Source organism: Leuciscus leuciscus (assembly GCF_965113295.1).
Source record: "Leuciscus leuciscus genome assembly, chromosome: 10".
Classification (NCBI taxonomy): Eukaryota; Metazoa; Chordata; class Actinopteri; order Cypriniformes; family Leuciscidae; genus Leuciscus; species Leuciscus leuciscus.
Window position 1 is genome coordinate 21,861,777 of NC_138734.1, and position 72,089 is coordinate 21,933,865.

A 72,089-nucleotide genomic window follows, 5' to 3' on the forward strand; every position below is an offset into this window, starting at 1 on the left:
TGCGTAACGTCAGCAAATAATATTTCAGTTCGGGCTGTGAAGGGGCATGTAATTGGTTGGATCTACTGAACGAATACGCCCATCACTGACCGAGATCTGTTTCAAGTCTGAACGAGAGAGAGAGATCTCGTTCGTGAACAAATTGATCAAACTGGTACATTTCGTTCGTGAATGAGAGTACTGGGTAGATCTCTCATTTATGGAGGTAGATTTGTGTCTTTATTATTCAATCAAAAAAAAGGTTGCTTCAATCAAAAAATATATTTTCAATCAAAAAAAACCGTTTCAATCAAAGAAAAAAAGTGTTTGAATGCAAAAAAATATTTGAGACTCAAAAAAATGCATTTGAACACTATTTTTTTTTGCTTGAAAATGTTTTTTTTGATAGAAGTGAAGGTTTTTTTGTTTGAAGCAACTTTTTTGATTGAAGTATTGTTGTTTTGTGTTTGGGCCATATTATGGGTAGGACATTTGTGTCTTTATAATTCAATCAAAAAAGAAGTTGCTTCAAACAAACAAAACATATTTTCAATAAAAAAATCACTTCAATCAAAAAATAAACCTTTTCAATCATAGAAAAAATGTTTTTGAATGCAAAAAAATATTTGAGATTCAAAAAATTGCACTTGAACACTTTTTTTTTTATTGAAAATGTTTTCTTTGATTGAAGTAATCTTTTTTGTGTTTGGACCATGTTATGGGTAGGACATTTGTGTCTTAATTATTCAATCCCAAAAAAGTTGCTTCAATCAAAAAAAAAAACATTTTCAATCAAAAAAAAAATAATTTCAATCAAAGAAAAAACTGTTTAAATGCAAAAAAAAAAAAAAATCATTTGAAGTGTTTTTTTTTTATTGAACTTTCTTTTTTTTTGAATGAAGTGAAAAAAGTTTTGAAGTCGTTTTTTTTTTAAATCATTTTGACACAAACGTACCGCAGTGGGGGCGGGTGCTTCCCCATTGGTCAGACATGCTTGAGTGACAAGTGTCTACACCAACGACGTCTTTCTGACAAGCAAGTCATGGTCGCCACTCGCCAGCGAGCCAGGAAGCAGTGGTGGAGTTGTTGGTAAGTAGATAAAACCGTATTAAAATGATTGGTGTCACGTTATTAGCCTACTCTGTTTGATATTTCGATTAAACATACAGCTTGCTAACTTAGCTCACGTTGACTAATTTGTGTGATGGTGTTAGAGTTAGGGTTAGGGTAGGTTAGGGTTAGGGTAGGGTTACGCTCTCAAAATAACAGCATCTGCCTCTGTGTCTGCGAGCATTTGACTGTGATGGTGGGGAGACCACTACCCGTGAGCGAGAGAGAGAGCGGGACGGTCAAATAGCTGTAATCCTGTGGGCTGTGTGAGAAGATAGACTCAGGCTCTGCATGACCTGTTGCTGCTAAACAGGCAGCGCTGTGGGCAACAGTTGGCCTGTGGACTGTTGTTTGACCACTAATGACGTTACGTATTATAACACAATATAGCACAAGCACATAGCAAGCCTCTGTAACGTTACTTAAGTGAAATAAACAATTCAATTAGCCGTTAGCGCACCCTGCTAGCCTGCCTGACAATATGAGGCGTCAGATATCTAACACCATCACACAAATTAGTCAACGTGAGCTAAGTTAGCAAGCTGTATGTTTAATCGAAATATCAAACAGAGTAGGCTAATAACGTGACACCAATCATTTTAATACGGTTTTATCTACTTACCAACAACTCCACCACTGCTTCCTGGCTCGCTGGCGAGTGGCGACCATGACTTGCTTGTCAGAAAGACGTCGTTGGTGTAGACACTTGTCACTCAAACATGTCTGACCAATGGGGAAGCACCCGCCCCCACTGCGGTACGTTTGTGTCAAAATGATTTAAAAAAAAAACGACTTCAAAACTTTTTTCACTTCATTCAAAAAAAAAGAAAGTTCAATAAAAAAAAACACTTCAAATGATTTTTTTTTTTTTTGCATTTAAACAGTTTTTTCTTTGATTGAAATTATTTTATTTTTTATTGAAAATGTTTTTTTTTGATTGAAGCAACTTTTTTGGGATTGAATAATTAAGACACAAATGTCCTACCCATAACATGGTCCAAACACAAAAAAGATTACTTCAATCAAAGAAAACATTTTCAATCAAAAAAAAAAGTGTTCAAGTGCAATTTTTTGAGTCTCAAATATTTTTTTGCATTCAAAAACATTTTTTCTATGATTGAAAAGGTTTATTTTTTGATTGAAGTGATTTTTTTATTGAAAATATGTTTTGTTTGTTTGAAGCAACTTCTTTTTTGATTGAATTATAAAGACACAAATGTCCTACCCATAATATGGCCCAAACACAAAACAACAATACTTCAATCAAAAAAGTTGCTTCAAACAAAAAAACCTTCACTTCTATCAAAAAAAACATTTTCAAGCAAAAAAAAATAGTGTTCAAATGCATTTTTTTGAGTCTCAAATATATTTTTGCATTCAAACACTTTTTTTCTTTGATTGAAACGGTTTTTTTTGATTGAAAATATATTTTTTGATTGAAGCAACCTTTTTTTTGATTGAATAATAAAGACACAAATCTACCTCCATAGTCATTTAGCATGTGATTCAATCTCATTCAAAGCGCAGTTATAGGTGTGCATATAATTGTTTATCATATTTAACATACATAACATAACTCAACGTTTAATATAATCCCAGATTTATAAATGTGTATGTCTGACCAAACAATTAAAATGTTAATTATGCAAGAAAACCTTGGTTTGGTCATCTGAACCTCTTATTTAGACTTATTTAATTAATTTAGTAAATAAGGCACAAATTTTAACAAAGCCAAATCAGTTTTTCTGTAACGAGTTGTGAGAAGATACTAAGTGTTAGATCATTGTCATGTGTGTCAGTTCTTAAGGTGACAGCAGCATAATAATCCTGCTGCTGTCCATATCATTAACGTTAATCAAAGAACACAAGACAAAGAGAAAATCACTCTCTGCTCTTGACTGAATAACTTTTGCAACTTTAATAAGGAATAATCTGTATTCAATTTATAATTTATGCAGTGAAGACTGTTTGATTATTCAATTACTTTACCTGTTAGACCTAACTGAAAATCTTAAAAGGTTAGTTCACAAAAAAAAAAATATCAACAAAAGTTGAAAAAAATAATTTTACTGAAAATTAACTTGTGATCCCGACAAGAGAACACTGAAAAAATAACGCATGACCTCATTGACTCCTTTCTATTTTTACTTTATTTAAAAAAAAAAAAGAAAAAAAAATGTATTTACATTTTATGAAAGCTTATGGTATATGGCACAAAAGCCAGTTTCCATTTCTGTAATAATTTATTGGCTGATATTTCATATTAATACATTTTTAGGTTACACGTATAACATCACAAATATTAGAGTATTATAAAGCAATGTTTTATAAAAAAAAAAATTATTTGTATATCTGTATATTGTATAACTCAGAAACATGCTGAATCAAGTACACAAGATTATATATCTGTTCAGACATAAAACTATATCAATGCAAATTTATCTTCAAATTCATTTTGATAAGTTTGCTATTCTAAACTGTTTTTGTAACAATCATACAGTATAGCACAAACATGTGGAACAGTGATGTCAGTTGATGTCAAAGCTTACGCATTAAAATCACAGAATGTATCATATCTTATATTAAACAGTTGGCACGAGAGTTGTGTGTGTCTCAGAGGGCTTTTGATGGTACTTTACCCATTAAATGTTTTTTTGTATTCTGCTCTGGTCTAAAAATTATAATGAAACACTTAGGGGCAAAAATACAGAGAATCAGACCAAAGCTAGAAGCTAAAATTGCAAATATTTCCACAGCTACAGTAAATTTACCTGGAGAGCTGACATAAGCTGGAACAAATGTGATCCAAACAGCACAGAATATTAGCATACTGAATGTGATGAATTTAGCCTCATTAAAGTTATCAGGCAGCTTGCGGGCCAGAAAAGCTAAAATAAAGCAAAGGAAAGCTAGGAGGCCAATATAACCCAGTACAGCCCAGAAACCAATAGCTGATCCTAAACTGCATTCTAAAATGATCTTTTCTTTGTAGTGTTGCATATTGTTGTAAGGAAAAGGTGGAGATATTGTTAACCAAAGCACACATATAAGGATCTGTACAAGAGTGAAACCAAAAACACTGAGTCTCTGTTGTGCAGGCCCAAACCATTTCATGACATTACTTCCTGGAAGTGTAGCCCTGAAGGCCATTAACACCACTATTGTTTTCCCCAGAACACAAGAGATACAGAGGACAAAAATGATCCCGAATGCTGTGTGACGCAACATACAGGACCACTCAGTGGGCCGACCAATGAAAGTAAGTGAACAGAGGAAACACAGAGCCAATGAGAAGAGCAGCAGAAAGCTCAGCTCTGAGTTGTTGGCTTTTACTATTGGAGATGTCCTGTTTTTATAAAACACTAAAGCCATGCTCAAAGCCACTAAAGCCCCGGCCATAGAAAAAACAGTGAGGATGATACCGAGGATCTCATCCCAAGACAAAAACTCCACTGGTTTAGGAAGACACTTGTCATTCTCATTGTTGGGCCAGGACTCCGGAGGGCATGGATAACAATCTACAGAATCTGGAAAATGAATTAATGGTTACATTTACACACAGATGTGTTGGCAATGCGATGGACACACACACAAAAGATGATAGAGAATACCATAATTTACTGTGGGTTAGAATGACCGGCCTTGAACAGAAAAGCAAGATATTTTCTTTTGGGGGCATACAAGATGCAAAGAAAATGGATTCTTTATTTAGCAGAATAAGCCTAAACAAAGTACCTGTCTCATTGCTGATTGCTCCTTCAGCACAGTCAATGCAGTCATAACAGCAGACAGGTCTTCCTTTTTGCACAGCCTTCCTAGTGCCTGGAGGACAGCTCTCACTGCACACAGACACAGGCACCTGCAAGAGACAAGAACACAGCACTCACAGATATTCACAGATATTCACAGTTAACTTGCACATGAACAGAACAAAACAATGCATACCATTTCCCTGCCATCGTTCCAAATGATAGCTGTGCTCAAACTGAATTCTTGTCCTTTAGGCTGCGATGCATCATATTGACCAACTGTAACAAAATCAATTGAACCGTCTCCCTGAAGCTGCCAGTTCACAAGTTCATAAGTGGCCACAGGGTCTCCATTGGTGTCAAATGAAACAGAATAATTATTTTTGGTGAAGTTGACTCGCTTGAGCTGATCAAAAACCTGCAGGGTGGACATTAAAAATTCAGATGTATTTATGACATTGTGTTGATTGAAATATAATTTGTTAAATTATCAATGCAGAAATACTGGGTAAGATTCTGAATATATATATATATATATATATATATATATATATATATATATATATATATATATATATTCAGAATCTTATATATATATATATATATATATATATATATATATATATATATATATATATATATATATATTTGTTGTTGTTTTTTCTTTCTCTCATTTAAAATCAGTTCGATTATTATTATTATTTTATAAATTTTTTTGAAAACGTACCTGCTGGGGCTCAGCTTTTATGTTTTTGTCACAATGCTTTTCCTTACATACAATGCCATGTAGGGCATGAGCTATAGCATATGTGGCTTTGTACACCATGTTAGTGATCCTCAACTGGGATGTGTCTGTGTACGGGTTCTGTAATGCGCGCAGGTCCTCTGTGCCATCACATGCTGGCATACCAGTAGAAGAACCTGTCTGCCGTTTTAGACTACAGCTAAATGAGTTTTCCCAGAATTCTGTCAGCAGGGGAAATTTCAGTGCCTGCTCTGGAGACAGGTCAAGTAAAAAGTTACGAAATCCCGGGATAACTGACCGCGGGATTCCAAAGCCTACAGCACCGATACACAAATTAAACCGCAGCATTTCTGGGTCTGTAACCCACGCCTCGCTGCCAATCCACTGCATCGGAGGAGGAGGCTGCTGACTCAGCTCTTCTAAGAGGATTCTCATGTCACCTGAGGCCAGGAAGGCAACTATTACACGAGCCGTTGATCTGCGAATGACATCAGCGACTCTTTTCAGTTTACTGCGTGGCTGGGTCCTGTAGTAGGCCTCAGAATACTCCACACAGATTCCCTCCTCCTCCGCAGCTTTCAGGAATGATGCCATGCCATTGTTCCCGTAGTCTGAATCACTGCGCACAGCCCCGATCCACGTCCATCCGAAGTGATTGACCATCCGTGCCAGTGCGGCCGCTTGATGGTGATCGCTGGGGATGGTCCTGAAGAAAGTAGGATACTGCCGCTTGTCACTGAGACACGCGCATGTTGCGTAATGACTTACCTAGTTTACCGTTAAGGGAAAGTGAAAAAGTAAGCAACTGAACAAAAAATCAATACATACATTCTATTGGTCGTTCTTTGTATAGATGCGGTAAAAGATCTATATCTAAACTACATTTGCATTTATTTTTAAAATGACATGAAGTAATCATATTGAACCCGCACCTGTGGAATTCCAAATGGACCGAGAAGTCTTGAAATGCTTATAGACGGCGTAGAGCCAGATTCTGCGACTACTGCTGTAACAGCTGCAGATTTTACACAGGAATCAGTGTCGTTAAATATGAGATCTAGTCCGTTGGCAAGCTGAAAGGCTACTTTGATTGCCATTGGCACAGAAGCACAAGAGTCATATATATGATACCCTAAAGTTACGCCTGGCAAGAGATTGGAGCTGTTGTTGATCTCATTGATGGCAAACTCAAAGGCACGAACAAAGCGCATCTCTCTAAAACCCACGCTGTTGAGATAAACACAATAAATAAATAAAAATACAATAGAAAAATATACTTTTACATGAAAACAGTTACACATATGAATTCTCATAACTTTATCACATGATTATAAACATCAGATAATATTTTTATGAATATATGAGCTAATTCATATTTTATTGATATAAAATTATAATTTGAACAATTTCAATATTAACATGTTATATTAAGAGTGATATTCCATACTATATATGCTAACCTCCCACTGCACTCTAGTGGTTGTGGCCATCTAGTATAGAGGTGCTTCTCTGTCCTCAGATAGTCATGAATAGAGAAAACCCCTCCAATAACAAAGTCTCCATCCTTTAAGAGGGCAGGTGGCTGAGGGTCACCTTGCAGGATGCAGATGCCTAAATTAAACCCGAACACAGCAGGACAAAGTCTGCCAATGCAAAGTACTGTAACAATTAATAAAACATTCATTCTCTTGTTAGGACAGTGAGCTCTCCAAATATCAGGTGAGCATTGCACCATGTTTAAGTAGCCAAGATTGTTCTCTGTGGCAATGAATTTGCAAGGGGAAATGTAAGAGGGTGTGGTTAATATATTTGAATGCTGAGTCATACATACTGTCATTATGTGCTGTGGGTGTTCATAAAGTTTCTAAACTTCAAAAACAGGACCTACCTTCTTTAAAGTCTTGACAAAACACATGGTTTCAGAAAGGTCTGAGTCTCAAGGTTCCATATTTTGTGATAGAAGTGATATTTGGACAGAAATGTATTAATTTGTTACAGGAGAAAAGAAAAAGAAAAAAAAAATCTATGAGATGTGGGTGACACCCGGTGGCTATTTTTGGGACAGTGCCTAAACAAAATCTCATTGGAACTTTTTTGTGGAATTTTTGTGATATCAACTTCAAATTTGGAACACAACTTGGATAGACATATGGATTTTATTCCCTTTCAAGGGAACTCGAGCTGCGTCGAGACGCGGTGGGAACGCCCTGCGTGATTGCGTCGTGAAGCACGTGTATAATCAGTCCAATGGAAAGACGAGACGTCATAGGCGGGTGACGTCATCGACCAGGAAGCTATAAAGCACCCCTGAGACAGACCGCGCCAGCTTCTGTGCCTTCAGCAAGCGATCTGTGTATTCTGTCCTTGTCATATTTATTGTTGTCTGTCAAGTTGCAATATATATATATATATATTATGGCAAAAGAGAGCAAGCAAGCGTTGTGTTGTTCCCTCCCCACGTTATATCACGGGTGGGGACACACACTTCAGCTTTGTGTTGCTTGTTTGGGAGTGGAGCATGCCAGTTCTCGAGGGGGCTGACTGTGAGCATTGCGAGAAGCTGTCCGTGAGGACGCTCCGCTCCCGCTGGCCGTTCTTCGAGGAGGACGGTTCGGTGCGCGCGCCCCGAGGCGCGGGTCCCGCTGCTGCCGAGGCACGGCGTCGACGCGCATCTTGGGGATCGCAAATGGTTCTAACAAACACCTGTTCGATCCAGTGCCTTATCTCGGGGAGAAGCACGCTCTGCGGTTTCTCCTCCCCGGGATGAGGCACTCATGCTGCGATTTCCAGTTCCGAGGAATTGGTATCGTTAGTGTTTTTGTTTAAAAAATAAATAAATAAGAGAAAAAATATCAAAATAAGGCAGATGTTTATGAGTTTTCAATAAATAAGTCAGCTCATAACTCTGTTGAATAAAGAGGAGCTTATAAATGGAGGTTTTATATAGTGCTGTTGCTAAGTTAAATATTACTGGCCAGCCGAACATATATGAGAGTGAAAATATAAGGAAAACTCTATATCTCAGCCTCCTCGTCGGGGAGTGCCGTTTTTTCCCTATCTCCACACTGAGGAGAGATCGTGGAATAAACCGGTTTCTGTTTATGTGTTTTATCCCTAAACTTCTACTATAGTAATGTTATGGGTATTAAGTATCATGGTATGACAGTGCCTCGGGTTAAAGAGACGCTTGCGAGCTATCTCTCTCCCGTGTTGGCGTCATCATAACCCCGACGTTACCCACCAGCCACCATAAATAATAGATAAATATTATTAGGCAGCACTGGTAGGTAAAGTATATAAGCATGGATGAATGTGAGAATGTAACAGCACTGACGCTATTCGAAAATTGCGTCGCGCAACAGATAAACTATACCGGGGAGGGACGGTTTCGAGAAATCGTTTCTCCTCGGCGTCCTCTGGGTGGCGACTCTCTGAGGAGGGTCGCAGCGCTGCCAGTTCGGTTGTTTCCTGCTGGTGGCCACGGAGTGATATATTTATATATATATATATATACAGTATATATATATATATATAGTTTTTCTGATGTAAAGAAAAATTAAGATAAAATATGTCTTTTCTTCTGGACGCTCCGCTTTCAAAAAACAAAAAAAACAAAAAACGAAGAAATAAACTCTTCAGCGGCGTTCCAAAGGTTTCTTCCTCACCGATCTAACGTTCCTGAGACTGCTGGGCGGGAGCAGTCTCAGCATACTTAAGCTCCTCGCAGCATAGAGTGCGGCAAAACAAAGATTCACCATTCGGGCTCATTCACAATCGATGGGGACCTGGGTGGCGGTCCCAGTCTAGCCAGTTAGAGATATGCAAGATCTGAGGACTGTTTTATCTCTAAAATAGCTAAAAATGGAAGAAGCCCTGACGCCGAGGCTGCAGGCTTCTGAGGGTGGTCCCCTCCGGGGTAGGGACGGTTTTGAGAAATCGTTTCTCCTCGGCGCCCTCTGGGGTGCGACTCTCTAAGGAGGGTCGCAACGCTGGCTGTTCGGTTTTCCTGCCGGTTCGCCGTTTCAGGACACCGAGGTGTCAGCGTCCCCAAACGATCCTCCGAGGAGGGACGTAGAGCAGTCAGTTCGGTTTCCCTGCCGGTTCGCCGTTTCAGGGCGCTGAGGTGCCTGCTTTTTCCAACGATCCTCCGAGGAGGGTCGTAGGAACAAAGCTAGTTAGAGGTAGGCAAGATCTGAGGACTGTCGTTATCTCTAATAAAACTTAGACAAGAAGTCCTGACGCTGAGGCTATCAGGCTTCTGAAGGTTCCTCCGGGGCAGGGACGGTTTTGAGAAATCGTTTCTGCTCGGCACCCTCTGGGGTGGGACTCTCTGAGGAGGGTCGCAGCGCTGCCAGTTCGGTTGTTCCCTGCCGGTTCTCCGTTCAGGGCACCGAGGTGTCAGCGTCCCCATACGATCCTCCGAGGAGGGGCGAAGAATGGTCAGTTCAGTTGTTCCCTGCCGGTTCGCCGCTTCAGGGCACCAAAGTGACTGTTCAACCAAATCCAGAGGCCAGTCTCGAGAGACTGGTTCCCCTAGTAGAATTTCTGGCAGCGTGGAAACTACTGCCACATATTTCTCAGTGGGTCCTGCACACTATAGAAAAGGGTTTCAGAATTCAGTTCGGTTCTCGTCCGCCCAGATTTCTAGAGGTCCTCCCCACAGTGGTGGACCCCGAGCAGGCTCTGGTTATGGAGCAGGAAGTACTGACACTTCTGCAAAAGGAGCTATAGAAGGGGTTTCTCCTCCCAGCAGACAGTCAGGGTTTTACAGCTGTTACTTCATTGTTCCGAAAGAGGATGAGGGGTTGCGTCCTATTCTAGACCTGCGTCAATTAAACAGCAGGTTTCAGAATCTCAAGTTCAAAGTATGCTTACGCTAAAATGATTGTGTCACAGATTCAGTCCGAGGACTGGTTTGTCACAATAGACTTGAAGGACGCTTACTTATCTATCCATCCTCATCACAGGAGGTTCCTGAGGTTTGCTTTCGGGGGCGAAGCATACCAGTATTGGGTTCTTCCATTCGGCCTTTTTTTATCACCCCGCACCTTTACAATATGCGTGGATGCAGCTCTGGCTCCTCTGAGACTCCAGGGCATTCGCGTATTATACTTTATCGACGATTGGTTGATCCTAGCTCAATCTGAGCAGATGGCAGTTCGGCATCGAGATGTCGTTCTGTCTCATTTAAAGATGTTGGGGTTGCGGCTTCGCCGTAGATGGGGTAAAACTAGGCCAGTCACTCACTGTGGAACAGTTTTAGACTGTTGGGTCTCATGGCAGCTGCGTCCAACGTAATTACTTTTGGCCTTCTGTACGTGAGACCCCTGCAGTGGTGGCTCAGGACAAAGGGGTTTTCTCCGAGGGGAAATCAATTTTCGCATGATCAAGGTCATCAACCTATGTGCCTCGGTCATGTGGAAGAACCTTGGTTCCTCGCCCAGGCCCAGTGTTGGGAGCTTCTTGTCGACGCATAATGCTATCGACGGATACTTCCCTCACAAGTGGGGGGTGATCATGAGTGGTCGCTCGGCGAAGGGTCTTTGGCAGGACCATCTTCCTTTGGCACATAATTGGCTAGAAGTGACAGTGGTATTCCGAGAATCTCAATACTTCCTGTCAGACCCGAGAGGTCACCATGTGCTTGTCCTTCCGGACAACACACTGATGGTTTCGTATATCAGAGCAGATATCCTGTTGAGGCAGGGGCTGAGGCCCGGGGAATGGAGACTTCACCCCGAGGTGGTGGAGCTCCTTTAGGAGAACTTCGGTCAAAACTCAAGTCTACCTTTCGCATCGTTTATACAACGCATTTCCCCATTTGGTTCTCCCTGATGCATCCAGCTCTGCTTGAACTGGATGCAACGTATTAGGTGTGGTTGAGGCTACACCTGTACGCATTTCCCGATATCTTTGCTCCCGGGATTTACTCTCATCTAGAGTTATGGATACTGTGCGCTCGGTCTCTGAGGGGGCCCAGCTCATAGATTCAGGTCTCTCGACTGAGGTCGTGGAGACCATACTCCAGTCTAGAGCTCCCTCCACGAGAAGACTGAATATGCATTGAAATGGAAACTGTTCTCTGCCTGGTGCGGAGAATGCCTTCTGAATCTTGCTATCTGCCCTATGGTAAAGTACTTGATTTCTGCAATGAATGTTTCTTTGCTGGGTTATCTCTGAGGAGAGATCCTTATTTCATCTTCTCCGTGGTACTTGAGGCTGAGGCCTGCACGTACTTGGATTTGCACCTGGTATGGTGATAGTCTTTCCTCACCTCACCTCACGGGTTGTATTCCTACTAAATTTGTGGGTAATTTGTGCTGCAGGCCTTCTGTCCTCCACCTTAATAGCACAGATCAGGAAGAACTTCATCTGTTTTGCCCTGTCCGGGCTTTTGGATGCTTATGTCCACAGAGCTGCCCTGTGGCATATATATAAGAGCAGTTATTTGTCTGCTTCAGGTTACCTAAGATAGGTTGCCCTGCATCTAAACAGATAATGAGCAAGTGAGTAGTTGAGGCTATCTCACTTACTTATGAAGCGGCCGGACAGCCTTCACCTTTGGCTGTCCCGGCCCATTCTACCAGGAGTATGGCTGCCTCTAAGGCTTTATTATCAGGAGTTTCACTCTATGACATCTGTAATGCGGCAGGCTGGTCCTCACCGCTTACATTTGTTAGATTTATGATTTGGACCTAGGCTCCACTCCAGGGCCTAGGGTGCTTGTTCCTAGTGTGCGCATGGTCTTCATACAGAACAGGCATTTGTCATATGGCGTAGTGGGTATAGAGTTCCCACCGCGTCTCGACGCAGCTCGAGTTCCCTTGAAAGGGAACGTCTCAGGTTACGTATGTAACCCTGGTTCCCTGAGAGGGAACGAGACGCTGCGTCGCCTTGCCATACTCCCTGCATGCCTGTGATCGACTTGCTTCGGCTTTCAGAAGCTGGCGCGGTCTGTCTCAGGGGTGCTTTATAGCTTCCTGGTCGATGACGTCACCCGCCTATGACGTCTCGTCTTTCCATTGGACTGATTATACACGTGCTTCACGACGCAATCACGCAGGGCGTTCCCACCGCGTCTCGACGCAGCGTCTCGTTCCCTCTCAGGGAACCAGGGTTACATACGTAACCTGAGACGTTTTGTAGTGATTCTAGAGTAAAATTATTTTGAAAAATATTTATTTATATAAAATACAAATATTTAGTACAGTACATTTGGTTTACAGTATATTTAAACTTACATATTTTTTTTTATACTTTCATTATTTGAAGTGCAATAATCTGCTGAGTCTCTTCTTTAAAACAAGACCAAATTTAGGTCTATATTCTAAAGCATTCTTGAATTACAACCATTCACAAGTGCATTTTCACGACTATTCTCAAAAAGGGGGTGACAGTTAAGGGGTTAACTAATATTTGTCTCACATTCTCAGTCTCTAGCCTGAACTTCTTGTCTTTTAGTTATTATTATTATTTGTAAAGGATATGCATGGCTGTAGTATCCCTGTAGAAGTGTAGGTCTGAGCAGGGGCGATTCTAGGATTTTCATTTTAGGGGGGCTCAGCCCCCAATGAGGGTATGATTAAAAAAAAAAAAAAAGTTAGTGTATGGTCTAATGCTCATTATTAACTAGTTTCATTAATTCATCCAGTAACATGCATATGGCAGGGTTTTAAAATCACTGAGGTCCAGAATGTGAGGTATTTAGGGGGCTTCGGGGGCATGCTCCCCTGAGAAAATTTTGATTTCTCTGATCTATTATGTGCATTTTAAGATGTTTTGAAGGCCAAAAAAATTGGATAACAATAGCTTTAAAACCATGTGCGGGCAGCTGTTTTTTTTCTCACCTCTCATCAGCATCACACTCTTTTTCTCTTTGTTTTTCTCTTGCTCTGTCTTTTCCCCTCCTAAAGCTGAGCTTTGACTGATATAGGTGTGATGAGGTTCAGTTCAGTATGGATAAGGAAGGAAGAAGACAGGGGTCGGCTTGAGCTGGGACTCTCGTTTATTCACGTTTCTTTCGAAATAAACAAAAGGTGCGCACAAAGCGCGTTCACCATGCACAGCAACAACAAACACAATAACTCAGAATTCTCTTGGTTATTCTCTCAGCTCCCAGCAGCACACAACGAGGTCCCAGCTCGTCTCTCTCTCTCTCTCTCTGTCGCGCTCCGGCTTATATCCGGTCTCTCCACGCCAATTACTGAAATCAGACACAGGTGTTCATCATCTGCACTTGATCTACTTACGCTCCGCTCTGCTCCGTCCTTTCTCTCCCGCTACAGACTCCGCAAAACCACGCCCCCTCGCCACATACCCCCACCACCCGACTCAGGCCGGGGAGCCATCCGGTCTGCAGCACCCCCCCCCCCCCCCCTCCTCCTGGAGAGAAAGTCAGCTACAGCCATCTGTACACCCGGCCTGTGGATCACCTGAAATTTAAAAGGTTGTAAAGCTAGATACCAACGGGTGATCCGCGCGTTGGTATCTTTCATGCGGTGGAGCCACTGCAGGGGAGCATGGTCCGAACAGAGGGTGAACTCCCGCCCCAGGAGGTAATAGCGGAGGGTGAGAACAGCCCATCTGATTGCCAGACACTCTTTCTCTATGGTGCTGTACATCGTCTCTCTCTTAGAGAGCTTGCGACTGATGTACAGCACCGGCCGCTCTTCACCCTCCACCTCCTGGGACAGGACAGCGCCCAACCCCCTGTCCGACGCGTCTGTCTGTAGGATAAAGGGGAGAGAAAAGTCGGGAGCATTTAAGAGCGGACCGCCACACAGAGCAGCCTTTATCTGGGTGAAAGCCTGCTGACACTGCTCCGTCCACTGGACCCTATCTGGTGCTTCCTTTTTAGTTAAATCAGTCAGCGGGCTGGCAGTGTCCGAAAAATTAGGTACAAACCTTCTATAATAACCTGCCAGCCCCAGGAACTGTCTAACCTCCTTTTTGGTCTTGGGTCTTGGACAAGTCGCAACTGCTGCCGTCTTGTCAATTTGTGGACGCACCTGTCCATGACCCAAGTGGAAACCCAGATATCTTACTTCCACCCGCCCAATTGCACACTTTTTCGGATTGGCCATGAGCCCAGCTCTTCTCAGCGTCTTCAGGACAGCTCGCAAATGCTGAATATGTCATTGCCAATCACCACTATAGATGATGATATCATCCAGGTATGCAGCGGCATATGCAGCATGCGGCCGGAGAATTCTGTCCATCAGACGCTGAAAGGTGGCCGGAGCCCCGAACAATCCGAACGGAAGAGTAACAAATTGGTGTAATCCGAACGGCGTTGTGAAAGCTGTTTTTTCTTTGGTCATGGGAGACAAGGGGATCTGCCAATAACCCTTAGTTAAGTCCAGTGTCGAATAAAAACTAGCAGTACCTAGTCGATCAAGCAATTCGTCAACCCTAGGCATTGGATATGCGTCGAATTTCGACACAGCATTCACCTTTCTGTAATCCACACAGAACCGTACTGAGCCGTCCGTTTTAGGAACTAAAACTATCGGGCTCGCCCAGTCACTGTTGGATTCTTCTATTACTCCCATTTCTAGCATCGCTTCTAACTTTGAACCACTTTTTTCTTATGTTCTGGTAATCTATACGGCCGGCTGCGAACAACCATGCCCGGCTCAGTCTCAACATGGTGCTGAATGAGATTCGTTCGACCAGGCAGGGGCGAAAACACATCAGCAAAATCTGCTTGTATTGATTTTATATCAGTGAGCTGCGAGGGTGAGAGGTGGTCTCCTCCAGGGGCCTGAGCGAGAGATTGGGACTTTGAACTCACTTCTGGACCGAGATCCTCCTCCCCACTCACTACCGTTGCCAGCATCACTGATTCTGCCTCAGACCATTTTTTTTTGCAGGTTGAGGTGATATATTTGATGTGCTCTGCCCCTATCCGTTCGAGCTACCTCATAGTTGAGATCACCAACTCGCCGTGTGACCTCAAAGGGTCCTTGCCACTTCGCGAGTAATTTTGAAGTAGAAGTAGGGAGTAATACAAGCACTTTATCTCCCGGTGCAAATTGACGTAGTCTAGACCCCCTGTTGTACAACCGACTCTGTTTGTCCTGTGCCTGTAACAAATTCTCCATTGATAGCCGCCCCAAAGTGTGGAGTTTTGTTCTCAGGTCCATGACATATTGAATTTCATTTTTGCTATTAGAAGGTCCGTCCTCCCAAGTCTCTCTAAGGACATCTAACACCCCACGGGGCTGACGTCCATAGAGAAGCTCGAAGGGGGAAAACCCCGTGGAGGCTTGCGGGACCTCCCGTACAGCGAACAAGAGGGGTTCTAACCACTTATCCCAATTTTTGCCGTCTTCATGTACGAACTTACGAATCATGGATTTTAACGTGCGGTTAAACCGTTCGACCAGCCCGTCTGTCTGTGGATGATAGACACTGGTTCGAATCGATTTAATGCCCAACAACTCGTAAAGCTCGCGAATAGTACGTGACATAAACGCCGTGCCCTGATCGGTGAGGATTTCTTTCGGAATCCCCACCCGGGAGATTAATTGAAACAGTGCGCTCGCCACACTTTTAGCAGAAATAGTGCGGAGCGGCACTGCTTCAGGATATCGCGTTGCATAGTCCACCAGAACTAATGCAAAGCGGTGTCCTCGCGCTGACCGTTCTAATGGCCCGATGAGGTCCATACCAATTCGTTCGAAGGGGACCTGCATTAATGGTAGGGGGCACAATGGTGCTTTTGGGGTGGCCGGTGGATTCACCAACTGACATTCACGACAAGACACGCACCACCTGCGCACATTCTCGTGAATGCCCGGCCAAAAGAACCGGGCCATGAGACGGTTTAGTGTAGCCGTTTGTCCTAAATGCCCGGCCATTGGATTACAATGAGCCACCTGGAAAAGCATTTCCCGACGGCTTCTAGGTATCAGTAACTAGGTTGTATCTTGCTTTGTCTGGGCGTCTTGGGTCACCCGATACAACTTATCTTTTAAAATTGAAAAATAAGGATAGGAGAGCGGTTGATCAGGATGAAGAAGCTGACCGTCGATAGAACGAACCTGATCAAAGGCATTTTTCAGCGTTTCATCCCGGGACTGTTCCAGGGGAAAATCATCATGCTCAGGGAGGATGATTCGCTCCAGAGCACTCTGTTCCCCCGAAACAGGCTCCAGAGGTTCCGGCTCAGCTTCTCCCAACTGTGCAACCGCTATTCTACTCTTCTCTCTTTTCTCCCAAGAGGCATCCGAACATAAATATCCCAATAATTTATTGAATGAGGGCCAATTAGTACCCAAAATTATCGGATGCCGGAGGTGCGGATTAACTGCCACCTCTATTCTATGCTTTTCTCCCCTGAATTGAATATCCACAGGCAAAATAGGATAATTCACCACTTCCCCGTGCACACACCGAACCTTAACCATGCGGCTATTATCCAATGCCCTAGGTTGAATCAGGCTTTGATGGATGGAGGATTGGTTACATCCTGAATCCACCAGAGTCTGATATGTACCCCCCTTGATACTCACTGGTATTTGGTATAGGCCAGCTTGATCGAGGGCAGCCTGTGGCGCATCGGGGACCCGGATCAATGTCCCCACCTCCATCACCGGACATCGGTCAATAAAATGTCCTGGGTCCCCACAGCGCCAACAGGCCGGTCCAGACTTTACCGCCGCCCTGGCGGCAGGAAGCAGGTCAAGCGATTGGCGTGGAGAGAGCGGTGATGGAGTTGGCGGTGTGAAGAATCCCATGGTCGAACTCCCTCCCCTGGGAGGAGCCCTGGGTGCAGCTGTTGGCTCCACCGAATAACCCGTTCTCCACCTGGGCGCTGGCTTCGGCGGGAGCCCTCCACGGGACCTAGGAAGGGGAACAGGTTTGGAGAGAGAGAGGGGAGGGGGAGAGAGAGAGAGAGAGAGAGATGCAGATGGTAAGGGGTCGCCGACCCCTGGGCACGCCACCATCTGGTCCTCCGCCAGCTGGATGGCCTGGTTCAGCGACGTCGGGCGGTGGCACTGGACCCACTGCGCAGTCTTCCTCGGCAGCCTGGCCACGAACTGCTCCAGTACCACATGGTCGTTCACATCCTCGACGTCGCTACTGTCGGCCATCAACCATTTGCGGCAGGAGTCCCGGAGCTGCTGTGCCATCACGAAGGGTCGGCCGGACTCTTCCAGGGTCAGGGTCCTGAACCGCTGGCGATGTTGTTCCGGTGTCCGACCGACCCGCTGGAGGATGGCACGCTTGAGGTCCCGGTAGACCAGGAGGTTTTGGACTGGCAGTTGGTGGGCGGCTACCTGCGCTTCTGTTGACAGCAGAGGGATAAGCCGCATTGGCCAGTCCTCGGTGGGCCATCCCTGATCCTCTGCCGATTTCTCGAATAAATCCAAGAATGCCTCCGGATCATCCTGAGGACCCATCTTGTTGAGCGGCAGAGGAGATGTACTGTCCTTAGATGAGGGGATGGCCCGAACCTCCCGGTCTACCCAGCTCCGGAACAGCTCGCGGTCTTCATGCTGGGATCGGAGGAGCACATCGAAGCGTTTATCTTGCTCCTCCTTGATCGCCAGCAGATGTTGGTGTTGCTCTTGGTGAAGACCGGCGAGTGACTGGATGATGTCCGCAAATGGTGTACCTGGCGGGGACTGCATGGCGGCGGCGATCTTCTTCCTTCCCGGGTTTCGGCACCAGTGTGATGAGGTTCAGTTCAATATGGATAAGGAAAGGAAGAAGACAGGGGTCGGCTTGAGCTGGGACTCTCGTTTATTCACGTTTCTTTCGAAATAAACAAAAGGTGCGCACAAAGCGCGTTCACCGTGCACATGCACAGCAACAACAAACACAATAACTCAGAATTCTCTTGGTGATTCTCTCAGCTCCCAGCAGCACACAACGAGGTCCCAGCTCGTCTCTCTCTCTCTCTCTCTGTCGCGCTCCGGCTTATATCCGGTCTCTCCACGCCAATTACTGAAATCAGACACAGGTGTTCATCATCTGCACTTGACCTACTTACGCTCCGCTCTGCTCCGTCCTCTCTCTCCCGCTACAGACTCCGCAAAACCACGCCCCCCTCGCCACAATAGGCTTTTCATTTTTGTCTGTCAGTGAAGAAAGTAAACATAGGGTCAACTGATAGGTTGATTCATGAATCATTTTCTCAGACAAAGCTACCAGGAAAGCTAGGTAACTAAGTTTATTAAATTCATTCACAATATGTACACATTCATTATTGATCTAGGCCTAATATATGGCCGTAGACAGGGCTTTATAATCAAAGAGGTCATACATTTGAAGTTGTTATGGGGTTAAACATTTTTATTTCTCTGATATGTGCATTTCAAGACGTTGAAGGCCAAAAAAGGATAAGAAATAGATTTAAAACCTGCTCTCTCCTCATCTCCATTACTGTCTTTTTCTCTCAGTCTCCTGATCTTGCCCTGTCTCTTCCCCTCCTAAAGCTGAACTTTTTTAATTTACTGAAGGCTACAAATTGTATATTAATTCTCAACATGTACACATGCATTATTAATCTTGTGCCTATGAAAACGGCTTTGTTAATGTTTCTTGTCCCCTCACAATGACATAATTACACGTTATATAGGCCTATTTTCAGCTCAAAATGGCGAAATTAGACAAAAGTTTATTAGTTTTCTAATTATTTTTGTCATTCGTTTAACATGTATGACCTAAAAAACTGTCAAATATAAAATGTTTAGTTTAGCTACTTATTCTTAACTCGTACTTGACCGTAAACTGAAGCGTCAGTCGTGCTGCTAAAATTCGCGCTCGGATGAGAAACCGAACCGTCCTGTGTTGCTCCCAATGCTCTAGTAACATTACATTATGTAAACTGCAATGCATTTATGACAAAGAACTGCACCGATGCAGATGTAATATCATAGCAATCTATCAATAAATGCACACACGACACACCTTGTACTCTCTGATGTTCGCTCTGCTCGGCGGAGTCGGCGCCCCTGCAGATTGAAAAATGCGCTAAATCCAAGCAGACTCAGACAAGGGGAGGAGCCAAAACTTGACGCAGCTTGCCGCCGTTTCAAATGAGTTTTTTAAAAGGGGACTGAAGCCCCCCTAAAAAGGGCCTAGTGACGCCCCTGGGTCTGAGTTTGATTGTTCCATAATAGTCCTTTATAGTTTGTTGTTTGTAGTGTCCAGTAAATTGATATACTCTTACAAATACCCATTGTTGAAGCATTGTGTTATTACTGTATGGTTGATTTACATGCCTCAATGTGTACACTTGTTAACAATAAGACATCAAGTACCACTCATAATACAATCTAAAAAAATGTGCAGTAATATGTATTCAGATTAATAAAGTAAGCAAAAATTATATATATAAAAAAAGTGTTTATTCAATTACTGTTAATTTGCTATTTTTGGTTATTTATTTCATATTATTTATATTTATTTCACTTTGTACTGGACTCAAAACATGATCAGTTGTATTATTTGTCTTTTCCCATTAGATGTTGCTTGGTGTTTTTCTCAGGCTTTAGTAAAATAATATAAACCTTGGGGGTGAATAAGCAGAGGAGCAGGCCAAAACTAGATGCTAAAATGGCAAAAATTTCCACAGCAGTTGTAAATTTACCAGGTGAACTGACATATGCAGGTACAAATGCCAGCCACACTGCACAAAATATAAGCATGCTGAAGGTTATGTATTTGGCCTCATTAAAATTGCCTGGCAACTTTCGCGCTAAAAATGCCAGAAAAAAGCAGACACAAGCCAAAAGGCCTATGTATCCCAACACACACCAGAATGCCAGATCAGAGCCCACACTGCAATCCAAGATGATCTTGGACTGTTGATATTTAGTGTTTCTATAGGGGAAAGGTGGGGACGCTACAAGCCAGACGGTACATATGACCACTTGAACTAGAGTGCAGCAGAAGATGATGATTCTCTGCTGTATTGGGCCCAACCATTTCATTATATTGTTTCCTGGTCGGGTAGCTGTAAAAGCTGCCAGCACCACTAAAGTCTTGCCCAGGATGCAGGATATGCAGAGGGAGAAGGTGATGCTGAAGGCAGTGTGTCGTAGCATGCAGGACCAGGATGTGGGTTCCCCAATAAACACCAAAGCGCATAGAAAACATAGAGTCAGTGATAACAAGATGAAGAAACTGAGCTCTGAGTTATTTATGCGTACAACAGGAGTGTTTCTGTAGTAGAGAAATACAGCAAACACAGCTGAAGTGAGGCAGGCCCCCACTACAGCTATTACTGTTAGGGTCATTCCCATTGCATCATGGGATAGGAATTCAACCACTTTTGGAATACACACTGTTCCATCAGCATTTGACCAGTAATCTTCAGAACAGGCCATACATTCTAATGAATCTAAAGAGAGGGAAAGACTATAAAAATGAAGATAAAGCTCACAGTTTTTTTTTGTTCTTTTTTTTATTTATTTTTTTATTATTGAAGTTGTTCTCCAACCTGTCTTATTACTGATTTTGCCACTGTCACAAGGTACACAATCAAAGCAGCACAGAGGCTGGCCACGACGGACAGCCTGCCTGAATCCCGGAGTGCAGCTGTTGCTGCACACAGACACCAGCACCTGCTTAACAACACAGCCACACATATATTAGTAATGTATACAAGTGTATATTAATAATGTTCCTATAGGTCAATAGCATTATTAATTATTTGACAAGAAACTAATTTGCTACTAACTAACCTGGATATATAATGATAATAGGACATACTGATTAACAACGATTAATTTTGCCTTTTGCATTTCCTTCCCACAGACAGATCTTCCATCTTCAGAATAACAATTATTTCATGTTTCAAATTGATACTTACCTCCATTTGACCCTACAGAACTTCAGAACATGGAATCTCATGTACTGAAATACACTGTGAGAACAGCTTGCCTCAGTCTGATGTCCGGGCCACATGATAGCCTTCTCTTGGATAACCAGTTCTTGGCCAGATTCTTGTGCACCATCGAACATCCCCACATTAACAAATTCAATATTTCCTGCTGAGCCCTGCTGCCAGTTTATGAGGTCATAAGATGGGATAGAATCGCCTTTCATGTCAAAGTTCACTGTCTCTCCTGAAATAGTGAATGACACTTCTTGGAGATACTGCTGTAACTGCGTTTAGGAGATAAAAGACTGTTTGCATTAGTTCAAGTCATAACTTTGTACAGAGTTAATTAAGCATTAAGCATTTAAGCACTCATTATTTTGAGTACCTGCCATGGGTAGACATTATGTTCACTTGCACATGTGGAGTTTTTGAACGGCCCTTTCCCAGGTGTACAGTGAAGAAGGTTGTGCAGGGAATGAGCAATGGCATACACTCCTTTATAAACATTATAGGAAATGCGGGGGCTAGAAGTATTAAAATAGGCAGAGTGCTGCACCCTAACAGTCTCCTGCCCTGTACAGGAGGGCAGATGATTATTTAAGATGGAACTGTTGGGCGAACAGTCATATAAAGCCCCCCACAGCTCGTGAACCAGAGGATTTGAGGGGTACGTTTGTGGGTTCACTGTTGTGAGATACTCACTTAACCCAGGAATTTGGCCCTGTCGTATGCCAAATCCAATGGTCCCTCCAAGGAAAGGGTAATATTCACTTCCTGTGAACACAGAAGCTGTAACCCATGCCTCACTAGCAATCCACTGTATCCCAGTGACATTCTGTTCCATGTAGTCTCTTAAGAATGGTGTGAGCTCCCCTTCAGCTGAGAATACCACTACAACCCGAGCAGTGGAGTGGCTCATGACTCGAATGATTTCCAGCGCCCTCTGACGCTCGTATAACAGAGGAATCATCTCCTGATAAGCAACACATATGCCTGTATCCTCTAACTCCGTCAGTAAGCCCTGAAGGGCAAAGCGACCATACTCGTGATCTCCTCGTACCACTCCCACCCAGGTCCAGTTAAAATGCAGCAGGAGTTTTGCAATGGCCTTTACTTGATAGGCATCACTAGGGATTACTCTGAAAAATGTAGGGAATTCTCTCCTATCACTAAGACATGCACATGATGAAAAATAACTGATCTGTCAAGAGAGAAAAAAAAAAAAGAAGAAGAAAATTCTGTAACAAGAATATTATTAGATCTTAGGTTGCACTGCATGGTTTTAATTTACACAGCTAAGACTGTGTACATGGTTAACTCTCCATTACTGAACATTTATTTTTCGCAATTTATTCTCTATTTAATTATTTTCTCAAAAAAAAAAAAAAAAAAAAGCATACACAAACCACAACACACTTTAAATTAACACAAACATAATTGAAAATGTTTATTTTTAGACTCACCATTGGTATCCCGAAAGGCTGCAAAAGTCTTGAAACTACAATAGACTGAGCTGACCCGGATTCTCCTATGATAGCAAGCAGTGGACCAGGACCTGCACACATGGGGCTTAATTGCTCATTTGGCCCATTTAGAACAGCTACTGCTGATCTTTGCCCAGTCAGAGGGTATGCACAAGAGTCAAAGATTTTGTAACCCAGAGTGTATTCAGGTAGAAGATCGGCTCGCTTGTTTATTTCCTCTACAGCAAGTTTCATTGTAAGGGCCCAGCGGAAAGCTCTCGGATCAAATCTGCAGATGAAGTAAACAGAAAGAATGAAATAAAAGGCATCCAAACTTAAGTTGTACACGTTTAAATAGTTCTATCAAAACACCCATTTAAGATATTTATACCCTACAAATATTATATTCTCTAGGCAGTTTTTAAAAAATACATTTTTGTTACTCACCCATTACATTTGACTGGCCCCGGTTTGTAAGTACAGTTGAGATCTGGCATTTCCTGATTGTAGTGCAAAGGAAAAATGCCACCTATTTGAAAATCTCCATTAGCCATGAGGCCTGGCTCAAAATCACTTTGCAGGACACATTTAGAAGCATCTCCAGGAGTGAGTGCACTGAGATGGTAAACCAGAAGCCACAGGAGAAGGACAGTCATGCTCTCTAATGGCTGCATCCCTCAGCATGACTACAGTGGGCAGGACACCCTGTTATATATATATCAGACACAGATCTTCACACAGATCTTCATGCATCTCATTATGTGTCATGGTCACATGCCATCAGAAGGATTCAAAATACTGATATTCATAAATATGCTTTATTAATATGATTCCTTTTTACAACAGTAGCGCAACCCACGACCCATTCATTAGAAAGAGAGTAAATTTGTTTTAGGACATGATACAATTTTGTGGTGTATATAGTCTCATGTTATTTTAAGTATATACAATTATTTACAGTCTGTTTCCTATATCCCCTTGTGAAAAAGAAGTGTGCTTAATTGTATTGAAAGCGCACTTTTTGTGTGCTTAAAATAATAAAAGTATACTTTTTGAAAAGTGCACTTGCAGATAATATAATAAAATTAAAATTAAAGACCACTTAAGTGTACTTAAAGGGAATACACTTTAATGACAATATTTATTAACACACTTAAGTGCACTTTTTACAAATGCACTTTGTAATAATATCTAATTAAGTTTAACTTAAAGTAAGTACACTTTCATCACAATATTTATAAACACACTTAAGTGCATTTAAAAAAATGCACTTTGTAATAATGTCTAATTAAGCTTAACTTAAAGAAAGTACACTTTCATCACAATATTTATAAACACACTTAAGTGCACTTTTTACAAATGCACTTTGTAATAATATCTAATTAAGTTTAACTTAAAGTACACTTTCATCACAATATTTATAAACACACTTAAGTGTATTTTTAAAAATGCACTTTGTAATAATGTCTAATTAAGCTTAACTTAAAGAAAGTACACTTTCATCACAATATTTATAAACACACTTAAGTAAATTTTTTTACAAGTGCACTTTGTAATAATATCTAATTAAGTTTAATTTAAAGTACACTTTCATCACAATATTTCTTAACACACTTAAATACACTTTTTAAAAATGCACTTTGTAATAATGTCTAATTAAGTTTTACTTAAAGAAAGAACACTTTTATTATAATATTTAGAAACACATTTAAGTGCACTTTTTATGAATGCACTTTGTAATAATATCTAATTAAGTTTAACTTAAAGTAAGTACGCTTTCATCACAATATTTATAAACAATTAAGTGCATTTTTAAAAATGCACTTTGTAATAATATCTAATTAAGTTTAATTTAAAGTAAGTACACTTTCATCACAATATTTCTTAACACACTTAAGTACACTTTTTAAAAATGCACTTTGTAATAATGTCTAATTAAGCTTAACTTAAAGAAAGTACACTTTCATCATCATTTTTATAAACACACTTAAAAACTGCACTTTGTAATGTCTACTAAGTTTTACTTAAACATACATTTTAAATAATTATGATTTATAACACATTTTTAAACACATTTAATTGTATTAATTGCGAGCAAAAGTTAAACAAATGTAAACAAAATTAATTTGCATTTAAATTCAGTTAAAATACATTTAATTTTAATCACACTACACTACATTGAAAAAAATATTGACTTTTAGTTAGGTTAATGATAGTTTTGTGAACTTACAGAGTTTAACAACACAATGAGTTAGAACAACTTCAACTTAAACAACACGGTCTCACCCCTATTCGTCACATACTGCCGTTTGGTCATTTCCCCCTCACGTCCAAAGGCCGACGATGAGGGTACCCCCTATTCGTCGCTTGACAACGGAGAGGGTCGTCCGATAGATTTGAGTGCAAATCCCTCATCTTTGAATTTTGACGAAATGGGGTTACCCATCCAGCGGTTTGCCTGCGCTGGAAAGTATGGTTTTAGGCGACTGATTTTATGCTGCAAATGTGTATTTTGCAGTAGCGTGCGGCGCATATTGTTACAATCATTCATTGGTGCGGTGAGCATACATTTTCGTGGGGCAGAAACCCTTGTCTGAATCGGTATAACGACTTTTCCTTTCTCTTTTTTATATAATTTTGGGCTACATTAAAATTACATAATTACAGGACTTTATATTTGCTGTATGCTTAACACATGCCTTAATTTAGGTAGGATATTTTATAATTTTAGATCACATAGTTTGATCATTTCCCCCTCACGTCCATAAGCCGACGTTGAGGGTAGCTACCCCCATTCGTCGCTTGACAACGGAGAGGGTCGTCCGATATTTGAATGCAAATCCCTCATCTTTGGATTTTGACGAAATGGGGGTTATCCATCCAGCTGGAAAGTATGGTTTCAGGCGATTAATTATGCTGCAAATGTGTATTTTACAGTAGCGTGCGGCGCATATACTGTTACAATCATTGGCGCGGTGACCATACATTTTCGTGGGGCAGAAACCCTTGACTAAATCGGTATCACGACTTTTTTCTCTCTCTCTCTTTTTAATTTTTTAATTTTTTTATATATAATTTTGGCCTACATAAAAACGACATAATTGCAGGACTGCATATTTGCTGTAGGCTTAAAACATGCCTTAATTTAGGTGGGATATTTTGCCGATGGTATTTCAATTTGCAATTGCTGATACTATGAGCCTACAACTTTGCTTTTTTTGCGAAAAAAAAACAAAACAAAAAAAAACAAACAAACAATGAATAGCCTACTTTTATAGCACTTTCATCTCAATACTGATTATGATGTTGTAATAAATTAAATAGCCTACTGCAGAAATGTTTATATTGCTTAATATGGACATATTTGGCAAAGTGATGGATGCATTCTGGGAAGTGGTGTGTTTAAATGTAATGGCTACATATACCCGTGTTTCCTTCACTTAGACATTTATGCTGACCCCTTTAAAATTATATAAAAAAATATAAAAAAATATTAAGACTGTACTTTTTAATTATGATTGATATTTTGGCGCAATTTTGTGCAACACGTCACTGTGTGCGACCATTGCAGAAACCATTGCCCAGCGCGATTCCACCACGGTAAGTCGCTTACAACAGTCTCATAAGAAAGAGAAATGAATAAGCATTTACACGCCCAAAATTAATAAAATTACGAGTTTATAAAAAAAACATGTTGGAGGCCTATATATATATATATATATATATATATATATATATATATATATATATATGTGGCGAAGCGGTGTTCGCTTAGGCAGTTCTAATTAACCTATTTTCGACTACGCCACCTGGGGAATTTCACCCCAGGAATCTAACGATACCTCTAATGTAATAGGCACGCACAGGTCCTAATCACTTTGAGTCAGAGACACAGATGAATTGCAAAAAAGATATACATTTATTTGATTAATCGTTAAAAGACATTTGTCATTAAAAGGTGTTGACCAGCAATCACTTCAATTTGCTAGTTTCTAATGTTGGCGGTGGAGGGACCTGGGCACACCCAGGGGGCAGTCTCGGGATTTCACCCTTTTGGAAATTACTCTACTCAGTGCACACACACACACCAGCACAGCACACTCAGCGACTCATGTCAGAGAAGACCACGGCACACAGTGAGGACACCACCACCTAATTTTGTCACTTGTCTGCCCCCGGGTGCCCAGAACCTACCAAAAAGCAAAAGAAAAGAGACATTAACCAGTGATATGTAAACAAAATAATATATAAACAAAATGATAAATAAACAAAATAAACTTGGTTTACAATTTCAGGAGGGGACCAACTCCTTGGTCCCGACCTGATCGTCACAAATCAAACCCCCCAAAAACAAGAAAACTCTATAAACAAAAAGATCACAATTTCAACAGCGTAAGTCAACCAAAAATAATATATAAATTCACCAACACAATAATTGAGTCGGAAACAAATACAAATTCAGAAACCCACTCACTCATTAACATGAATCAAAGTAATAAACAAAAAGAAAACAAAATAAACTCAAAAACATACCACGGTTACAAAGTCACCGTCAGTGGAAATAGTTCGTTTGAAACGATTCACTCGATGCGGTTCACCGAAACGATTCACTTGCGATGGTTCACCCAGAATGGGTTACTTGAAGTGATTCTCAAAAGCAGTTCGCTCGGATAATTCGCTGGAAACGATTCACTTAGAACCATTCACCTGGCGTGAAACAGAACAAAACAAACCGAACAGCACAAAACAGAACAGCACAAAACAGAACAGCAGCTGGTAAGGCGCAGCGCAAACAGGCTCCACAATGAAGCACCAGGCAGATAACTCTCGTTCAGAATGGCAATATGGTCCTTATCGCATGCCTAGAAACAAAACAGAGGATGTTACGCTGAAAGTTCTTCCCCCTTGGCTTCATGCTCTAACAGTAACTCTATACTCACAACTGAGCACGCTGTCCCGGGATCAATATGCGATGAATAGAGCCGAATGCCTCCGACAACGCTCACCGGCGCAGACAGATCTTACACTACAGTGGACATACGGATTAATCAGACTAAATCGCTCAGTCAAACAACTCATAGAAACGTGGTTTACAAAACGCTGTTGCACGCAAATGCTTCTCCTACCTGTCTCAGAGGTCCACATTCAACTCTCCCGACAACAGTTGACCAGCAAACAGCACTGCCAGTGGCTAGCAGCTTCGGCGAGACTTTTACGAGCGGCAACACAGCTGGCCGTAACTCAATCAAACAGCAACAGGGCACATGGATGACATTGGCCACGCATTAAACAATTACGAGTGGGAGGGGCGATAGACCGTCCTGCTACAATCTTCCCCTCCCTTTTTGCATCGGCGCCCCGTCGATGGACTCACTACAGGGTCCCCAACACCACTCATGACCATGGCCTAAACAAGATACCGGCAGTGGTTACTTCAGAGCCAACTGCAACCCTACTTCCTATCTCTCCTACTGTTCGGGGGAGATGGTGCAAATTCCCATGCCGACCGGCTCCTTCTCGGCCTGTCCGCCGAGGGACGACCACCCTACCATCCTGGAAACCAAGAGGCACGGTGGGCTCCCCCGACACTGGTCCCCTAACCTGGTCGCCTGGCTCTCCTCCAGCTGCACCTACAAGGGGAAGATCCGACGGCAACTGGTTTGTACCAGAATTGGCACGTGCCCGATGAGCACAAGGGGTCTCCGGCACTAGCACCACCAAGTCAACGTCATCTACCTGTGGTTCTTCCTGAGCTTCTACTCCAACCCCCAGTTGGCTGTTTGGCAGGACCTCTTTCCGGCCACAAGCCTTCAATAACGAGCGATGGACACATCAGACCTTACTTAGATCCTCTACTGGTGCAATAGTATACACTACACCTCCCACCTCAGGAGAGTGAACCACTTGGAACAACACCGGACTCCACAAGTCTGCAATCTTATGCCGCCCTTTAAACGAGTGATCTCGTAAATAAACCCGCTGGCCCTCCAACAAAGGTAAGTCACGAACATGCAAGTCGTGTCGTTCTTTTCGGCGACCCGCAGCTGCCTGCAGGCGTTCCCTTGCGCCCTGAAAGGCAACCTGCAACCGCTTTCGATGTTCTACCACCCAACTCTGCACACTACCTGCCATGGGCTCTGACACATTGCCCAGCAGGAAGTCCACCGGCAACCTAGGTTCCTGACCGAACATCAAGTAATAAGGGGACTCTCCTGTCCCCTGGTGGGGGGTGGTGTTATAACAGAAGAGAACCTGTGATAAACAAGAGGCCCAGTCTCTCTTCCTAGGGCCGGGCAGAGTTCGTAATAACGTATACAGGGTGCGATTGAAACGCTCGCATTGACCGTTTCCGGCCGGATGGTACGGTGTCGTACGGGACTTCTTGATCTGATAAAGCTCACAAAGCTGCCGAATTAGAGCAGATTCAAAATTGCGACCTTGGTCGGAATGAATACGGCCCGGGACCCCAAACTTAAAGAACCACTCCTCGACTAGAATCTGCGCCACAGTCTCGGCTCGCTGGTCACGGGTAGGTATCGCCATGGAGAACTTACTGAATACATCGGTGATGACCAAAATATTCTCATGGCCTGACTGAGATGGTTCCAGTACCGTGAAATCAATGGCCAGGACCTCATTAGGTCTGGAAGCCAACAAATGGCCCATGTAACCCCGTGCCACTGGTTGACTCTCTTTAGCGAGCTGGCATCGTTCGCACTCTCTACACCAGCGAGTAATATCCACAAACATACTTGGCCAGTAACACCTACGCCTAATCAACTCACTAGTCCGCTCGACTCCCTGATGACCATGTTGTTGATGCAGCTGCTCTAAAACCTCCTGCTTCATTACCTCGGGCAATATCAACTGATAGCACTCTTCTCCCCCATCGGGACGGAAAATCTGCCGGTATAATACACCCTCCTTCTCCACCAATCGGTCCCACTGTTGCAGCAGTGTGAGAACGGGCTTAGCCAACTGACGCCGTTCTTCGGGCAGGGGGCGCTTACCCCGTCTCCAGAACCGCAACAGTGGTCCAATGATGGAATCACCATCCTGCATAACACACAAGTCGGAAGCAGAATAGCTAGGCAAGACAGTCATTTCATTTGCCACAGCATGCACAATGCCACCTGGTCTTATGGCCTGCTGTAGCAACTCAGGCACCGGGATACTAGCAGCCAAGCCCTCAATATCGTCCAGATTGACAGGGTTCTGGCGGGACAAAGCATCCGCATTGCCATTACTCCTCCCGGACCTATACCTCACCTCGAAATCGAAGGCAGCCAGCTCAGCAGCCCAGCGCTGTTCAGTGGCCCCAAGCTTTGCCGTGGTCAAATGACTCAGGGGGTTATTATCAGTAAACACAAGACACTTATGTCCCAACAAATACTCCCTGAATTTCTCCACCATGGCCCACTTGAGCGCCAGGAACTCCAATTTCATGGAACTGTAATTACTCATATTACGCTCAGTGGGCCTCAAACTTCTACTGGCATAAGCTATGGGTCGCACTTTTCCCTCCTGTTCTTGTGAGAGTACAGCGCCTAAGCCGCTGTGGCTAGCGTCTACCTCCAAGATGAAGGTTCGGGAGAAATCCGCATACGCTAGCACAGGCGCAGAAATTAGCTTACTCTTCAATGCCTCAAATGACTCCTGACACTGTTGCGTCCACACCTGAACTAAACTCTGCCCCTTCCTTTTCCCTGACTTACCTCCAACAACTTCAGCTAACAGTCTATGCAAGGGAGCCGCCAACTTGGCGAAACCCTCTACGAAGCGCCTGTAGTAGCTTGCGAACCCCAAAAAGTTCCTCAATTCGGAGACAACTGTTGGGCGACGCCACTGCGCCACGGCCTCGATTTTACTCGGATCGGTCGCCACTCCTTGGGCCGATATAACATGCCCCAAGTATCTTACCTCTCGTTTGAAAAAGGCGCATTTCTGCCAGTTGGCCTTCAGCCCCTCTCTCCTCAACCGGTCCAAGACCAATTCCAGCCTCTGTAGATGCTGAGCCACTGAAGTGGAAAACACAACAATGTCGTCAAGATATAACAGAAGTGACTGACATTGCTGGTCCCCAAACAAACGCTCCATCAACCTCTGAAACGTACTTGGTGCGTTGCAGAGGCCAAACGGCATGCGATTGAATTCAAAGAGCCCAAAGGGCGTACAGAATGCAGTCTTGGGCCTATCATGCTCGGACACCGGAACCTGCAGGTACCCGCTGGCTAGATCTAAGGTGGAAAACCAGCGGGCCCCGGACAACGAATCTAATGATTCCTCAATTCGAGGAAGGGGAAAGGCATCCTTCCTAGTTTTGGCGTTCAAGTGACGGTAGTCTACGCACATGCGCAGACTACCGTCCTTTTTCTTTACCAACACGATAGGTGAGGCGTATGGGCTACTACTCTCACGTACTATACCTGCTTCCAACAGTTGGTTGATATGAGTTTTAACTACCTCATATTCAGAAGGAGGAATGCGTCTATACCGCTGGCGCACGGGGACGTCATCCAGCAGCGGGATATCATGGGAGATTAGACGGGTGCAACCTAAATCTCCCTCATGGCCTGAAAACACTGCTTGATACTTCCGTAAGAAATCCCTAACCTGATCCTGCTCTGCAGCAGGCAGAACGGATAAATCGAGAGACTCAATCTGGTTCAGCAAAGGAGATTCCCCTTCTACACTATGGGACTGTACTGTCGTAACTGTGGTTTTAACTTCAATGACCCCCTGGGGCAGATTAACCAAGTAGACTTCCTTCACACTTCCCACCACCGTGGTAGGGCGGAGCATCACATCAGCAGCCCCGACATTTACCACGGGCACATACGCAGTACCTCGACTTACCTGTACTAAGGCCGGTGAGGCCAAGAGCCCAGCCGGAAGGCCAGACTCGGGGGGCTCAAACAACACGGTTCGGCCCTCAAATTGATCCGAACAGGTGGTAGCAACCCACTTAATGGTTCCTCCCGGAATGCGTCGTGATCTACGCCCACGCACACGCACCCCACCAACCCGTTTGGAGTGGTTTTTTATGCTCACATGTTGACAATGTTGAAAAGCCCTCAATACACCCGGAAGCTGTATAACCACAGGGAGATCAAAAAGTGCAACGCCGTGCTGGCCAAAGAGCTCCTGGTAACACCGGCTAAGTATATTCATCCCCAACACTCCGGGGATGCCTACACTCAGCCCACCAGGAGGATCCCTAACCACCAGGACACCACACCCTGTAATCAACCTGCCGCACATTTCTACATCCAGCTCCAAATAACCGAGGTACGGGATCTCCAGCCCGTTAGCCGCTCGAAGCTGCAACCACTGACAGTCCTGCAGACGGTCTCGCCCCCAAGGCTCAAAATGCCGACGAAAAAACTTTCTGTGATAGTCGACACCATTGACCCGGTGTCGACTAAACAAGGTACTAACACTCCCCCTATAGAGACAGTCAAATGTGGACACGAAGAGATCAAGCGAGGGAATAGACCACGTGTATCTCTGGGCTGGGAGTCAACTACTTCCCCACCAAGGTCGTGACTCTGCAACCTGGCGGGAGCTAGTTTTCCGTCGGCCGAGGAGAACGTGATTGTCCATGTGTAATAGAAGGACCAACTATAGGCTGGGGAGGGTGCGGGGGAGCCCGGCCCCCATCGCACTCCCGAGCATAATGACCTGGACGCTGACACCGTCTACATATAACTGGGCCCGGCCGTGGTGATCGACTAGGTACATACAGGGTTTGGAGACGAGCAATGGTCTGTGTGAGCTGATTTAATTGTTGCTGTTGCTGTCGAAACATTTCTCGCAGTTCGCTCATCTCAGACTGTTGTGGAGGGTTTTGCCCATCAGCAGAGGTGGCCCCACGTACCCCATACTGAAGACCGTAGGCTACCGGGACGGACTGACTACGCGCCCTTACACCCCCGGGCATCCCTTCACGTTCCCACCTAATTGCTTCTCCGCGAACTTCTAATAGCGTAACAGTGGGCTGGCGACGTACCAACTGTTTAAGCTCACGCCGCAGAGTGCTATCGGATACATGCTCCACAAATTGATCCCGCAATACAATTTCGGTATTTGCAACAGCGTTAGGTGCTTGGTTCTTAACCCTCTCCAAAAGAGCCATAAGCGCAAGGGAGAATTCTAACAGTGTTTCACCCTCCTGTTGCTTTCTTGAAAAGAAAGCCTCTTGCAACGCGACGTACGACTGCGAACACCCATAAAGCTCTTGCAACGCTTTAATAATCTTATTAGGATCTCCGCGCTCTGCCTCAGGAAGATACCGAATCTCCTCTCGGGCCTCCCCCTCCAGGTGGTCAAATACAAAGAAAGCTTGTTCAGTAATCCCCATATACCGCGCTCTCATGCATGCCCGTGCCTCCTCGACCCATTCATCGATACTTATACCGGATTTACCGCTAAATTTTGGGCACCGGCGCTCTCTAGGCACAAAAACTAATCGTTCCGGTGCACTAGCACCAGAAATTTGGGGCATTACCGGTGGAGCATTAGAAGCATCAGGCAAGGCTTCGCCATCCCCGGAAACACCAGCCACAGGCGCCTGTAGCTGCTGCATCCTGGCATTATCAGCCCTTAACTGAGCCACTAAATCTCGCAACTCCCGTAATTCTTCCTCCATTTCAAAAGAAATTACGTAAACTTACCACCCCAGAGAGGAAGCCACCTGCCCTCACACGAGCTGCTGTTCTGTTTCCCCAAAAAAATAAGAAAGAAAATCAAAACCATAAACACAATACAAACACACCAATCTATTGTCTCTGACCCAATATAGTGATAATCCTGCCGACTTACGCCAAAATGTGGCGAAGCGGTGTTCGCTTAGGCATTTCTAATTAACCTATTTTCGACTACGCCACCTGGGGAATTTCACCCCAGGAATCTAACGATACCTCTAATGTAATAGGCACGCACAGGTCCTAATCACTTTGAGTCAGAGACACAGATGAATTGCAAAAAAAGATATACATTTATTTTATTAATCGTTAAAAGACATTTGTCATTAAAAGGTGTTGACCAGCAATCACTTCAATTTGCTAGTTTCTAATGTTGGCGGTGGAGGGACCTGGGCACACCCAGGGGGCAGTCTCGGGATTTCACCCTTTTGGAAATTACTCTACTCAGTGCACACACACACACCAGCACAGCACACTCAGCGACTCATGTCAGAGAAGACCACGGCACACAGTGAGGACACCACCACCTAATTTTGTCACTTGTCTGCCCCCGGGTGCCCAGAACCTACCAAAAAGCAAAAGAAAAGAGACATTAACCAGTGATATGTAAACAAAATAATATATAAACAAAATGATAAATAAACAAAATAAACTTGGTTTACAATTTCAGGAGGGGACCAACTCCTTGGTCCCGACCTGATCGTCACAAATCAAACCCCCAAAAAACAAGAAAACTCTATAAACAAAAGATCACAATTTCAACAGCGTAAGTCAACCAAAAATAATATATAAATTCCCCAACACAATAATTGAGTCGGAAACAAATACAAATTCAGAAACCCACTCACTCATTAACATGAATCAAAGTAATAAACAAAAAGAAAACAAAATAAACTCAAAAACATACCACGGTTACAAAGTCACCGTCAGTGGAAATAGTTCGTTTGAAACGATTCACTCGATGCGGTTCACCGAAACGATTCACTTGCGATGGTTCACCCAGAATGGGTTACTTGAAGTGATTCTCAAAAGCAGTTCGCTCGGATAATTCGCTGGAAACGATTCACTTAGAACCATTCACCTGGCGTGAAACAGAACAAAACAAACCGAACAGCACAAAACAGAACAGCACAAAACAGAACAGCAGCTGGTAAGGCGCAGCGCAAACAGGCTCCACAATGAAGCACCAGGCAGATAACTCTCGTTCAGAATGGCGATATGGTCCTTATCGCATGCCTAGAAACAAAACAGAGGATGTTACGCTGAAAGTTCTTCCCCCTTGGCTTCATGCTCTAACAGTAACTCTATACTCACAACTGAGCACGCTGTCCCGGGATCAATATGCGATGAATAGAGCCGAATGCCTCCGACAACGCTCACCGGCGCAGACAGATCTTACGCCGCCTTCACACTGGCAGTTGAAATCAGCTCCGATACGGCTACGAAACGACCGGAAGTCATTCATTTCCTATGGAGATTCGCAGACCGCATGCGAATGGGTGCGAACCGGGTCCGAACGAGTGCGGTGCGAAAAAAATCGTGTCCGTTGGTCATCCGGATGCGTTCAAAAAATTGAACTCTTGCGAAAGGCTACGGACGGTTCCTATCCGACAATTCCAGCGGAAGTTAGCGTTGCTATGGTACTGATAAACAAACCTGAATTCTCAACTTTTAATAAAATAAATAATGATTTTATAACTATAAGTTGTCATGTCATTTTTTTATTTTCATGATTTTCTAACGTTATTAGGGCAGTTAATACAATTAAAAGCCCTATATACCACTATATCACATTTAGCCGACCTGACATATCAACGTCCTGGGGAACTTTCCTCCATGCAGCAGCCTTCCGATTAATGTCTCTATAACCCTCATCAGAGAGATCATACAGAATTGTACATTCTGACACTGACAAAATCAACCGTTAATCTCTCCGCCATTTTTGTTCTACTCGCTTCCGAATCTTTTCAACGGTGTAGTACGACGTCCGCTGGGGGCGTATTGCGTATTACGGAGCTGATTTCAACTGCCAGTGTGAAGGCGGCGTTACACTACAGTGGACATACGGATTAATCAGACTAATCGCTCAGTCAAACAACTCATAGAAACGTGGTTTACAAAACGCTGTTGCACGCAAATGCTTCTCCTACCTGTCTCAGAGGTCCACATTCAACTCTCCCGACAACAGTTGACCAGCAAACAGCACTGCCAGTGGCTAGCAGCTTCGGCGAGACTTTTACGAGCGGCAACACAGCTGGCCGTAACTCAATCAAACAGCAACAGGGCACATGGATGACATCACGTCCCTGAACGATGACGCATGCCAAAGAGCAGGTAAGCCGGGCTCTTATTTGCACCAGACGCTGGGCCATTGGCCACGCATTAAACAATTACGAGTGGGAGGGGCGATAGACCGTCCAGCTACATATATATATTAGGGCTGTCAAAGTTAACGCGTTAATAACACGTTAACGCAAAATCATATTAACGGCACTAATTTTTTTAACGCGCGATTAACGCAGCGCGTATTTTCTGTTTGACCCGTGGCCCAACCTAGTTGGAGAACTGGAGATACACAGTGTTGCCAACTTAGCGACATTGCAGACCCCTTTAGCGATTTTTTCCCTTCAACAAAGCGCCCAAACCTTATTTAGTTTCTGAGAATCTACCGGTACCGCCGGTAGGCTACTGCTCTCTCAGCACGCGCCGTTTTTTTTTTATAAACTAGTAATTTTATTAATATTACATATAATATATATATATATATATATATATATATATATATATATATATATATATATATATATATGAAGAGTTCAGATGCAAAAGCCTTTAAGTGCCATCTGAAATTTTCTTCTAGAATGGTCATTTTTATCAAGTTTGTATTTTTAAGTTTAATAATTTCACTTAAATGCAATGCAAATTACCTATTAATTGTCATTTAAGTGAAATTACTGAACTTAAATATACAAGCTTTATATAAATGACCATTCTAGAAGAAAATTTCAGATGGCACTTAAAGGCTTTTGCATCTGAACTCTTCATATATATATATATATATATATATATATATATATATATATATATATATATATATATATATATATTTATATATATATATATATATAGGCTATACATATACACAACATGTTTTTTTGTGTGGAAATAAACTCAATTTTATTTTGGACGTGTAAATGCTTATTGAGGGATTATTGGGGGAAAGGTTATTGGGGATATATAATATAGAATTAAGGCAGAACAAGGATGTGTTCAAAATACTTCTTTTTAAAGCCATAAATTTTTTATGATATTGTGATTGCATGAATGAACAAGAGCACCATTTACTTAACTTCTTAGCCTAGTAGTTATTCATATTGTAATATGTAGTTTGGTGATCTATTCTTTTTTGATTTGTTCTTCTCTTTCTCTGCAGGTTCCTTAATCCCTGTCCTTTTAAAAAAAACATCACCTCATTACATCGAAAAAAAGGCACTTTTAAGAGCCACATTTGTCTTGTTTATTGTCTTGTTCTCTCTCTCTCTCTCTCTCTCTCTCTCTCTCTCTCTCTCTCTCTCTCTCTCTCTCTCTCTCTCACTCTCCATCCCTCTCTCCCTCTCTCTTTCCCCTACCATCTAGTGGTGGTAGCTTTTTAGAGGGACGGAGGACCTGGGTTGCTGCCTCTTCTTCACTCACTGTAATCAACTGAAAGTGTAAAGGTCGGGATCAGAGAATATAGATTCATTTGTTGGTGTTGTTTTAAGTACATAATTTACCAATTTAATGAATAGAGACTGGCATAATACCTGGTTATTGCACCAAATAAAATTTGCAGGAGTCTGCACAATATAGGCCAACCTATAAGATAAAGATTGCTGTTGGCATGAAGTAAATCAGACTTAAGTTTTGTGAGGAATGTCAGTATTCAAAGATGGTTTATGACTACAGGAAAGCAAATAGCTCGCTTGGCGACTTTATGTTTCACACCTTTTCTGCACTTAAATAATTTGCCAGCTTGCAAACATCCAGATCTAGTATTGCCTTTGATAATGTTAGAAAAGTGATACGTTAAGCATAGCCTACTGCTGTATGACACATGCTAATAGATTGACTAGCTCTGTCTTTCTTGTACTTATGTGTGTTTGGATCCCTGTATGATATTTCATATTTATATTTTTTGTATGTGTGTACATTTCAGAATGACAAAGCCAAAATTCAGGCCTTGCCCAAGCTGCCAGGTCTGTCAGCAGGCCAACCGCAAAACCTGCAGTGCTTGTTTTGCCACACTGCCAAGCAAGCGGTTATTAAAAACTGCAAAAATTAATGATGACTGGGGCCAGAGGGTCATCAAAAACAAAAATGCATCTCGGGTGGTGGCCTCTGCCCAAATAGCTGTAAGTAAAATGCTTATGCTTCATTAATTGAGTGGTAATCAATATTAAGCCCAAAGTACATACGGTATTTGGTACCATGTTTGTTGATGGACAGAAGACATAGCAGATAGCAGCCATGCTGTGTGCTGTGTACCAGGATTCACATTCGTGCCTGGATGTTGGAAGTTGGCACATCTTGTCAGTATGAAATTTTAGACAGACAATCGCTTTAAAAACCACACCAAACTGTACATCCTATTAAATTGCTTTTGCAGCACACATGATGCTCAAGTGATAAATGTACATCACATGCAAGGTGCTCTGATAAACAGTTTGCCAAAAAGCTCTCCATACACAATATGTAAAGATACTTTCATTTTATGCAGGTGTACTTCTGTTGTGAAAAAAAAAAAATCTTGAAAATACATTGGTGAATGTACATAAGTAGGAAATATTCAAGACTACACTTATCTTTAAAATACTTGTGTAACTGATGGCAGGGACTAGGGATAGGGATGAACTATGAATCAAATAGTACCTAGTTTATACACCAAGTAAACTGCCCTCTGTTTCTGATTCAAAGTCAGTGTGGAGTAGACGCCATCTTCATTACTGTAACAACATCTGATTAATTATTTTCAAACAAAATCGAGCACTGACAGTTGCAATTTAAGAAATACTCATGAATAAATATTTATGTGTATTAATTTTACAATATGTCTTTAATAATACTTAACACTTGTTGAAAGCGTGAACAAATATTTTTTGCCAGATTAGGTCTTTAAATTGTAGACGGACTGCCATATATGTAGTAATGTAGCAATATAATATATTGGAAATGTGTTAATTACTTTGTTTCATTTCAGGTCCAAAAACTTTCTGCCTTGGGCTATATGCCCATATTATTTATAAGCCAGAGGCACAAGGGCACAGGCAAGTTGATGGCAGATGTAGTCACGCATCTGCCACCAACGCAAAACAACACGCGTTTCTTAACCAGCATGAAGAGGGCATATGACTTCGTAATCAAACTGAATGGTAAGATAAGTTTTATGTATAGTTCATTAGAGTTTGTCGTTGATTTCTTTGACAATGTGTACTGAATTTATATTTTTGCTAACTTCACAACAGATGTGCCCCAGCCCCAGCAAGACCAGCCCCTCCACCTAGACCAGCCCCAGCAAGACCAGCCCCTCCACCTAGACCAGCCCCAGCAAGACCAGCCCCTCCACCTAGACCAGCCCCAGAAAGACCAGCCCCTCCACCTAGACCAGCCCCAGCAAGACCAGCCCCTCCACCTAGACCAGCCCCAGCAAGACCAGCCCCTCCACCTAGACCAAGACCAGCCCCTGCCCCTCCAGCCCCAGCAAGACCAGCCCCTCCACCTAGACCAGCCCCTCCACATATACCAGCCCCAGCAAGACCAGCCCCTCCACCTAGACCAAGACCAGCCCCTGCCCCTCCAGCCCCAGCAAGACCAGCCCCTCCACCTAGACCAGCCCCAGCAAGACCAGCCCCTGCCCATAGACCAGCCCCAGAAAGACCAGCCCCTGCCCATAGACCAGCTAATCCCACAAGACCAGCAAATTATTACACTTGAACTGTTTACGATCGACTCTCAGGCTCAGCAGCATGTGGAGTCTCTACCACCCAGGAAAAGACAAAGTAAGTAATCTTGCATTGCACCACATCTGTAAATTTGTCCTATGTTTTTTTTGCAATCAGTGCACAATATAAAACAAGTTACACAGGGGGAATTTCACCTGTAAGGGGGGTTACAGTATTCAGACCCAGGACCAGATATGATGAAAGAAGACCAGGAGTCGTGAAGTTCAATCAAATAAGTAAAAATTTACTGAAGAATAGTTTGCAGTTAAATTGGTAGAGCCAGCGTCAAAGTCTCACGAGGAGGTCGCAAGCTAACTCTACCTTACACAAAATCTTACACCAATTATACCATTTCCAAGGACATGTATTACATAAACATTCACTTCTGATTGGCTAAGAGAACATAAAGTCTAAACAATGATACACTTATAGATAGTTATTGATAGACAGCAGGGTACATTGACATTAATTAAGATAATTTGCCATCCGAGTCCCTGTCGATCCCATGATGACCTCGGGGGGGGGGTCGTCAAAAGGGTCCCAAGATCCGCCGCTACATACCACGAGACCTGCACAGAACATGCAACGCATACACAAAAGCACAAAGAGAATAACAGTTCTGCCAAGGTTGTAGAGAGCCTGAGCATTGTTATCAGGCTCAGACCCAAAACATACTGATACCACCTTCACTCCTCAGAAAGAAGTACAGATATTGTCCACTTTATTCTCTAAAGAAATACACATGAAAGAAATACAATTCTGTGAACTAACTGTGAACTAGATCATGTAAGTCACGTAGAAGCTGACCCCTGTAACCTTAACTTGGTCAGCAGAAGACGGACACAGAGCCATTTGATGGGTCTTCAGGCTTGCCCTCTTCTATTAGTTATTAGCTGTCTTTCCAATACAAAGGGCCTGTTCTCAAGGTCCTCGTCCAGGGCAATAAAGATTAGTCACAGACACCATAATACAGTTAAAAATATATGAGCAGAAATGCTGACAATAAAAATAGGATTAAAACCATATATGAATCACTCGTGAATATAGTTAAAGATTATGAAACTTGATTAGTAATAATGTAAAAACTCAAAAGGATATATATTGATATAATGAAGAGGCTAGGGATTCTGACCCCAACCCTTCACACCTCTTTTAATTAATTAAGCCACTCCTCCAAGATACTGAATATAAAATGCTTAACCTTTTTCCCTTGCACCTTAACCCCCTGAGGTCTACGGTATCGCCGGCGATACCAGCTCGCTTTTTTTTTATTAGTGTAAAAGAAACTCATAAATACTCTGTTGACTTTGATTTTCCATAGGAGTTTCATACATCAATCGATTCTGTTAAATGTGTATTATTTTTGTGTATACTCACAATAAAAACAAAGTGTTGTGCTTTTTGCCAAATAAAGAAAAATAAACACGAAGCGAGTTCTGCCTTCTCTCTGCCAGTGAAGTCCATTCTGAAACGCTTCCGAAAATGAACAATAACTGAGCGAATACTCAGTCAAACAGGCATACAGACACACAGGCATGAAGCTTGAATTCTCTTCTTTTAAATGAAGTAATTTATATAAAAAACAAATATTCTCATCTTGTGAAATCTGTATTAAAAGAGAGCGATTCCAGTCGACCTAATTACAGCTAATTCAGATGTAATGTGACTCCGCCCACGGAGAGCGCGCGCTATTCAAACGACAAATGGTTGAGGCAATCCTGTGAACGCCCCCATCAGCTCGAGAAAACACACAAGTTTATTTAGATCATTACTTGTTTACACCGTCTTGCAGCGCTGTGAGGAATAATAGGCTACTAATGGAAAATGTCCCTCAGAAGTGCGGGTATATCGAGGAGCGAGCTGCGGAATACTAGTAAGTTTTTTCCTTCTCACGTGAATTTCTTCACGTGGGTTTCTGTTTATGAATGAATAAACGGCAGAGATGCGCGCTGTTTACCACAGCTGGCAAAGACAGTTTAAATTTAAATCGCGTGTGTGAATGAATGATGATGTTTTAGCAAACTGTATTGCTATACTGAGATGAGTAAAAAATCGACTGAATGTTGAAATAAAATGTAGGCTATTTGTATAAGCAACGTATTAAACTGCAAATTAACAATATGCCCTAATATTTCATGAAAACAACGTTACAGTCAGAAGAAATATGAAAGACAACATTTTGTTGACTAGATTTGGGTACAGTTTTTACTGTAGAATATACTGCCACATCAAATAAGCTTTTGTTTAGCAATTTCTATATATAAAATACTATTTTTGTAAAAAATAAAGTCATCAACTAAGATGTTAGCTGTTCCAATGTTGGCTATATTCAAACTAATGAATACATAGATAAAATGTAGGCCTATAATAATTTTTTTTTACAAAGAAAGAGTACACTTGAAATATTGTTGAAATTGTAATTATTGTTGTAATTGTAACCGTTTTAATAAAATAGCAAAACATATTTACAAGATAGATGTAAGCAAAATCTTAAATGGTCAATATAAGTCTTCTTCTAAATATATCTTTTGTCCTTGCATTGTGGCTCAGTCAGTGTCACACCTGAGTGAATGGCTCATCATTATGCAGAGTGGGTGTATTCTAAGGTGTAAACCACTCCTCGTTCACGCCCCCTCGCATATTGGCTTTCCAAGCAAAACCTGTTTTACATCAATTTAAATCAATGTATGGTTTTATGTGAACGATAAAGCAAGACTATTTTCACATAATTTTGAAGAAAAAACTCTAGGCGAGGACATCCATTAGTCAAAAGTCTTATTGCCACATATTTACTATGTGTTTTGTGGCCTTATTTCAAAAACTTTAATTTTTAGTTTTTTCGATAACCACGCATAAACATTATTCTCTCAAAAATGAAAACATGTACATACATGTGGCTCACATATTATTGTAGTCCTGTTTGTGCTATATAGAGTGAATTTACACCTTTGCCATTAATATGTTTATAAGCAACTGAAAAAAGCACAAATGTCAGAGCATGTCAGAACACCCCCAGGGCCCAAAAAACCGCTCAGACTCCAGAGGGTTAACCCCCTTAGGTCTACGGTATCGCCGGCGATACCAGCTCGCTTTTTTTTATCAATGTAAAAGAAACTCATAAATACTCTGTTGACTTTGATTTTCCATAGGAGTTTCATACATCAATCGATTCTGTTAAATGTGTATTATTTTTGTGTATACTCACAATAAAAACAAAGTGTTGTGCTTTTTGCCAAATAAAGAAAAATAAACACGAAGCGAGTTCTGCCTTCTCTCTGCCAGTGAAGTCCATTCTGAAACGCGTCCGAAAATGAACAATAACTGAGCGAATACTCAGTCAAACAGGCATACAGAGACACAGGCATGAAGCTTGAATTCTCTTCTTTTAAATGAAGTAATTTATATAAAAAACAAATATTCTCATCTTGTGAAATCTGTATTAAAAGAGAGCGATTCCAGTCGAGCTCATCTCATCTCATTACGTTATAATCGGCCACGCCCACGGAGAGCGCGCGCTATTCAAACGCAAATGACTGAGACGATCCCATACAAACTGTGAACGCCCACATATCAGCTCGAGAAAACACATCAAGTTTATTCAGATAAGTGTAGTTGTCTACACTGTCTCGCAGCGCTGTGAGGAATAATAATAATGGAAAACTTACCTCAGAAGTGCTGGTATTTCGAGGAGCAACGGATGGAATAATGTAGTAAGTTTTTTTTTTCATTCTCAAGTAAATCGCGTTTCTGTGTGAATGAATGAACGCAGAGATGCGCTGTTTACCACAAATCGCAAAAAGACGGTTTAAATTTGAATTGCGTTTCTGTGTGTGAATAAATGATCTGCTTTTAGCAAACTATTTTGCTATACTGAGTAAAATCGATTGAAATATGTTGAAATAAAATGTATTTGTATAAGCAACGTATTAAACTGCAAATTAACATTTATATTCCTTATAATAAAAACGAAAGACCTATGTTACAGACATATGAAAGACAACATTTCGTTGATTAGTTTTGGATAGATTACACATTTTTACTGTAAAATATCTGCCACCTCAAATAAGCTTTTGTTTGCCAATTTTTGCTAATATGTTAAATATAGTATGTTTTGTCAATGTAGGCTATATTCGAAGTTTGAAATATGTATGATAAAATGTATACTTTAGTTTTTACAAAGAAAGATTACACTTCAATTGTTGTTGTAATTGTAACCTTTTTAATAAAAAAATATATATTTACAAGGTAGATGTAAACAAATTTTAAAAGGTAAATATAAGCATTTTCTTTAAATAATTTTTATTGTGTTTTATTATTGACAAATTTGGGGAGAGGATACATATTCCAAAACTGAAAATACAGTATGAGAATTAACTGCACAATTAATAGACATGTTTTCCTTGGATATTATACAATTTGCAAGCAAAATTTGTAAAAAAAAAAAAAAAATTGACATGCTTCCAACTGTGAACCAATTTGGTAGAATATATATATATATATATATATATATATATATATACTGTATATATATTGCTCTTGCATTCTTTCTTGTGGCTATAGGTGACACACCTGAATGAATTGCTCATTAAGTATGCGGGCCCCATTGTCTCCACAGGTGTGAACCACTACATATGCATGATGCTGCTGAATGGTTGACGCCCCTTGCGCATATTGCCTTTACAAACAAAAAGTGTTTTACAAGATTTAAATCAATGTATTGTGTTATGTGAATGATAAGGGCAGGATGATTTTCACATCATTTTGAAGAAAAAACTCTAGGCAAAGACATCAATTAGTCAAAAGTCTTATTGACACGTATTTAGTATGTGTTTTGTGGCCTTATTTCAGAAACTTTAGTTTTTAGTTTTTTCAATAACCATGCATAAACATTATTCTCTCAAAAATACAAACATGTACATGCATGTTGCTCACATATTATGGTAGCCCTGTTTGTGCTAAATAGAGTGTAATTATACCTTTGCCATTAATATGTTTATAAGCAACTGAAAAAAGCACAAATGTCAGGGCATGTCAGAACATCTCAAGGACCCCAAAAACCCCTCAGACCTCAGAGGGTTAAGCCCCACTATCCAAACCAGGCCAAGGCAGACAAGCCCCACCATCCATTCAACGTCAACTAAAGAAAAGACAAAGTAAGTAATCTTGCCTTGCACTGCCTCTGTAAATAGGCCCCATGGTTTTGTAATCATTGTATTAATATAAAGTTAACCAATGTGAATTTCACCCCCTTCTATTAATTAAGCCACTTCCCCAAGATACTGAATATATAATTCTTAATCTTTTCCCCTTGCACCCCTAAGCCACAGGTACAGGAGCCACACAAGCCCCACCCTCTACCCTGGCCAAAAAGAAGAAAACAAAAAGCAAGTAGACATTCTTAAGTGTTGTGTATATTTGTTTCTATTCTTTGCACCCCATGTGTATATCAGCAGTCATGTGTTGGGTGTAAAGGTGTTTTTGCATGTAGCCCCCTTTAATTGGACCAAACTCAGGGTGTATTCACACTTGGTCTCTTTCAGCCCTCAAAGTGAACTAAGAACAGTGACTCATATATGAACACCTCAAGAAAACTCAGACCCATTTTAAGTTAACCAAACTTTTTTTTGCCTTTGTCATTTAAGGTTGCAAATGCAGTCGGCAGACAATGTATCCATACGATAAGATATTGGGAAAGACGGATGAATGGGGTAAGATGTAGAACCACATTTTCAATTAGGCTGTCTGATTATCTCTTGACTCATGTCTGTCTCATCTTTCAATCCATATGTGACAAAACGGTATCACTGAGCAGTACTTATCAACCCTCTCACAAGTGCTACCCCTTACGAAAATATACTAGTAGTTTACTATTTTAATACCAGCAGTAAATTTTTTAGTTTATGATAGCTGGAAAATTCAGTCAATGGTGGGGAAAGAGTAAAGTAGAATTAAAGTAAATTCCGATGTACCGATGCCAGTGGACTAGCCAACACAAAATTTCATATATGCAGAATTAGAAACATATGTTTTATGTAAATATTCTAAACAATATTTTCACAAGTTTCATAAGACTATATATGAAAACTATGTAAAAAAAAGTTTGTTTATTTATTAGGCTACTCGATCAAAACAGTTAACAAAACTACAAGCCAAGTATACTTTGAATACTTAATTATACTTTTAAGTATATCTCGATAAAAAGATAGAGTACAAGTACAGGCCAAATATAATTGGACTTTTCTCTCAGTATAACTCAAGTACACTTAAGTGTAATTAAGTGTATTTCTACGAAGTACATAAAGTGTATTTATAATTATATAAAATTTTGACTAAAAGTATACTTTCTTATTGTTTGTTTAAAATAAGTATACTAATAGAAAACTTGAATTAACTTCTTTTTCATAAGGGACATACTGTAAATCCTAAACAAAAACAACAATGCAAAGGGAATGCGACAACAGATTCTTATTTTTTATTGAGCTTACAAAAAATACATAAGTACTCTTGTTAACTAAATGATGTTCCAAGTAAGAACGCCAGTATAGAGAGCTAAGTACAAACATCATTATTTGAATGGTAAAAATCATTACAGTAACTTCACAGAACTGATTTTGTGTGTGTGTGTGTGCGTGTGTGTGTGTGTGTGCGTGTGTGCGTGTGTGTGTGTGTGTGTGTGTGTGTGTGTGTGTGTGTGTGTGTGTGTGTGTGTGTGTGTGTGTTTTTGTGTGTGTGTGTTTCTGCAGGGGAAGGCAGCAGAGGTCAAAGTGCGCTGGCTACCTTGCTCTTCCTAGTAAATGATGGCCGATGTCATTTAATCCATAACCACACATATTAGTTTTTTAAAATCTGGTCCCTTTCAGCCTTCAAAGTGAACTTTGAAGTGAAAGTGGGACTAATAATTGTTTTGGGCACAAGGAACTATCTAAGCATACTCGGATCCCTTTTAAAGTGAACTGAACTGAACTGAGACCACATGAGAACGTGCACACCAGCCTTCAAGTAGTCATCTGGCTCAAGTTTGGTCATATGACATCTGAAGCAAATGCATTCTAACCTGTTTGCCCTATACATTTGCTAATTCTATTTTGTTTATTTGGGTTGTTTTATACGGTGTTTGCCAAACAGCAGTTATTTTTACAAAGTGAAACCTCCCATTATGAACCAAATGTAGTCCAATTAAAATGGCCTGTGAGGTCAAATGAACCAAGAACAACTCTCGTCTCTTTGTGTTCACATTATGAGTTCACTTAAAGATGATGCAGATCACTTTCTAGTCCACTTCAGCTCTGATGGGGTATTAAGCCCAATTCATAGTTACATGTAGATGTGACGCAGATGCCTTTGTGGTGCCCAAGGCCGCCTTAATGCACGGGCTTACCTGGGCTGAAGCCCAGGGGCCTCCCAAGTTCAGGGGCCTCCCATGTTCAGGTTCATGATGAGCTGAAAAGGTCATAGCCTATTGTTTTAACTTGTCAGATTTTGTCGCTGTATGTCGCTAGTCGCTTGTGGGCGTTGGTAGTGCTGTCGCTCTAATGTTATTGTTAAGGTGCGTTCACACCAAACGCGAATAGAGCGTCTGGCGCGAGTGATTTCAGTGTTGTAAAGACGCGTTTACGCGCGTCTAGAGGTCCCGCGGCGCGAATGAGGCGAGACTGCTCGTCTGGCCACATCTATACAAAACACCACCACAAGTGATATTATACAACTATATCATTTTAATTTGACTAGGAATTAGGCTCAAAAGAAACAGTATGCTGTTGGGAGAGTGTTTTTATATTACACACAGCAGTGTTCAGGGATTAAATCATTTACTAGATTAACGATCGATCAATCTACAAATTAAACTCACTCATACTGTCATCAATTACTAAAACGTCATCCGAATTTGACAAATAGGCTAATACATTTTCTTGTCCCTAATAGTCAACATAATGCACTGTAAAATGAACTGCAGCAGTGCTAAACTTGCATCATAAAACTACAACACTCGAACTATAAATGTATGAATTAAACTCACTGAGACTGTCGACAGTTTCTTTTCCATGCATCATTTTATTATATCCATGTTTGTGGTTAGTTACAGTCAAATCATATAAAACAGTGAAATCGCCCTTGAACTCTTCGGTCTTGCCGATTCACATGCAATTTCACTCCAGACGGTGACGGGAGCTGAGCTCCACTGAAAGGCTTCTTTCCTATTGGTCGTCGCTCGCGAAAATCGCTTCTCATTTGCATAAAGTTTAAATTTGGTTGCTGTGTGTGGTTGTTAAATAAAGTGTCTTGTGTTTATGTGCTCAGTGATATGTTAATAACAATATTAAAATGAAAAACAATATTTTAAAAAATCACTGTTGTAGGTCTCGAAAGAAACTAATGCATTTTGTGATGTAGATTATCTATAGATAGGCTATTACACTTTTTTTAAATGAGACTCTTTAAATTGAGGGGATGGGGGGCCTACAAAACCTCTCAGCCCCGGGGCCTAACATTAGGTTAAGGCGGCTCTGGTGGTGCCATTGCGTCTTTGCTGACCCCCTCTGCGACCAACATAGAGGCCTTTAACCACATCATTTCTGATGTGGTTAACCCGATGCAGAACTTCAAAGGGTTGACTGTAGGGATGACTGTGTCCAAGCGACTGAGTCCAGTTGTTTTCACTTGGAACAAAATGACTGCTGTTTGACAAACGCCATTTAAAATAAACCAAAATAAATTATCCAACAGAAAAAGGGTAAACCTTTATTTTTCAGCTTCAGATGACATATCTTCAAACTTGAGCCTGAAGACTAGTGAGCTGTAGGCTGTACTGTATATGCTGTGTGTAAGATGACTTGTGGACTATTTACAGTGGCAGAGTCTGGGAGGACACCTGGGAGCCGGCCAGCAAATTCGCCTGATGACCTGTACTATTACTAATACTGTTACTAATACTATTACTAATACTAATACTGTTGTACTATTTGTTTTGTATATATTTGTCAATAATTAAATTCACTATTGTTACATTTTATGATTGGTCTGTCCATCACTGACTGCACTGAATAATTAATGTGTCATGACTTTGTGCTGTATTTGATGGGAAAAGTAAGATAGCGGAAAGTTGCATGTAGTGACAGTCAAGTCAAGTCACCTTTATTTATATAGCACTTTTTACAATACAGATTGTATCAAAGCAGCTTCACATTGATAACATGAAAATAATACAACAAAGTTTCTTTCTAGAAGAAAATTACGTCCTTGTCCACCTTAAGGCAGATTAGCAAGCCAAACTAAGCAAGCCAAAAGCCAATGGCCTAAGGCAACCAGAACAAGTACCAAATTGGCATTATACTAACTGATCATGAACATTTTAGTCAGTATTTATGGTAATTTTGGAGCAAAGTAAATGGGCTCCTATCCCTGGTGACAGATGCCTCCTTCATCAGGATGTATTACTGAAAGACTGCATCCTTTTTTACCTCTGATCGCTTGCACACAATACTGTTTTTTTATCATGGTTGTCTGTTCAGAACAATTATGAGAGTTCTTAAGAAATTTCAAACATTCCCAATGAAGAGAAGAAGCACATTTATCAATTTTCATCAATGGTACATGGGTCAGCAATGATTTTTCAGGTCAAGAAAGAACTATGACAAAAAATATGAAAGTGAATTGAAATCACACAAATAATTTTTTCATCCTCTGTGTCAACAATCAACATACATTATGTGCATGAGATAAGGTGTATGTGCATAAGGACATCAGACTTCAGAGATCAGAAAGACCGGAGACATGAGCCTGAGAAATCGTTAAAGCCAGGAACATTTCCAGCCTGACCATCAATATAATTTAAAAGTCTAATGTTTTCTTGTCATAAAACCAGGGAGATGTAGGTTTCCTATGTTTCCCTGACAATATGGAACGTGCCAGGACACTGAGGACATCAATCTGGTCACCCCGGAGTGACTTGACTGTGGGCGGTTTACTAAGGCCTATGACAGTGGAAGGAAATCTAAGGCCTGGCTGTGCAAGGTGGGCCACATGTGGCCTGATGTGCTGTTTAATCTGGCCTATGTCTTCATGACCAAAGGCCTCTGGTCTTAATTGTCAGGAAAATGTTGCATTATTCATGAAATACACTCAGTCCCCACTTAGGCTGAATCCCAATTCTCTGTCTTACCCCTTCCCCTTACCCCTTCCCCTTAGTTTTGCTCGTTCACGTGAGAGTAAGGGCTATCCCAATTCTCATTTTGATCAAGGGGTAGGGCTAAGGGGAAGGGGTAGATACCCCTTAAAACCAAGAATTTTCGCGAGCTTACTTGAAACCAAGGGGTACCCAGAATGCACTGCGCAACCGGCAACAAAGGCGGGCATACCATCAAGAAAGTCTCATTTTCGGCTTAAATGATTGATTGAAAAATTATGACAGTCGTGTTTTGTACTCTACACAGTCATGTACATATATATTTGCAACCATGTTGTTAACTGAAACGTTTTTAAACGTTTTTAAAAATCGCTGGTCTGCTACGCTAGGCTATGCTAACGATACATTGCTGGTTTGCACAATCAGTCCCGCATTTCTCTGACTAATGTCCGGGATTCGGCTTTTGTTTTCTACAGTCGCCATTCATTATGTGTAACGTTTCATTATTTGACACTGACACGTATGTGCCAGCTTTGCAGGTCATGTATTCAGCTTCAAACGGATCCCGACTGATACGAAAACACAGGAATTTAAGCAATGCTAAAACGCACATAAACCGATCACTTGTTTAGCGTTCATGTACGTTAAACACTACATTCAGATTCAACGGTTTGAATGAATTCAGTCCGGTTGAAACAACACTCTCTGTGCATAATGAATAGCGACGGCAGAAAGCAAAAGCCGAATCCCGGACATTTTTGGGTGATCCCGAAATCCAGGCGACATGTCCGGGAAAAAGATACGTGCTTAACATATTGTAACGCGTTGTGTTAGGAGGGAAACAAAATAAGGATAGCTCGCAGCTGAAGTATTAGGCCAGACAGACTCACGGAGGCGATTATTCACTCGCAATTTATTGACAAATCAAACTCCTGCAACTGTCTGCCACACGCTCCACCTTGACTTCCACAGCGTCACTCAATAAAACAAAGCAAGAATAATGAGCATCAACACAGAAATGACCCACATACATGGGGTTGTTCGAGTCGCACGGCACAATACCATTACAGCCTGTTCAACAGAGAGCGCGCAGCTCTTAAAGGGGCCATACTTATTTCCACTCGTTACAATATACTGTCCTGTATCACACAGGGACGCCGGAGTATGATGTATGATGACGTAACCAAGTGGCGTCTCATTTCATAGGGGTATGTTTTCAACCCTAGCGCTTACCACTCGGTTTCGAGGGACAAGGGCTAGGGGTAAGACGAAGGGGTAGGGGTAGGGGAAGGGGTAAGACAGAGAATTGGGATTCAGCCTTATTCTAACCCTAACCCTAACCCTAACTCTATCTTTATTCTCCATGCCAAGTATGAGCTCTTATCCTCAGGCATAAGATATAGGGGATCCCAATGTAAACTAAATATTTCTAAACTATAGGCCTAATTTAAACTTACCTCAATTAAAATGTTTAATAATGTTGCTTGAGGCTGCAGCGGTTGTGCAATAGCTTCATGACATAATGCATATAGGGTTGTGTGTAGGTTGAAAGATGAGCAATAGACTGTGGCTTTGATGTGCTTCAGTCTGGCTACATATCACTTTGTTTATGTTGTTTTTTATTGTAAGGATATGTCGGATGTATGATAAAATAATATGTTAAGTTTTATGTGTGAAGTATTTGAACTCAAGGCAAATATCCCTCTGGGGACAATAAAGGAGGCTATCGCCTGCAAAATGGGCTTCATGATATGTAAAAATGTAAACGTTGTCGTAGGACTATAGCAAGCACATCATTGGAAAGGTCTCAAACCTCAACAGTAACATATGTCAGTCTGAAGAGGATACATTACTCCTGATTTGAATTATTGACCTCTGCTCTGAACCTTGAACCCAGTACATGTTTGTACAGGCTTGTCATTTAGCAACAGAATGTGCTACACACATATGACCAGCTGTTATAGAAAGCTCTGGACCTTAGCTGTCACGCAGATATGGTATCCAATGTTTAACCACTGTAAGCACTGTCACATATGGTAATAAGCAATTTTGACTTATTTAACGATTCAATTTTTAAAATCTGGTGAGACCAGTGTGTTCCCCATCCCCCCAAAAAACAGGGTATATCCAAAATTCTACACTGCCAACTTCTACTTGTAGCAAATTAGCTCTATATGAAATATTAATAATCAATAATAACTGGTTATAATTGATTATGAATATTTGGATTAGTTAATATAATTAATTTACTGTCGTAAATTAATATTACAATCAATGAACCTATTTGTCCCATGAACACTCAGGATCAATTGTTTATTAACTCTAAGAAATGTACATTTCCGGGGCATGGGAAATGTCTTTCTTAATTTACAATACTACTAAGAGCAGTAACCAAGATCTAAATGATTAGTGACTCCAGTTATGAGCTTGAGACAAGGACAACTTTACGTGTGACATAAACAAGATTTTATTAACTCGTCTAAACACTTAAACTACTCTAACATACACACACACATACATGCATACAGTTTACCAAGGGAAAGAGAGCTGAAGCAGAATACAAGAAAAAGCAAGAAATTATAGCATTGTTTGAAATCATTGTTTGTCAGCAGATCAACAGCCTTGAGCAAACCATCAGTTTAGTTCTAAAACACCCTTCTTTAAAGGGGTAAGGATAGTTAATGTATCAAATAATGAGACTAAGTTTGATACTTGCATGTCTCGGCCATTTGAATTAAACTGCCCTGATGCAATTTGTTGAAGCTCCAGTTGATATTTGCTGATGTGGTCTTGATGAGAGAGAACCAGTGGTTTTCAGAGTATCTTTGGTGAATGGAAAGACAAGGCCGCAGCCTGGCACAAGCTTGGTGGGTCCTTAGAGGCTTCTAGTTCAGCATCATCTTCACGTCAGCATTTCAGAAAGGGACTAAGAGAGAGCTAAGAGCTGATCAGTGACTTTAAAGCGTGAAGATGGCACAACCTCTGGAGCTGTGTGAGCCAATGAGAAGATTTCCCTTTGGAGGGAAATTTTTACGACCCATTGTCCCTTTGAACATGCAATTTGATTGATGCTTATAATACTAATGCGTCACAAAGTTAGCAGAATGTAATGTAAATTAACAAAACGGGGATGAAGATTGGAGTTTCTGACCAAAAATGCCGCACATATAATGTTGGTTAACCATAATATGCAAAGTCTGAAACATTAACCCAATTGAGTTTACAAGAATACAAACGCCACATAAAAGGGAAAATCATGAGATGGGAAAAATTAGATACATGTTTACACATTTATCGAGTGGTTATATATAGAATATATATAGGATTAACAGGGTTTTTATTTCTCTTCCTCTGCAAGAGTTTAAGTGAGAGTTGCAGCTCTCAGGACATTCCTTTCGCTCGTAAAATCAGTTTCAGTGTGTGTCCTGTAACAAGACACCGCGTCCTGCCAGTGTGTTAGCTTCATTTGGGGAACGTTTCACAGGCCTTATTTGGGAGAGTGAGTTTACACAGATTATTCATTAAATAAATGAATAATTTGTGTGTCTGATTGGTCCAGACGCTACATACTTATGAGAAATATACCAATATATTTCAAAACTACAACTTCAACTAGAGACACCCACAGAACACAGTTACAAAGCTAGTGTTACTTGTAGTTCTTCCGGGCTGGGTGGGTGGACTTGTTCGACGACTCTGTTTTTCTGCTGTCTGCTGTGAATGGGCTTCAACTACACTCGAAAAGTTCAAAACTGAGCAAAGTGTTGTTGCTGGTGACAAAACCACTGATTAAATATGTACATTGAAGCTATACTGGCGTTAAAGACCCCCTGACCTGCATTGAGGGATATGGGATTCATATATGACCCGCTCAGCCCACTTTGTAGTGTTCTGTCTTACAGCATACTGTAATATTTCACCAATAATAATACTGAAATGACATTATTAAAATAATGTAATGAATACCATGATAACATCTAAATAAATGTTGATAAATGTAGCATTATAGTTTTAAAAAATATCAATAAACAAAGCAATCCAGCTTCCCTGGCAATAAGACAGAAATAATAACATTAAAAGAAATACATATAAACCATATGATCTCATGAATAAATGTTATCTGTGTATCCATGTAAGATGTATCTAGGAGATGGAGGAAATTGTCATGATGAAATGTCTTCTTCCCCCTAGTATAAACACTGTACTTAAGACGACACACCACATTTTAGGCATTTATTAGCTTATACAACCACAAAAACAACACACATAGCTCAGACACATAACAAAAATCACAAATGCAAAAAGTGAAGAGCATGTCAAGTGATTACAAAGGCCTGGTAGGGACTGACCCTGTGATACATGATGGGCAGCTATGGAGTGATTTGCAGTGGTGGTAGTGCAAAAGTAAACATTGCAGGGATTTAATCAGTGCAAAGCTGTGCATGTTTAATATGACTATGGAAAAAAAGAGTGTAATAGTATTGCTTAACAAAAACAATACAAAGAAGATCAAATAAATAGAACAACAGAAACTTAAATATATTTATAAAAAAGAAAAAAGATTATACAAGCCAACAGGGGTAAATGTTGGGACCACAGCCCAGAATGTGTAGAGGGGCTAATGTAGCCTGTAAGACAGTGAAATGGATAGTGGATACTAGACAATAGACAAAGTGATGTGATGGTTGGCGCAGGGTGAGACTCATGCTGAAAAGTCCATTTCTCCCCTAACCTTTTCTGTGACATTGAGTTGCTGGTTTGCCCTGGGGACAAATGACCTCCTCGTTTTTGAGCATGACAGAAGACTGCTACTGCAAATTATCCTCAGTTTGTTAAATGATTAACCTCAGCTCCATGCCAAACACAGAGCCAGCTTTCCTTACCAACCTGTCCCAGCGGCCCTCTTCTTAATGCTGCCTCCCCAGCACACAACCGCATAAAAAAGGACTCTGGCCATGTTTAGTCTTGCTCAGAGTCACTGCTGGTATGGTACTCCTCAGAATCACTATCAAAGTTAATTTCGGTTTCAGTCAGAACTTGAACATAACATTTCTTTGCATGCTTTGCCAGGCTGTTGCTTGCTTCCTTGTTCTTCATCGTCAAGCTCTGTAGACCTCGGATACCATCTTGAAGCAGGCCCCACGTCTCACCTTACATGTTAAAACACATTGAGCCTTTATTAATCAGAAACATTCAGAAACATTGTAATGTATGCCAAGTGTAACAAATACATACCTGATGTCACATTAGAAAGCTGGGATGACATCTGCTTCAGGGTGTCTGCACGGGTGCAAAGAGACTTCCAATGTTTGTTCATCTCTGCAATAAGAATCCTCTTCTCCTCCTCAAGTCTCCTTACTGCCATCACAATGTCGAATGCCTTCCTCTTTGTCCTTAGATCTACAGAGTCTGAAATACATAGATGAAACATAAGTCGGTTGTAATTAAGATTAGTATTTCAATATTTTCTGGGGTTACAATCGAGGCATGACAGATTTTGTCCTACTATGTGACTATTTCACAAAGTCAACGGAATTGTGTACATACCACCGTATGTAAGCTGCCATGGCCAAACAATCTCGTCAGATAGAATGGTGTCCAATGTCAGTTTTTCTGCATTAGGAACCAAGGTGTTATACTTCTCCACTACAGAATTTAAGATTTTTTTTTCCTCCCTGATCTTTCGGCGGATTCGGGCACGTCCTTTGCATCCGTCACTGTCCTTATAAAGACGCTGGGACCTCCTCTTAACACTTGCCACCAGCTCCTCTATTCGGCTGGCAACAGCGGCAACATCAGAATCATTTGGGGATGTTGTTGCTGAGAGGAAGAAATGAAGAGATAAGAAATATGCTTCTTGATTCCATATATTGCATAGAGATCTGGGGAAACAATTATAAAAATTCACTATACTCACTGTCAGTATTGCAAAAAAGGGCAGTCCGTGTCATACACAAAGCTGGGTATTTGGATCGTACAAATTTTCTGTTTTTACAATCAAAATTACTTAAACTTCAGGACCTGGTTCAATATTACACAGCACTGATCATGTTTAAAGTTAGCAAGAATTTACTACCACTCAATATCCAAAATCTTTTCAGCCAGAGAGACGGGGGTTATAATTTAGGGGGGGACACAAAATTTAAAATGCATCTGGTCAGAACCACCAGGAAGAGTTTTTGTGTGTCTGTATGTGGGGTAAAACTGTGGAATGGGATGAAGGACGAACACAGGCAATCTCCTAATATACATTCTTTTAAATCATCATATAAGAATATGGTCTTTGAAAGATACAAAAATGAGGGGTTGTGATTTTCACTGATTATTGTTGTCATCATTGTTATTATACTAATTATAGTTATTGGGGTAATGTTAGTGATAATGATTAGTTATTGATTTTTTTTTGATATTGATGTTTATTAATATCATTATCATTATTATTAAATACATTATTATTAAATTGATAGTCTATTAATGGTGTAACTGTTATTGTTATATTAATTACTACTATTAATTATTAATCCATAGATATTGTAATATCATACAAGGTAGTTAATTGTGTGTGGCAAGGGGGTGGGATTGAATAAGCGTTAGCTTCTTCCCACTCCTTTTTGAACAAGGACGTATTTTCTTTTTTTTTCTTCTTTTTTTTGTGGTAAATATCGATTGTATTGTTTGATTGTTGTTTTTTAATTTGTCTTATTGTTCAAATAAACTTTTTCAATTCAATTCAATTCAATTCCATGAAAAATTTTTTTTGGTGTATGAGCAAAATAAAGCCTCAACAATCTTTTCATATTTCTCTGTAACTGAGAGGCTACACTTGTAGCTAAGTTTGAGTATAGTTAGGTTAGTTAGGTTCTTTATTGTCCCCATGGGGATAATCTTGTCCACACGTCATCAGCAATCAGAGTATGTGCTCTTTGACTACGATTACAATTACAATGAGCCCCTTTGGAATTGCAGCCAAGCTTAGTCAGAAGTGATACATCAAGCACCATATCAAACAGTATAAAACAGTATATCCTACCTTCTGCCCACTCATTGACATCAAAGATCCACCTCTCCAGTTGACTGTCTGAGATGTCCATTACCGTTTTCATGGCCTCCAGGTTCTGCAGCTGGCATTGCAGGACTATTTTGGCCTTCAAACATAAATGACAATGAGGGAAACGCCTACAACTTTGACAATTGTTGATAAGGATTGTGAAGTACCTTCACTATTAGAAAACCACATACAACACTAATTAAATATACAGTATATTCGTATATACGTGGACTATCAATATATATGGTATGAACATTTAATATTTTATTTTACAATATCGCTATGCATTTTGCATAAGGGAAAACTGGTGTCTTTACCTTCCGATATCGGCGGGCAAGGGTAGAAGCTAAGTTGTCAAACTTTTGTTGGTTCCAGCGCATGGCCATGATCGTCAGCATGTCTATGCGTCCTGCAAAAAAAAATAAAAAATGAGATTATCACCTTTCTTTCCAGTAGCAGTAGGAGAAGAAACTGTGCAGACTTGAATCACAAACTTTTCAGAGATAATAACTTACAGTACTATGGAACTATTAATCTTCTGTCTTGTGCCATTTGATGGGTTAGGTGAATAGCACAGGATAGTGAAGAAATAGCATGAAACAGTGGCGCAGGACAGTAGTCAAATGGCATAGAGCACTATGGCAGGATAGTAGGTGAATGGTACTCTGATGTGTATTTTTTATATTGCACTGCCCTTCCTTATTATCCTCACGTCAAATAAAATAGGATGATGGTATTGTAATCGATCCATCCATTTATGTTGAATATTCTGAGCTTTATATTTTCAGAGTCAGCATATATGCATGAGCTCAAAGTGGCTCACCATTGTCATCAGGATCAAAATTTACTGGTTACCTACCTGCTTTTGACATGTGCTTTGTCGTAACAGCAATCCTCGAGAGGAAGGCGTTGCACTGCTCCACCTCTTCCCCAAGAGTCGAACCAGCCCCCTCCTGATATGCTCCACTCCATTTTACCTTTAAAAAAGAAAACAAAAAAAGAAAACCTAAGTGGCAACAATCTTAAGCAGGATTTCAGGGAAAGAAAATGTCATGGACAATCATTTTTTCTTACCTCACATTTGAAATCATGAGCTTTGGCATGAAAAACAGAAAGAAATGGCCTCATGGTGAGGAGATCCTGAAGCTCAGGGCATTTCTCTGTCACTCTCTGGAGGTAAGGCCAGTATTTGCATGCCACATCCATTGCAAAAAATGTAACTGGCTTACAGGCCATTTGTTTTTGTAGGTACAGGGGGTAGGCAAAAATCTCCCCCCTGAACATATTGAGGGCACGAAGGAGAACCCCATGACGACATACAGCGAGTTCCAGGCCCTCCTCGTCTGTTTTTCCTGAGGACTTCTGAGACGTTTCACGCGCCGCTGACCATTGCCCTCCACAGACACCTCTTCCAGAGACCTAAAACATGGAAGATGGTTAACAGTCCAAACTCGTTCAAACAAAGTCCTCTGTAGGACCATAGACAGTATATAAACTGGACACAGCGACCCCATAGGTTTCAACGGAGAAAAGTGAAGCAAATTAGAAGCACTCATTTCCTGATTGCCGAGCGAACTGCGCAGACTCAAACTGAGCTTGACGACGTGGATGTGACGTGAGCAGCCTGTCTGACAGTTGTTAGTCTTCTAGTAGCTGTGCCAAGAGAAATCTGAATCATTCCCTTACGAAACTTGCAGAGACGGAGAGCGTGAGTAGGAGCTGTCCATGAGCTAGGAGCAGGAGAAACTTTACGATTCTCTATGGGCTTCTCCCTTGACTTTATCGGACTTTATGCCTCCACGTCCCCCCGATTGACTGCGAGCTTCTCCTCCTGTCTCTACGGTAATTTCCAGAGAGTCGCGTGGTTATGACGCAATCGTTAGCCTGTTTTTACAAAAACTGCTTCTACGGGGCCATAACGTAAGATACAAGCAGGGCTCCAGACTAACTTTTTTCACCTCCGTCCTGGAACCGTCCTGAAAAACTATTTGAACCGTCCTAAAGTGAATGTCAACCGTCCCAAAATAAACATGTTGTTTCTGCACTTTGTTATTATCATCTATAGTTGTTAGTTGTTGGTCACATAATAAAAACACCATTAAAATGTTTATGATATATATTATTATATTTATTTAGCTCCATTCAAAGTAGTTATCTGTAAACAGGCAAAAAAAACAGATTTAATAAAAAATAACAGGAGTTAAATGCTTTTTTGTGTTAATGCAGAACAATTTTTTTTTTTTTTTTTTTTTACATTCGAAAATTAAGAGAAAAATACATACAGTTCAAAACGTTTTTGAGTTGGTTGAGTTGGTTGGATTAAACCAATAACAAATAAATACTGGTGGCTACATATCTCAGAAATATCATCATTCTTTATTCTTTCAAGCAGCAGACATATTTATTTGTATGAATTAAATATAATTAATCCTTATTAAAGCTATTAACGAGCAGTGAATGCTTTTCTCTTTTTCTTTTGTTGCTTGATCAATATTAAGGACACAGACCGCATTAGGTTTATTACCCACTGTCACTTTAAGACATCGGATCATGTCCAATGACATGCGGATCCAGAATTGCACTGATGCACATCCGATACACTCACAACTGTTTAAGACATAACCGACATAGTTTACGTGAATACTCTCCAAAACGGACATTTAGACATAATATTTGTGTGTATTTGTCCATTCAGACACGAAAGAGAGCTCAGTTCAGTACTCGCGCGCTGTATTGAGAATGAGGAGATGCCGTCACGACACAGCGCCCCGCCCTCAGAGACCGCGTCATCCTCCCCTTTCCGCCATTTTGGGAGGATACCCGCCAGCACCGTTCATTGTTTGTATTGATAGTAGAGGAGGTTGTCGCACTATTTTAGAATGCCTGGAAAACACTGCTGTGTAAAAAACTGCTCCAGTGTCTCACACGATTGTCGTGGAAACCGTAGGAGCCATGTATTACAGTTTTTTCGTATTTTAACATTTAAAAGTAAAAAAAAAAAAAAAACATTTTTGTTTGGCATTGGTAGTAAGTTTCTCCCTGTAAGGACCCTTTTCTTTTGCCGCATTCTTCTCCATTTATTCTTCATTTTCTCGTAATTTCTATTATAATTCCTCGAGCCGTCTTTCCTGCTCCGTCTCTGTATTGCTCTTGCACTGTTGCCCCTGGCAACCCATAGCGTATCCTCCCAAAATGGTGGACGGACTCAATTCGTCACGTGACAGCAAGCTACCTATGAGTATGTCCTCATTCTCAATAGGCTAGGTGTCTATGTGAATGGCTGCACGCTTTGGGTCGGGTGTGTGCGCACAGAAAACCGTACCGAATATAGCTCTTTTCTTGCGTCGTCTCTCTTATTCAGATCTTCATGTCTGCTCTACTCATTCTCCCAGACGTTTACATTTTTTTACGTTTTATGAGACATGCAGCGCATGCCAACTCGTGTGCCGCTGGGTAGATCAGCAAGTTACAGTACAATTGTGCGCATCTACCACAAACGCAGGACATCAGTTCTGACTGGATCGCTTCCCAAATCGTCACTATCTAACATTTTTGTCTAGTTTTTATTCGTTGACGAAAATGTCAATAGATTTTCGTCATAGTTTTTGTCATTCAAAACTAGTTTTTATTTAGTTATCGTCTCGTTTTCGTCTGTGAAAATAAGCCATGTGATAGATGTACCGCGAAACAAGTCTCTGGGTGAGTAGCCGGCCAGTGAAAGTAACTATAGTAACAGCATGAGAAGACGCGCTCCGTTGTAGTCAGCGCTTGGTCGGTTAATTTTGGCATTTTCTAAGTAAGTTACCCTAATAGGCTAGTAATAAATGAACACACATACAAAAATGTCTTTCGTCCTGTAGGCGTCCTGGAGAATATTTCTGTTCGTCCTAAACACATTTTCTATCGTCCCCAGGACGATAGGACGCCGTTAGTCTCGAGCCCTGATACAAGGTAATGGAGCATTTTATACATTGTCCTGTTTCTTTAGAAATAAATAATGGACAAATGGAGTCTTTAAACGCCTCAGATGTAAAGTTATTCGCTGTCAAAGTGACGCCAAAATGAATGGGAGTCAATGGGATGCTAACAGCAGGTGAAGGCTTGTTAGCCAATGGCGGCCGCCGGGGGTGGTACGGAAATCGAGAGCTCGATTACCCCCCTGTGTAGGACGTGGTGTTTTATAGGTAAATATAGTGAAGTTGTGCAAGTTTACATGACTGGTTGAGGTATGGACATAGTCCACGAATTTTGCAAAGTCATCATCATTCGCGATGAACGCCATCAAAGATGGCTTTTTCCTCCGATCTAAATAAAAGAGATACATATTAACAAATATTCATATGATTTTGAATTCACAGCAGTTACTTTCAAAGTAATGGACCGTCAATGCACACACAGTACCTTGCTGCACTCTTGAATCTGTAGTGCTTACGGTTTCCATCAACGGATACTGCAAGCATGTCTGGGCTGCACGCTGGGCAGTCAAAGTGGTCCTCCTGGCATAATTTGTCCACTTCGAATCGGACAGCTTCCCACTCCAAGAAGCTTTTCCGGAAGCTGTCTGCTGTGATGTTTCCGCTCTGTTTCAAAGAAGAGTTCAGTAAAAGAGAACAAAAGAGAACAGTAAAACGGATCAAATTAAACAATATACTACACTGAAGTAAAATGTTCTAAATGGATAAATTTTGGGATGTTTGTACAAACTATCAAAGGAAATAAACAATGTGTAAACTTCACTCATACACTATACACTGGTGTATTTGGGGGACCTGGCCATTAAACATACAGGATATTGTTTGACATTCAGTCTAAATCTATACGCAAAGAGGGCTGCAACAGCTTCCATACTGTTTAGAAGTAAGCCTGTGCAATGTTTAGCCCATTAATCCAAGGGAACACTTCTGGGATCAGGAAATGATATTGGGGAGAAGATGTCAAAGTCGGTAGCCATTGGAGTTGAATTTGAGATCTTCAGAATGACCTGTTTTTTCATAAATGTCTCAGTGCAAACTGCTGATGTCTGATGCTGATGAACATGAGTTTATGGTTGTCTATAAAGGGTCTAATGGCTCTGTTCATGTGTACTATCATCATCATCATCATGCCCTCATAGTATTATATATGGAGTTACGCAATTATTACCACAAATACTTACACGGCCAAAGCGAACAGTGCGTTGATCCAGCATTCTAAGAAATGCTTGGCTAGACATCCCTGGTGCAGCCATCTTCAGCTCTTCAAAAGAAAAAAGGACATCTGTTGCGTACACAGTTGAATAGTGAGAAGTGGCAGGCCAGTAGTCATTACGGATCAGGTCATCCACTCCAGGACTCCAAGTGGCTTCACATGCTTTGCATACCTGTATAATCTGAGGCAATCTGAGATCATATCGCCCTGGAAAAAGAAGGAAATATATACACAAAGTTAATTCTGACAGACCAAACTGTGTCATTCTGACAACTGATATGGGAACATTTGACTAAGGATGGATCAGGAGGACACTTCTACAAACATTTTGTAAGGCACTCTATAGGAAGTCACACTTTTGTCAGGCAAATTAACTATCCCCATTCAAACAAAGGTTAACTGTTTTCCTCCACATAGGTGGGTCCAGCCAATCTAATCAACACACAACCTATTGACACCTCTGGATTTCCATCCATGATAAAGAAAATCAGAGAAAAATCAAAAAGAAAATTCTACAGAAGTGACCCCCACTCAAACCCATAAAGTTCTTCTTACCATTCATTGTAACCACAACTATGGACTGTCCTGCGATGACACTGGACGATACTTGTAGACAACCGCATATTGTCTCTGGCATCTCCAAAGGAACAAGACGCTCTTGAAAAAAAAAAAAAAAAAAACACATGGATGAGAATTAAACAATAACATTTATTTACTGGAAACTATTTTAAACAAGATGCAATTGACGGCTTCATCGACCTATCAGAAAACAGCATTTCGTTTTTCAGTCAAGTCTAAGAATGTGACTTAAAAACTACAACTTACCACACTGGGTTAGAACCCTCTCCACAACACAAGTTGTGGGAGGCAATGGATGAAAAAATGCACGTATCATCAAATCCCTGTTATGGAACACTTGACCTCGGTGGACCCTGACATCACACTGGCCACAGAGGAATGGGTGTGGTCGGCACTCACAACAATGGATAACGGCTGGACCATTTCCACAATGTTGGCAGATCCGAGTTGCCGCATGTTGTCGAGCCACCATGGTGTTGACCAGTCGGGGTCTCTCTTTCTCCCACCACCCTGATATGAGGCTCTTTCGAGTCGACCAGTCTGCTGAGGCTTGAAGTGCCGTTTCATCTTCATGTATGTCCTCACCCAGTGAGCATTTAAACTCTTGAAGGAAGGACTCTGTTAAAACAATGCACAATATTTAAAAACAGTAGTTTATTATAACAAAAGAGAATAGCATTGAACAATGGCGATTTTATAATAAATGAACATACTGTTTTGAACCAGTGAAGTCAAAATAAAGAACACACCTGCAGTAACGGAAGGAAAGTCAATGGTCATTTCCGCACTGGTTTCCGGAGCCCTGACATGAGAGACACCAGTCTTTCGACTCTGGCTGTGACTGGGACCTGCTGTAGCAAAAAAGCTGTTGCTTTTTACACTCAATGACACAAACTTTACCTGATGCTAGGCACAGGTATGTAATAATAACCTCAGATATATTCTAATTCAGACCCATGACTTGTGATTATGTTGTATACCTTTCCAAAATACAAAACTAGATCTGGAGTCTACATTTTAATAAACATTAATGTGAAAAAAATCGTACCTGCTTGTTTCCGGGATGATCTGGGCCTGCCGTAAATAATGTTTCCATCACTGTCCCTCTTAATCCACCTAACATCTTGCTTGCTGTTTGATGGCCGGCTGGTGGACGGATTACTGGTGGAAGGCTGACTGGTGGATGGTTCTGCTTCCTGGTGCATGCCAATGAGCTGTTGGAGGTGAGCTTGATGTTCAGCCTGATCAACAAGGTCACTCATCTCATTCAGGAGACGGTCCATCTCAGGATCAGACATGGCACAAAATATAAACACACTATAAACACACAGGGACAAAAACAACAACAACAACAACAACAACAAAAACTCAGGGGTGGGGGGAGACAGTAAGACAGCAAGAGAGAGAGAACACAATACAACAGTAGAGAGAGTAACAAGATACAAGACAAATGTGGCTCTTAAAAGTGCCTTTTTTTCGATGTAATGAGGTGATGTTTTTTTTAAAAGGACAGGGATTAAGGAACCTGCAGAGAAAGAGAAGAACAAATCAAAAAAGAATAGATCACCAAACTACATATTACAATATGAATAACTACTAGGCTAAGAAGTTAAGTAAATGCTGCTCTTGTTCATTCATGCAATCAAAATATATTAAAAAATGAATGACTTTAAAAAGAAGTTTTTGTGTGAGCTAGGGTTCATGATATTTTGAACACATCCTTGTTCTGTTCTGCCTTAATTCAAATGGATAAACAAACAGGAATAACATGATCAGGATACTTGTATAAACTTTGCCTTGCCAGACTATATATATATATATATATATATATATATATATATATATATCCCCAATAATTCCTCAATAAGCATTTACACGTCCAAAATAAAATTATGAGTGGATTTCCACACAAATTGGACTATATATAGGCGCTTGCAACAGACTCATTGCCACCAAAGCGCTTTACAGATTGCATCACATTCACCCATATTCACTCATTCATACACCGACGACGGTACCCTGATATATATAGGCCTACAACATGTTTTTTGTTTGTTTTTATAAACTCGTAATTTTATTCATTTTGGGCGTGTAAATGCTTATTCATTTCTCTTTCTTAAGAGACTGTTGTAAGCGACTTACCGTGGTGGAATCGCGCTGGGCAATGGTTTTGGTTTCTGCGATGGTCGCACACAGTGACGTGTTGCACAAAATTGCGCCAAAATATCAATCATAATTAAAAAGTACAGTCTTAATATTTTTTTAATAATATGTTTAAATATAATTTTAAAGGGGTCAGCATAAATGTCTAAGTGAAGGAAACACGGGTATATGTAGCCATTACATTTAAACACACCACTTCCCAGAATGCATTCATCTCTTTGCCAAAGGATATGTCCATATGAAGCAATATAAACATTTCTGCAGTAGGCTATTTAATTTATTACAACATCATAATCAGTATTGAGATGAAAGTGCTATAAAAGTAGGCTATTCTTGGTTGTTTTTTGTTTGTTTTTTTTGCGCAAAAAAAGCAAAGTTGCAAATTGAAATACCATCGGCAAAATATCCCACCTAAATTAAGGCATGTTTTAAGCCTACAGCAAATATGCAGTCCTGCAATTATGTCGTTTTAATGTAGGCCAAAATTATATATAAAAAAATAAAAATAAAAATAAAAGAGAGAGAGAAAAAAGTCGTGATACCGATTTAGTCAAGGGTTTCTGCCCCACGAAAATGTATGGTCACCGCGCCAATGATTGTAACAGTATATGCGCCGCACGCTACTGTAAAATACACATTTGCAGCATAATTAATCGCCTGAAACCATACTTTCCAGCTGGATGGATAACCCCCATTTCGTCAAAATCCAAAGATGAGGGATTTGCATTCAAACATCGGACGACCCTCTCCGTTGTCAAGCGACGAATGGGGGGTAGCTACACTGTTAGACTTTTCTGTAATTTCTACAGTTATTTACTTTAAATCCCCCAGTATTATACTGCTATTTCTCTTTACAGTAAATAACTGTGATTCCAATTGCATCATGGGAATTTTCTGTGACGTCTAACACCACATACAGAGACTTACTGTATTTTTTAAATTTGCTGTATACTACTGTATTTGACGTAACTGCCTCTCTGGCTGGCACCATTCCACCGTGCTTTTTATTTCCTAATTTTTGCCTTACACCACGTGTCTACAACGCTATAATAGCCAGAGGCTGTCTATATTGGACACATTGAAGCGACCGGACCTTTAAATGCAAACCTGTTTATCCCTTGTAAGAACTAGTGCGAGCGCTTGGACTCGTATCGGACTACGTCTGAAATATAACGGCCGCGGCGCATCACTACACTGTCTGGGATTTGTCGTGTCGCGTCAGACAGACATCCAGTGTAGGTAATGGGGTCTGTCTTTTGTTGGATCGCGACGTTCGTGTCTGGCCCGGGGAAGAGACGGAATTCACTTCACCGAGAGAGAGAGATCAGCAAGCAAGGTAAAAAAAACAACAACAAAAAAACATTCTGTGTATGTTGACAGGATTGTGCCCAGTTTAACGTATGTTATAACGTTACTCGTCGTCAACATGGCGGTAACGAACTTTACCATGGTAAACTGAGCTAACGTTTCATTTTACACACTTTGTTAGATTATTGAATTGTCGAGTTAAAATATGCCAACGAGCAACGCGTTTACATTAACAATAAATGTGAATAAACTAATGTGAAATTCTGTTTATATCTTAATGTTGGCCTACTGATGAGAACCTTTATAGTTTTAGCATTAGTTTGCAAACTATACCATATTATAGTGTTTTTTTTTTTTATGGAATTTAATATTTACTTCCATTTTTGTGTTTAAAGGCAACTGCAACAAAGCGCCAATTCGCGCCAGTGACTTAGCAAGATTCCAGAGGTAGGCCAGCCCATTTGTGATATATTTTGAAAAGTTTGCTGAAATGATTAGCATACACTATGTGAAAATTGCTTTTGAGCCACTGGTGCAGATAGGTAGCTAACAATATCTTATAAAATCTCTATAAAATTGGCTAACTTTATATCAAATAAGTGACCTTTGCATTATGTCTAACTTTATTACACAGCAAATGAACCAATCAGAAGATGGACCATTGTCTTTGTTCAGTCTCACCAGATTAAATGTATCCAGGTAAGCACTGCAGTAAAACTCTCACTAAGACCAAATCTAGCATTCTAAACTTAAGTTTATATTTTTGCATTATTTTTATATTTTATTAGCCAGCGACTCTACCATTGCAGTTCCACCTGACTAGGAAGGTCCTAATATCAGCGCACAGGTGGGTTAACTACTGTAGGAAGGAGAACGATCATCACACAGTGATTTCTTGCATGTATCTTACTGTGTATTTGTCTCAAACAGGTACTCCTTCACTGCAGACAAGCTGAAATGGGCTAAAATCATCTATTTCAGTCGTTCAACTTCTTTCTATTCATCTCAGCATTTTTGGACAGAATTTAGGATTTGTAAGTATTAAAATTTAATCTGGCATAATTTAATTTAGTTCTTTTGTATGCTATTTATTGACAAAAGCTGTTTACAAATATATATTCTTAAGTTTTTGTGAAAATAATAATAAAAATTAACAAAAAAGGAGGTTAAAAATAATGTGACACTAATATTCTCTCTCTCTCTCTCTCTCTCTCTCTCTCTCTCTCTCTCTCTCTCTCTCTCTCTCTCTCTCTCTCTCTCTCTCTCTCTCATATAGTGTTGGAACCGGGATCTCCTCTGAAGGACTGAGTACATTTGTGTTTGTGGGCACGCATGCAGACCAGGGAACACTCTGATGTTGTCAATCAAGTTCTGAACAGGAACCAATCTTTGGAGAAGTTCATTTATTCACAAAGGTGGACAAAAACATTGTGTTGGCTTTTTAAAGATTATTTTGATGATGACTTTTACTCCTATGCTGTAGAAAAGATGGAGTAGACAGTCAGACATTGATAATAATAATAAATGTTTCTTGAGCATCAAAGAGACTTCTTTCAAAAACATTACGCCACTTAAATACTTCTTTTGGCCACCAGTCTACATGAATCCAACACATTTTTGGAAATAAGTGAAATTATTTTTAAGGTGGGGTTATGTGTCTTGTATTGTGAAAAGAACTGTGTTTTGTCCTGTTTTGGACATTTCCTTTTTGAATGCTTAAAAATGTATTTATATTCTGCAGTTTTATGAATGTAATGGTTGATATTTCATTATAATACTTGTATAAGCTAAACAACCAATGACTCTACATTCATTTAGTCAAATGCTAATGTTTTGTTTATGATTTTATGTATGTTTTCAAAAATGTTTGCAGTGAAGGACAGCACATAATGTGTTAATTTAACACGTTTACACATCTTTGTGCTAACCTCTCTGACATATTTACTTTGTTAAAATCATTAACACAATGAATGAGTTAAAATTAACACAAAAAATGTTGTCTCTAAACTTACCCATTAATGTGTAAAAATTTCACACATCATTTCCAGCATTGGCATGTTTATTTTGTGATATATATGAAATGTTTTAAATAAAAAAATGGTATTTTGTGATAACTTTGTCTAATTGGTTTGTATGAAAGTAGTACTTATGTAGGATAAAAATAAAATTAATCATATATCAAAATTATCTAATCTAATTTATATTTAGTACAAATAAAAATAATTACAGTAGTGTACTGATTAGCTTAGTTTTTACAGTAATGCACTGTACTGATTAGCTTAGTTTTTACAGTAATGCACTGTATTACACAAAACTGAAATACGGTTTGGTACTGTAACTCTTAATTACAGTAACTTACTGGCAACAGTGTTGCCAGTAAGTTACTGTAAAAAACCCTTGAAAAGTCTAACAGTGTACCCTCAACGTCGGTTTATGGACGTGAGGGGGAAATGATCAAACTATGTGATCTAAAATTATAAAATAACCCACCTAAATTAAGGCATGTGTTAAGCATACAGCAAATATAAAGTCCTGTAATTATGTAATTTTAATGTAGCCCAAAATTATATAAAAAAGAGAAAGGAAAAGTCGTTATACCGATTCAGACAAGGGTTTCTGCCCCACGAAAATGTATGCTCACATATTGCACGCTACTGCAAAATACACATTTGCAGCATAAAATCAGTCGCCTAAAACCATACTTTCCAGCGCAGGCAAACCGCTGGATGGGTAACCCCAGAGCCATAGAGAGAGAGAGTTGCGACACTCCCATAGACCTCCGTTGTAAATAATGGCGGCGCTTTTAACCGCCTACTTCCGGGATATGAAGATCGGAATAGTTCCAAACACTGTCATTTGGGCGTTGGACACCATTCACTTACATTGCTGCGCGTCGAGTTGTTCCAGAGTTAAGTTGCCGAAATATCGACCTCTTTTGAATTGTCAACTGTCTATATTGTATCAGAGGCCCTTTGCGATGCTTATAAATACTGGTCTTCATTTGTACATGCACAGCGTAATTATTTATATTTTATGTTGGTTGTTTCAACCAATTTTCAAGCACTGCCTGCTAGCTAACGTTAGTTAGCTAGCGCGACTTCGTCAGCTAAGAGTTCGGTAATGAATCGCTGCCACCTTTATAGCAACTTTTATTTAATTTAATTTTTTGGGATATACTAACTTTTCATTATGTTATTATTGTCTTGAGTGAAGCGGCTTGTGAGAACAATGCTGGACCTTTAGGATTGTTATGGCCATCACCAGTCCTGTCTGTTTCATGGATCACCTGCCCCTGGTTTTTGTTTTTCTTGTTCACACACACAAGCACACATTTTTGTTGTCTGTCATTGTTTAATAAAAAATATTTTATTTGAAAACCTTAATTTGTATCAGCCATGCTTAAATTCGTTTTTAATCTGTTATAGTTTTGATAATGTGTATGGCCTTAATCTTAAAATAATATTCTTAGTCTTAACATGATCATGTTTCACGTTGTGGTCCTGGGGGTGGCCACTTTCATCAGAAGAAGTGAGCTAGCTTCTAAGCGAATTCTGAACGGACCGCCACGGCAGACCTCTTTGCGTGATCACGAAGGTAGGCTAATGGCTGAATCAAAATTTATAAGCAAAATCACGGGAATCAATAGCCTAATACAGCCCAGTTGTGCTAAAATAAATATCATGAGACGTCCATCATCAGATGAATGATATGGAAAAGTTAAGTTAAAGCCGCTAAAGCCAGTGCTACTACCCATGCGAACATGAACACTAAGCTTTTCCCTCCAAGAATATAGCCTAAAACTTATCTCCAAATGCAAAACTGACATTAACAAAAGTACCCTCAACGTCGGCCTTTGGACGTGAGGGGAAAATTACCAAACGGCAGTATGTGACGAATAGGGGTGAGACCGTGTTGCAAGGAGCACCACGTTTGGATGTTTGTTTGCAGATGAGACGTTATGCTGCAAATAATCAGTCAAGTAAGTATATCTTGATGCTTTCTTTAGTTATTTTTTTTTCACCGTAACATGTCAGTTGCTGAGTGCATTTTAATCACAGATATTATAAACTCATAGACTCGGGAGGTGAATTAATCATGTTTTCAATAATTTATATATGATTGCATTCTAATAATGTCTTGCATTGTAATGTGAGGAAGGTGTGTGTGGTCGTGTTCGAGGAATTTGGTTGCTGATTTTTTTTTTTAACTAAACCGACTTTTTAAATTATTTTAAACAAGCTACTAAAAATTTGCTGAATGCTGATCCAATATTGTAACACTCGAAGACGTTTATATACATTTAATACAAATAATCAATTTTATAACCACCATAAATATTTAATATATTACCCACCTCTAGAAAAAATGCTTGTAATGTGTTCAATTTCATTTTGTATTTAAAGAGTTGTTCAATTATTATTTGTTTTGGAATATGTAATATTTTTGTGTTTATCTGGATTTAAACATTCATTTTGCAGGATCAGTTCATATTTGTTATTGGAGATACAGTGCAAGCGGTGTGTAATCACAGACCTGTATTGATGAGGTGATGTTACAAGATTTATCATGACAGGACAGCACATCCTGATCAAGCTAAAACACTACTTTCAAGTCACTAACTATCCCTATAGCTTTTAAATGCTTTGAATCTTTTGCATGTCATGTGCAAGTAATAAATTCCCACCTGTGCATTTACACATGCACCTATAATCATCATATATTTTATAGGTAACAAACCAAAGGAAGAAGGCTTGCAGCATTGCTGTGTCAACCGTGGTAAATACAGGAACAGGAACATCCTTCATGAAGATAGCTATGTGGGGCAAGCTTAAAATGTAAGAATACCTTTCTTAATTTGCATTGGTCCTGGGTTTGCATGGGTCATATATCTATATTTGTGTAATTGATAAAGTTATGCTTAATTCCCTGTAAAGTAGCAATAAAAAGGTTCTCTATTTTTAATCACTTTAAGCCCAGTGTCAGTAAAGATGGCGTAGTCAGTGGAATCCTGGTGTTTGTGGGAAATAGAAGGAACCTTGCCCAGCTTTCTACTACGATGTGGCCCTGGTGACTGAGGTAATCAATCACATCACACATTCATCAACAGTTAACAGTCAAAAGTTTACATACACCTTGCAGAATAAACTGCTTCATCAGGGTAGTACTAAATAAAGATAAAACGTACATTTTTGTGATCCCTATTATTGATAAAATTGTTAACATTTTGCAGATACTGCAAGGTGTATATCAACTTTGAAGCGCAACTGTATATCTATCTCTTTCATTCAATTGAGCCAAATATAATAATGGACTGGATCTGTATTATAAACAAATTTTCTGTTTTTTTGTTTTTTTCCTCAAGGCATTTTTTCTGACTTTCCTGCATCTTTGAAACATTTCCATTCACATATACTCTGGAGAGCATCTGGGACATTGACATAAACAGCACTTTCCAACAACTTAAAAAATTGGGTGACAAATCATTTTGGTTTTTGTACTTTTGGAGTTCTTCAGGGTTTTTTTTTTTTTTTTTTTTAGGGTTTTTTTTTTTTTTTGACAAACTTAGATTCACTGTATGCTGGAGTAAGCATTTGGTCCTGTTTAATGTTGGTGCTGGTAAAGGTTTAAAGGGATACTCCACTTTAAAATGAAAATTCTGTCATCATATACTCACCCTCATGTTGTTTCAAACCTGTATGAATTTCTTTCTTCTGCTGAACATCCCTTTAAGAGCTAAATAACAAGGTTCGGTAACTTTTAATTAGGTCTCATTTGTTAATATTAGTTTATTTTTTAGCCAACATGATCTAACCAAGACTAATATTATCTTACTTAGACTAATAAATGCTTAAAGTATTATTCATTCTTAGTTCATGTTAACTGAAGTAGGTAACTAATATATTTTTGTAAAGCATTACCCAAAGGTCTCTTTCCAAAACTGTTTGTGTTTATGCATAGTGTTTCTTGGGGTTTTCTTGTGCATCAACAGAAAGGTTTTTATGTACTTCTTTTAGAGATTATTTTGTCAGTAAATTTAGAGGGTTTTACATTTAGTTTTGTTGATTGTAACATTGCATTTAATTCACACTTAAGTGTATTGTTAACTGACATTAAAG

The 72,089-nt window shown here is 40.6% G+C and overlaps 3 protein-coding genes and 5 long non-coding RNA genes across 9 annotated transcripts; 3 read left to right on the top strand and 5 right to left on the bottom strand.

Moving 5' to 3' along the window:
* Positions 1 to 3,702: 3,702 nt before the first annotated feature.
* Positions 3,703 to 7,267, bottom strand: LOC309508339 (extracellular calcium-sensing receptor-like; the record flags this gene model as incomplete). Its single annotated transcript, XM_082182929.1, has 6 exons — positions 3,703 to 4,616; positions 4,825 to 4,948; positions 5,035 to 5,256; positions 5,566 to 6,351; positions 6,516 to 6,810; positions 7,044 to 7,267. The coding sequence occupies 6 exons, from the start codon at positions 7,265 to 7,267 to the stop codon at positions 3,703 to 3,705; spliced, it is 2,565 nt and encodes an 854-aa protein (XP_082039055.1).
* A 12,772-nt stretch (positions 7,268 to 20,039) lies between these two features.
* Positions 20,040 to 23,558, bottom strand: olfcv3 (olfactory receptor C family, v3; the record flags this gene model as incomplete). The annotated part of the gene is made up of 6 exons (XM_082182931.1): positions 20,040 to 20,938; positions 21,038 to 21,161; positions 21,481 to 21,705; positions 21,807 to 22,622; positions 22,885 to 23,173; positions 23,332 to 23,558. 6 exons carry the CDS (start codon positions 23,556 to 23,558, stop codon positions 20,040 to 20,042), a joined length of 2,580 nt encoding a protein of 859 aa, XP_082039057.1.
* Positions 23,559 to 37,841: 14,283 nt separating this feature from the next.
* On the top strand, positions 37,842 to 39,204 carry LOC309508636. Its single transcript, XR_014209628.1, has 3 exons — positions 37,842 to 37,978; positions 38,824 to 38,995; positions 39,089 to 39,204. It is a non-coding gene; the product is annotated as an uncharacterized lncRNA (long non-coding RNA).
* A 14,802-nt stretch (positions 39,205 to 54,006) lies between these two features.
* Positions 54,007 to 56,794, bottom strand: LOC309508466 (uncharacterized protein). Its single transcript, XM_082183110.1, has 4 exons — positions 56,719 to 56,794; positions 55,236 to 55,508; positions 54,924 to 55,097; positions 54,007 to 54,838 (listed from the first exon to the last, which is right to left on the bottom strand). Exons 1-4 carry the CDS (start codon positions 56,789 to 56,791, stop codon positions 54,648 to 54,650), a joined length of 711 nt encoding a protein of 236 aa, XP_082039236.1. The 5' UTR covers positions 56,792 to 56,794; the 3' UTR covers positions 54,007 to 54,647.
* Positions 56,795 to 56,923: 129 nt separating this feature from the next.
* On the bottom strand, positions 56,924 to 57,964 carry LOC309508599. Its single transcript, XR_014209591.1, has 3 exons — positions 57,811 to 57,964; positions 57,592 to 57,713; positions 56,924 to 57,145 (listed from the first exon to the last, which is right to left on the bottom strand). It is a non-coding gene; the product is annotated as an uncharacterized lncRNA (long non-coding RNA).
* A 3,062-nt stretch (positions 57,965 to 61,026) lies between these two features.
* LOC309508542 lies at positions 61,027 to 62,086 on the bottom strand. The gene is made up of 3 exons (XR_014209524.1): positions 61,892 to 62,086; positions 61,138 to 61,316; positions 61,027 to 61,041 (listed from the first exon to the last, which is right to left on the bottom strand). It is a non-coding gene; the product is annotated as an uncharacterized lncRNA (long non-coding RNA).
* Positions 62,087 to 65,727: 3,641 nt separating this feature from the next.
* Positions 65,728 to 66,942, top strand: LOC309508649. The gene is made up of 3 exons (XR_014209640.1): positions 65,728 to 66,001; positions 66,369 to 66,420; positions 66,608 to 66,942. It is a non-coding gene; the product is annotated as an uncharacterized lncRNA (long non-coding RNA).
* Positions 66,943 to 70,050: 3,108 nt separating this feature from the next.
* Positions 70,051 to 71,524, top strand: LOC309508543. 2 transcript variants are annotated; one of them, XR_014209525.1, is made up of 3 exons: positions 70,051 to 70,519; positions 70,702 to 71,049; positions 71,336 to 71,524. It is a non-coding gene; the product is annotated as an uncharacterized lncRNA (long non-coding RNA). The 2 variants fall into 2 exon arrangements; XR_014209526.1 differs by having other exon boundaries at positions 70,051 to 70,808; positions 70,946 to 71,049; positions 71,336 to 71,522.
* The last annotated feature ends 565 nt before the right edge of the window (positions 71,525 to 72,089 follow it).

Excerpts from the sequence above, each read along its gene's own strand:
- LOC309508466 (XM_082183110.1), bottom strand. The coding sequence starts at position 56,791 with ATGAAAACGGTAATGGACATCTCAGACAGTCAACTGGAGAGGTGGATC. Across the intron at positions 55,098-55,235 it reads ATGGCAGCTTACATACGGTG|ACTCTGTAGATCTAAGGACA; the intron begins GTATGTACACAA and ends TATGTATTTCAG. Across the intron at positions 54,839-54,923 it reads GCTTTCTAATGTGACATCAG|GTGAGACGTGGGGCCTGCTT; the intron begins GTATGTATTTGT and ends TTAACATGTAAG.